Here is a 71,063-nt window from a genome sequence, read left to right as displayed (position 1 = left end):
ACACCACCACCACCACCACCTCCCCACACAGCATTCTTACAGAGCCTGGGAAAATAATGGATGGGAAATGCCAGGTAGGCGTGATTATGTCGATCTGAAGAGGTGACTGAGTTGTGAACAGCTTCAAAGTTTAGTTCCGCACCTGGATTAGGATATTTTGTGTGGGATGATTAAACGGTACAACTAACTATTGGAACTATTGGTGTCTTGCATGCATAAGGTATCTAAAAAAGGTCTACAGATATAATCATCACATTTAACTTTTTCTTTAACCCTTACTAAATAAAAGTCACTCTGTTCAATTTTATAAGGAATGCAAGAAATAATAAGGTGAAGGAGGTAACCCCATGCAACTCAGAATTTAGCTGAGGGAGTAAGATAAAGAAACGTACATCTACAAGTGCAAAATTATTTGATACAGATAACTGTTACATACATTCTGTTATATAATCAGTGTCTTACAAAGAGTGGACACTCGGTACATATTTGCTAAATGAATGAATGGAGAAAAAGACCATTTCCAGGTGGGATAGTGATGGGAGAATTTCTGAAGGAGCAGAGATTTGAGCTCAGTCCTTGAGGATGGTTAAGATTCAGAAGAGTGAGAAGATAAAGAAACATTCCAGACAAAGAATAAAACAGAAGCCCTATGTGCCTACTCTTGGCAAGTTAGGTAAATACATTCTCTGATCGCTAAAAATTAACTTTTTGAACTAGACAAAGGTGGTATAACCAGGTGTGTGAACATATACATAGCATAAAATTAACAGTATACCTCTCCAAGAGGTACTTTTAGGGCAGGAGGAAAAAATATGTTCTGAAAGATAGTATTGAAAAGTAAATAAACTATTTGTCCTCTGAAAAACAAACACAACTAAACAAAAACACACCCTAAAAACTTTTCCCCAATGATATGGCTATAAACTAGGACAGTCAGGAATGGAAAATATACCATTTCCTGAAATATCTAAGAGATTTTAATGGTTAGTGATCACATAGTCAAAAAATACTGGTGGAGGCTGACTCTCTCCTGGTGTAAAAATATGTAAGTTCAGTTCTGCATGGGGCAAAGGTGTTGCAAGTATACACAAACCACCCACTCAGCACACAGTACCTTTGCCCCAAATAGTCCTCTGCACCTTTTATACAGTGGAAGAATTAGAGCTATTATTCTAGGCACTAGTCCTTAACATATAAAGGCTTTCTTTCCTCTTTCAAGAATTTTAAACCACAAGACAAGACATGCTATTCACAGATACAGGACTCATGTAAAGAGTTTTTGTTATAATTTCCTTTCTACAATAAAAGTGTTTTTGTTTGGTTTGGTTTTTTTGAATGAATGAATGAAAGGAGGCTTAATAGTAATGGAATGTAAACCCTGAAAGTTGTTTGTAGATGTATGTTGATATATGATAACATAGTGCAAAGGACAGGAAGTGGGGGGGGGGTAAATATTACAAACGGTAAATTAACCTATATACAAACCTAAGCAGTAGTAAATTAACCTATATGAGTACAGAACAAGGTTTCTATATTTTGCATGAATCAGAAACAACATTAACTAAAGTAGACTATGAAAAGTTGAGGATGTATATTATATCCCCATAGAAATCCTGGTGGGGGAGGGGAAGACAGGGGCAGGATTAAAAGAGTGACCGAGGGAGAAGCGCCCCCAAAACTACAGGGTATAATATATGACTCTGAACAAACACACACGCCCATATGTGTGCATACTCACATCCATACAATCTCAGTAAAATATTGGAAATGAATTCTGTAATAGTTACCTCTAGGTAGTAGAATTAGGGTTTATTTAAAATTTTTTCTTTATTAATAACATTTTTACTAGTGAATGTGTGTGGTTTCCATAGTCAGGAAACAAAGGATAAATGTTATTTTAAATGCTTGGGGGCATTGAGTTGAAAGTATTTACATTATCTAGACGGTACAGTGGTTGAAAAATGTAGCTATGGGATAGGCAACTAGGGTTTGAATCATGTCTTAATCAGTTTCTAGCTTGAGACCTTGGGAAAACAGCTTAGCCTCTCAGTCTCAGTGTGCTCATTTATAAAATGCCATATATCTGAAGAATGTTATCAAGGTGAGAAACCGTGTCTAAAGTGGTTAGTACAACGGAACATAATTTAGTACTCAATAAATGGTCTTACTACTGTTGCTGTTTCGAGACTTCTGCTTTGCTGTGGAGAAATGATTCTTTCCTCCTGGCTGTTATTGACTTGCTCCGTCCCACTTCTTCAAGTCCTCGAAGTAGGGAACGTAGTGGCCATTAAGGATTAGGTGGAGATGGAAATAATCACTGCAGATCTTTGCATGATCAGAGCAGCTCTACGTTTGAGCCATTCAGTCACTGCACAACCCAACTCTTAAGGTCACTGCTCAACCTTTATAGGCAGAATGTGCTAGAGAGGTGAGTTGCTGTGCGGCCCACATGAGGATCAGAAGCTATGGTGATCCCACAGTGTGGTTTCCCTCTTTGCCACTGGACATTTAATGCTTGGGAGACCTTACAGCCAGAGCGCTACGGGTGAAAGCAGAAAGGGTGCTGGGAGAAGGATTACTGAGAACTGATACTGTCTGTGTGAGTCTTAATGAAGCACAGTGTCATCTCTTCCATATGGCTGACTGCCTGAGTCACCAATTAAAGTCCAAGACTCCTGAGAGGTTAGAAGTCAGGAACCGACCATTTAGTCTCATTTCTTTTATCGTCTCTAATCCTTCTAGCATCATCAACCAAAGCTTTCTGGTAGAATTGATAGAACTGAAATGGTTCTGGAGGTCATCCAAATTTCAGTCACAACAATAACATACACAGTATGTCAAACAGAGAGTTTGCTAATCTTACATAAGCACAGTTAAATCTGAAAAGCAGGAGACCTATGTAGATAGAATCTTAATATCTGGACTTAGCTTACGTTTTTGTAAGTTAAAACTGTTTTCATGCCTTTTTTAATAGTGAGAAGTTGGAGACATGTAATGAAAAATCTTTAAAGTTGTAAATGTTGATGGAACACTTTAAGTACAAATATTACATGCAAGAAAAATAAACTTTGACTTGAGGTTCATAGCAAATTAAATATTTTTAAATATTTCAAGTACAGTCAGACTATAAAAGCAGTGTTCTGATGTGTAGATATGCTCCAAGATAAATGTGACAAGAGTATTGTGTAATTTAGATTATATTTGCTTAACTTGTATCCACATAGTTCCACCATAATTGGTTGAAAAAGTGAAAAATAAAATAAATGGTTTTCTACATCATAAACAAATTGGATGGCTTTTAATTGAATAGTTTTTTAAATGAATTAAAGAAATTCGTCATTTATTTTAGCATAATGTAAACATAATTTTTGTTTTAAAAGTCACTTTTTAAAAATTAATTAAATCTTTTATAACATCAGTTGAAATAAGAGTCTTTGGTATGTATTTCTCTCTTTATATAAAGGCTTATAACCAGCCCTCTAAAGTTGATAAGTAACACTTAAAAATTTTATAGAATTTATTTTTTTAATTCTTCCAAATCAGTTTTTTTTTTCCCTAAAGAAAGAATAGTGTTCTTGAAATGGCATTGTTTAGATCTAAATGATGGTTTATGTTTACACAGTGTATAAATTAAAATGTCCTCAAAGAACATGACTGCAGGCCACTCAAGTCACCACATACCAGCAAGGATCCAAGAAAGTGATAAAAGTTTACCCAGAATTGATAAGATTCAGGGCGAGTGATCCCTCTAACTAAGCTTACAAGGGACTGGTAAACCAGAATGTCAGTGTATTTATTTACAATGTGGGATATCCCTTTCTTGGGAATGGATTCTATATCTCCATTCTCCAGGGTATCTGGTTTCCTAGCATTAAGTCATGGGAAACTGAATTGCTAATCAAAAGGTTGTTGAATTTTGAATCAGGATCACAGTATGAACATTGCATGGTCTCAGAGATTTTTCCCAAGGGTGAGAGAAAAGCCCAAAGAACGAAGTCTTCTCTGGGACACAGTATGTCTTTCCAGTGATGGAAAACTCATATCCATCAGATACAATGGCTGTTTACATTGAAAACTTTGCATCAGCCTTAAATGCATTTTTGATTGCAAGCAGTGTCCTTAAATCGCTTTTGAAAGAAAGCAGATTTTAAAAATTAATGAAGATTGTTTAATTATAATGTACTCCCACAGAACACCATCCTCCTTGCACTTCACCATGGCTTTGTGTAGCTTGTTTCCAATATGTTTTGCACCCTTCCTTAGGAATGTTTCTGTCTGAGGATGACCTTGCTTGCATTTGGCTGTCTCCCAGGTTTCTTTCAGAACACGTTGACAAACTGACTCTTGGGACAATTCTGACTCTGCAAGCCATTACAAGTTGATTCTACCTAGTTTCACTCTCTAATTTTCTGAAAGGCCAATATATTGAGGTAACAAGTTCAGAAAATCAGTTCTCTATTACAAAAAAGATTTACAAATCTTATGATTCTATTTTATATCAGGGATGCCAAAAAAATGTATACAAGTGACATGTATTCATCTTTTGTTATCGGCATATATTGAATATTACAATTTTAATAGTTTTTTCCTTTCTTAAAATGTGTATACTTTTTTTTGGCACCCTCTGTATGTAGTTTTAAGGGACTTTAATATTTTGTCCCATTTACAAAACCAGTTAAACAACTTAAAATGTGTTAAACTGCATTCACATTTTAACATATTTTGTTTTGTATTTTATCCTATGGGTGTGTATTTATGATCTCCATTTTTTCCACTTTATTGTAAAAAAAGAAATCTCACCTAAAGAAAGGTGAAGTAATGCAATGTCCACCCATAAAACTTTCACCTAAATTTGCCGATTGCTAATATTTTGCCATTTTTGCTTTTATTTATCTATATATAATTTTTATTTTAAAAATAAATGATAAATAATCATGACATTTCAATCTTCAGTGCTTTTTCATGTGCAAGTGAAAATAAGGGACTTTTGGGATTTGTTGGCATATAATTGTTTGTAGTATTTTTGTGACAACATGGATGGACCTAGAGGGTATTGTGCTAAGTGAAATAAATCAGACAAAAAGACAAATACCATATGATCTCATTTATACATGGAATCTAAAGAACAGAATAAACAAACAGAAACGGACTCATAGATACAGAGAACGAATTGATGGTTGCTAGATGGGAGGGGGGTGTTGAGGGACTGGGTAAAAAAAGGTGGAGGGATTAAGAAATACAATTGATAGTTACAAAATAGTCACAGGGACATAAAGTACAGCATAGGGAATATAATCAGTTATACATAAAAGGGAATTTTTCTACATAACCACAATGTCATTATGTTACCTAAGAAAGTTAGCACTGATACAGTAACCATGACTAATAAGAAGCCCATATTCAATTATCCCCAAAACAGCTTTTAGAGTTTTTGTTTGTTTAATCCAGGATCCAATCATAGATTATGAATTGCATTTGCTTGTCATGTCTCTTTAGTTTTCTTTAATCTAGAACGGTCCCCTGCCTGTGTTTGCTTTCAAGACATTAATATTTTTGAAGATTCAGGCCAGCTGTCTCATATAAGGCCCCACAATCCAGATTTATTTCCTCATGATTAGATTCAGAGTAAACATTTTGGCGAAAATACTGCAAATAATGTGCACTTCCAATGACATCCATGACATGAGGAAAAATATTAGATTGTCCTGTTATTGGAAACGCTAATTGTGACCACATGGTTAAGGTGGTATCTCTCAGATTGATCCATGTAAAAGTACCTTTCCCCCTTTTAATTAAGTGAGGCATTATTTTGAGAACATGGGAATGTTTCACTTCCCAGCAACTTTGCACCTAGTGGTGAAAATGCCTGAATCAATTACTATTAATACATTTGGTGGTTGCAAAATGATACTTTCCTTTTAAATTTTTAGTTGGTATTCTTCTATAAAGAGCTTTCTCTGCACCCTCCTCCACCCCTTTTTCTTTATTTTTTTTATATTCTGGTACCATCTTATTCTTTCTGATACTCAAATTCTGCCAGATTTGGCCAGTGAGAGCCCCTTCATAAACCAATTTATAGCGTTTATTAGCTTGTGTGCTTTGGGCATCTCCCAGTCTTCCAGGATTTCTGAACCAACTGGCAGGAAGTCTGGGCTTCCTTGATTGGTTTCATGATCCAGATCTATTCACAGAGCTGGCAGGTATCCCCCACACCACATCGGGCCTTGGGGAGAAGGTTGGATTCTTGGGAAAAAAATAAGCTTCTTTTATGAAGGCAAAAGAGTAAGAGATGATGGGTTTAAGCTAGGTTGACAATCAAAAGCTCATCAATAATTTGATGCAACTGTTTATTTAAAGAAGTACATGAATTCAGCAAATTTTATCCCAGAGAATACTGCTGGAGTAGTTATTTTCTATCTAACAAGCCAAACTTACAGGACTTCAATTCCATGGGGCCCTAGAAAGCCATGTTGTATTTTTGGGGAGACAGCCCTTGCCTTTTTGACCAGTTGGGCAAAAGTCTATTTGCAGACAGACATCCCATAGAACCAGGAAAGGGCCTAATGTCATCCAGAGCCTTAATTTCTAACATAAGCAAGTAGCCTAAGGATTTTCCAAACCAATCCACTTTAGAATCAAGTTTTTTTCTGGACAGGCTTCCAAGATTTGGTGGATTTCAGGGTTTCTCAAAAGTTTAATGTGTAAGTGGGAGGACTTGGACAGCCTGGTCCCTCTAAGTCCTTCAGAACCCTTCTGACACAGGAAACCACTGTTCCAGGGAGACTCCGAATATAAGCCAACACTAGTCTTCCAGAAAAGGTACACATATGCGGCATGGTTCCGGGCTTATCAATGGGAATCCTGTCACAGCATCAGAACTGATACTTTCTCAAATCTATCTCAAATCTGTCTTGCAGGTGTTTTTGTAAACCTTACAGAAAATTTTTAAAAAATTTAAATATGCAACTAATTTTTTTCTTAAGTTGTATATCAATGAAAAATTTACCTGTGCTGTTTGTTTGTAAGGCCTTTAGAGCAGATTTTAAAATTGTAATCTTTAAAAACAATTTAATATTTAATCTCTCTCTTAAATTCATGATCTAACTAAACAAAAATGTGGGCTCTAACAAAAAAAAAAGTGAGGTACCTTAAACCCATGACAATTTAAATGATCAAAACTACGCACTGTGAGTACAACGGTATTGGATGCGTGTTGGTTGCTACCCCACCATCTCTGCTTGCCTTTCTCCTTTCCAACAGCCCTGGATATTTGGGGAGGGACACACGTGGTTCTGAAGCAGCTGACTCCACTTCTCTGGTTCTGGTGAATGACCAGGAATGGACATGTGACCTAAGCCGATTCAGTTAGAACGAATCTCAGGCCTAGTCCAGGTTTTGACACAGATGGTTTCTCTTCCCCGAATCACAGGGATTCATGTGACCCCAGGAGCTGACGGCAGTTACTTTTGGTTCCTGGAGTATTATTCATTCATTTATCCGGCAAATATTTTTCAACACCTGTGTTCTGGATGTCAAAATGAAAAATTAAGACATGGTCACTGACATGAAGATATTTATATTCTAATGGAGGAAACACACAGGGAGGTGTAATGGGAAAGGGTCACCATTTACAAAGACTGGGAGAACAAATTCTTGATACGGATCCAATTGGCTGCCTCAGGAGGTAGAGTGGCTGTATCTAGGTATCCTTTTCATGGAGTTGATATCATTATTAATCTGCTCTGAACAATCCAATTAACTGTGGTGTTAGTGAAATTTCTTGCAGCAACCCAATTGCAAAAGGGAATGTCTCCTCAACCCTCAATCACTGACTGGCTAGTCCCTTAATCCAAGATATAACTTTAACTTGAAATCAAGTCTTCTGACAACATATAAGTATTTGGACAGTAATGTCAATAATAACATCTTCCATTGTTAAAGAGGCAAATAAAACAAAGTGTATTTAATATGGATTAAATGTCACCTAGGGACAAGAGAAAATAGTACTTTCTGTCTTTAAAAATGTCTCTTATGGGATATATCCCTTTATGAAAGATTTGGATACAAACATATACCACCCACCTTCATTACCACAGTAACACTATTTTGCCCATCTCAATGATTTTACAGGGAATATATAGGTGGGCCGATTGGGAGGAATACCTTCCCAGGACATCTTACTAGAATCATCTGGGTGGTTTTTCCCAACTAAACACCTACACCTCATCCTGGGATTTCCATCTGTGCCCCTCCCTGAAAAGCACCACAGTAGTACGTCACTCCTACTGAAGTTTTTCTCTCTCTCACTTATGGTAGGGTGAGAAAAACATTGAGGTCCAGTTTAGAGTTGTAGTATGGAGAGAGGTCTCTGAATGTGTTGGGGAATATAGAGCAAATTGTCCAACTGATGGATGATAATCAGAATCATAAAATCATGTATATATGTCATGTGTGTGTGTGTAGCAGCTTTGAACACTATATTTTCTAATATTGGCCAAAGACAGAAGTACGAAAGTCATTGTTCAGCATAAATCTGAATTCTGACATAAAGTTTATGGATCAAGTGTTGTGGAGAGTTCACACCAGTGGTTTCTTGTTGCCAAAGAAAATGTAAAGAACTTTGTCTGGGTCACTTGTAGAAATCACCGCAGAGGTAAAATATTAGCTTATTAACAAAATATCTCAATCCAGACAGGTGATTCACTACGGCCCTGTAAGTATCTAGCAAGAGTAATATTATTAGTTGCCTAAAGTATTTCACCCTAAGCTTTAGAAATGTGGGAACACGAGATGAGATAGGGTAGAAGTTCCAGTTGAAGTTGCTAGCGAGAGGGGTAAGGATTACTAATAAAAATCCTTACACAATTTTCTCCTTTTTGTAAGGATTTCTACATTACACGCAAAGAATGCAAGGAAATAGCAAATTATATGAAAGAATGGCTTTTATATATTTTGACAATTTCAAATGTGTTGAAAATAATTCTGTCTTCCTATTTTATCGATGAAACTGATTTAGGCTTCAGTCCAGCCTTTTACTGAATTTTAAATTAGCTTCTTAGGGCATAAGCTTGTGAGATAAAGAGGGCTCAGTATATGCTCTCCCAACAGATGTCCCAACATAGTCGGAAAGAGTTACAAGAAAGAGTTACAATGTGATTCTTATTTTTTTACATACTCTTACTATGTAGCTGTAGCAAGACTTCTTAAGTTAAACCATTAAGATTTTTTTAAAATCCCCTTTAAAAATTAACCCTTGAAAGATCCAGCTGGGTCTTAAATTTTGGACTATATTGCTTACATTTAAAAAAATAAATAAAAAGGCAGTGGTTCCAATGATGTATTTTGGAGATCTTCAAACCTTACAAATGTAGCAAAACTTTTTTAAAAAGTTGAAAGCCTGTCAAGGTGGGAACTTATTACGGTTCTCGAGTCATCGGGTATTCACACCGGCCCAAGGATTCAAAATATGTCAGGCACAGAAACGTTACTTAGCAAATAAAATGATTCCCAAAAGATGGAGGGGCTGGGCGGAGGGGGGTGGGGGTGGCTTTTGCCAAACTGTCCTGGTTTATAATTTCCAAAGAGCGTTACAGACCAGAAGCAACCGTTAGGGCGGCCACACCAGCGTGTCCCTCGTCGGCGTCCCAGCCGTGGAACTCCCGCAGGTTGGGTCGCCTCTGCGCCCCTCGGGGCCGCACGTCCCCACCCCCGCACGGAGCAGCCCGCACCGGGCGTGGGCGCTCGCCCAGGATTGAGGCGTCTGGGCGCCCCAACCGCCGCCACAACCTTTCCTCCCGCCCCAGTGCCGCGATCCGCAACATTGAGTCAACACCACGGATCCCTGTGAAGTTGTGGGAATTATCCCATCGCTGACTCCCAGAAGGTCGGCCAGGCTGTGGAGGACTGAAAGAGCTCATCTTAGGTTAGGACGCTCACTTCAGAGGAACGCCAGCTCCCGGGACGCGTTAAACGCGGCCGCGGGGAGAGCCGGGTGGTGCAGGCGGACGTGGTGCGGTGGCCCAAGCGAGGAGGCAGAGCAGGGGAGTCAGTTGTCAAAAGCGGGGCTAGGGCTCGTGGAAAAAGTGAAATTCCCCGCTTCCCTCCTCTCCTGTGGGGCTCACACGCTCCTCACTGCGCCCCGACTCACCTAGCCGCCGTCCCAACGCCCCACCCGCGTCCACCCCCCAGCTGCTAACCAGCAGACTTTAAGACCGCGAGGAATCCGCCTAAGGAGGCGGCCGGCTAGCAGTTGGGCGTGGCTTCTCAGAGAGCGAGGGAGAGAGAGGGAGAGGTGGCCCCGAGGGCGGGGAGACCTACGCCACCGCCGGCTCAGGCCGCTGATTGGCTGGAGCGCCTGCGCGGAGTCAGCCAGCGGCTCCGCCCGGCACAGCCGCTCCTCCTCTCCTCCTAGTCGCTCGGTCTGCACCAGCTCGCGAGGGAACCGCTCCGGCGCCGCCGCCCAGCCCTGTGAGGACGACAGCAGAGAGGGAGGCGGAAGGAGGACACGCTCGCCCGCTCCCACCCGCACCAGGGCTCGCAGAGCCGGCGCGGAGCCCAAAGGGAGGAGCCGCTGCGGGCACGCCCCGCCTCTGGCCGGGGAGGAAGACGCCCGCGACCTCGCGGGCCGGCCGCCGCCCCCTTCCCCGGCGGAGACCCGCCCCTGGCCCCGGCCTCCGCGGGCGGCATGGAGGAACCCCGCTCTTGACGGCCGCGCCGCCGCCTCGGCCCCCGCCCCTCCTCCCAGCCCTTCCCGCTCGCCCCCGCTCGCATGTCCCCGCCGCCTTAGCCGAGGATGCTGAGGATGAAGCTACCGCTGAAGCCGACGCACCCCGCGGAGCCGCCGCCCGAGGCGGAGGAACCCGAGGCGGACGTGCGGCCGGGCGCTAAGGCGCCACCGCGCCGTCGCCGTGACTGCCGCCCCCCGCCGCCACCGCCCGCGGGCCCGCCGCGGGGACACCCGCCGCCGCCGCCCCGGGGGCTCGGGCCGCCTGTTGCCGGCGGAGCGGCGGCAGCGCCGGGCTTGCCGGGCGGCCCCGGGCCCGCGGCGCCGCTGCGTGAGCAGGAGCGGGTGTACGAGTGGTTCGGACTGGTGCTGGGCTCGGCGCAGCGCCTGGAGTTCATGTGCGGGCTGCTGGACTTGTGCAACCCGCTGGAGCTGCGCTTCCTCGGCTCGTGCCTGGAGGACCTGGCGCGCAAGGACTACCACTGCCTGCGCGACTCGGAGGCCAAGGCCAACGGCCTCTCGGACCCGGGGCCGCTGGCGGACTTCCGAGAGCCCGCCGTGCGCTCGCGCCTCATCGTCTACCTGGCGCTGCTGGGCTCCGAGAACCGTGAGGCCGCCGGCCGCCTGCACCGTCTCCTGCCCCAGGTGGACTCGGTGCTCAGGAGCCTGCGCGCGGCCCGGGGCGACGGCTCGCGGGGCGGCGCGGCGGACGAGCCCGGCGAGCGCGGCGACGGGGAGGAGGACGCCGAGAAGGACGGCTCGGGCCCGGAAGGCAGCGAGCCCCGGGCCGGCGAGGGGCTGGGCTTCAGGGCCCAGGAGGAACTGCTGCTGCTCTTCACCATGGCTTCGCTGCACCCGGCCTTTTCCTTCCACCAGCGGGTCACCCTGAGGGAGCACTTGGAGAGGCTCCGCAGCGCGCTCCGCGGGTGCCCGGAAGACGTGGAGGCGGAGCGGTGCCACTTTGCCGGCCCCCTTGCCCAGGTAGGGCGTGCGAGCCCCCCGGCCCCCGCGGGGCCGTCACCGCCCCCGCGGCCTCCCCGGCGCGGCGGTCGGACCCCCCGCGGCGCAGGTGGCTCGGAGCCCCCACCCCGCGCGCCCGAGCCCGTGGTACTAATCTTCCCTTTGCTGAGCAGCTCAGCTCCACTCCGCCCCTCTCCGCCCCCCTCCCCCGCACACAGTCACCGCCATAACAGAATGCTCTAGAAGTCTCCTCCGTGCCGGAACTGCCGCGGAAAACATGGAGCCCTCGGCCCGGGGCCTCCTCTCGGATGAAGGGTCTAGGGACCTTGTTGGCTTTGAGCATCTCCCGAGCCCCAGGTGCCGGGAAAGGCGAAGTGCCGGAGGAGCCGCGGCGGCAGCCGCAGTCTGGCCTCCGCTTGCACGTTGTAATGCTCCGCCGTACCCTCGGCCAGGTGACCCAAGGTGCGCCCCGCCGTGCTGCCCTGTCTTTGGCACAAAGGGGCTTTTTTTTTTTTTTTTTTGCTAACTGTGCCTGAGTTAAAAGGGGTCGTAAGGGTCTTTTGGCTCCTGCGTAGAGAACTGGACTTCCTGGAGAAATGCGAAGTGGATGGAGACTTGCGAAGTGCCTCAGATTAGTTAGGTGGCGTAGGTTGCGAGGGTGAGGAGCCTCTCCGGGGGCTGGCGTGTGGGGCCTTCCCCTCTGGCCCAACCTGCTTTCTAACGGGCTTGAGGCGAGCCTGCAGGCTTGGGTCCAGGGATGTTTGTCGGGCCTTTGCTATCAGCATCAGTATCGTTTTCGAAAAAGTTATTAAACACCCACGTGTTGTGAACGGGAGTCCAGATGGGTCACTTATTGCAAATTATTAAAGATTAAATTTTTATAGAGCCATGAAAGCAATTTAATGATATGGGCCCCATATAAAGTCCTTGAGCGTGACTATTTAATGGAGGAGAGGGGAATAGGTTTCAGAGTAAAAACTATGTACAGTAAGAGTTCACAGTTATTCGTGGTTCACAGTTATTTAAAAGGTATTAATTTGGACGCCGTACTTTTCAACTTAAAGTGATTTCCAGGATAATATATTGGAAAAGGGTATTTCCAGCTCTTGTTTGAAAGTCAATTCAACTCACATATCTGCTGTCATTGATTAATACCTGGAGCTAACACTGGGCCTTGTATTTATCTAGTGGTTGTGCGCACTCCATTTCCATAGAATCAAGGAATTTGGGTCTGGAAGGGATTTAGCGGTAATCTAGGTTGAATCCCTCCTTTTAAAAACAAGTCTTCTGTGAAGTGACTCACATTTTAGGACAAACTCAGATGTAGTAACGCCCAGTATTTTCTTGGTGAGCTTGAAATTTTATCTTACAGTGTTTATTACTAAGTAGCATATAATTATGGTTAAAAAAAAAAAAGCCCTTTCAATTTTTCAGCCTATTCACTAAAATAATTCCGAAAAGTCCTATACGCCACTGCCATTAAATTTGGAGAAGAAATCCTGAACTCAGGAGCAATACTTATATTTAAATTTTTTTTTCTTGTTACAGCATATATTGTAAAAATAACCTTAGATTGTTAGTATAATGAAAATGTCACAATGAAACCATTTAGGTTATTCATAGGATTGCAACAAGGTTATTAACCAATTTCCGATTTAACTGTTAGGAGTCTTTTTTTTCCTTTCCCCCTTAAATTTTGTTTGTGATGCAAGTGTTGGAAGGCGAGTAGACAAGGGGGAGATGCATGCAAACCAGAGTAATGAGGTTTTTATCTTGACTGCAGTGTGTGGCCTTTTCTGGCAACCGGTGAGTGCTGGAAGGAGTGGACTAAGTGAGGCTGGGCGCGCTGCCGCGGATTTCAGCACTCGTCAGCCAGTGCCCTGTGCTGTGGGCATGAGCTGAGGTGGGGGAACGAACCACAGGACGTAGGCGTACTACAGGTGACGCTGAGGGCTATCTCTGGACACCTGGGTGTTCAGTTTTCTCCAGTAGTTTAGGGTTACCATAACAAATCATTTGTGTCTCATTAGGTTGTTAACGACCCCGCATTTGCTACTTGTTAGCGTGGACTCCGGCTCCCCCAGCTATGGCATGTTAATGGCCTTGAAGACATTTGCGCGGATCTTGTTGCTCCCAGGCTGTCACTCCAGAGGCTGCGGGGGGTGGGGCGGGGGAGGGGGGGCAGGGGCGGATTGACTTCAGTCCCTACTGGCTGTCGTACCACCCAGCTGTTCCTCGGCCTTGCGCCGCCGATGCTCCTGTGGTGGGAGTGCTCACCTGCAGGGAGGCTCCCGGGTCTCGCGCGCCTTAACGCCCTGGTCACGCGCAGCCCTGGACCTGCGAGGGACGATTGGGGGACGGCCCCGCGTGGCTCCTCCTCTCCTCCTGCAAGATGGCGGCCGAGCACCACCCACGTGACTGGCGCGCCGGCCCCGCCCCCTGGAGGGCGGGCGGAGGAGCGGACTGGCCCGCCTCCTGGGCGTCCCTGGGCCTCTGCAGGGCTAGGCCGGGGCTTTCTGCCTAGTGGAGAGCCACGCGGAGGGTGTGCTCGGGTGGTGCGAAGGGGAAGTTCTCGTGAGGCAGCATTTTACTGCCCCGGAAGTAACCTTTCAGACACATGTATGACACTTTTTAATTGCTTAAGAATCATTCTATTTCTTACTACTGCCTAAATAGCATCATTCTAAATGGATAAAGTAGGGCTAATATTCTAATTTTCTTTTCTTGTATCCAATACTTAATATACAGCAGCTTCTTGTTAAAACACATTTTTTTGAAAACACGATTACAGGTAGAACAAGTGCTTTCATGTGAATTTTATATGCTTTCAAGTTGACCGGGCCCAGCAACTGTTGAGTCGCATACCATGGTTATGAAGTTAATAGTTGTGACAAGTCCACAAACTGAATCACTAGAATATACTTATCAGGTCATTTGAGAAAAAGGGAGAAGGATTAAACAAATATTTCTAACAGTAACATTTCTAGAGTTTTCCTGTGTGGTTTGGATGATTTTAGAGTAAATGTTACATTGGATTGTAATTGTTGGCATTGCTTTTTGGAGACTTGTGTATAAAGCTCATGTTCTTCACAACTGCAGTTGACTGACAGTCACTTGCATAAAATTCAATGAGTAGGCCAGTGGGCAGTAGTGAAAACACTCATTTACAGCATACATACTAGGAAGTTGGGGTGATTGATGTAGTTATGTGTAAGAAAGTTACAGACTGTGAATATAGCATAACCGAAAAGACCTGGGTTTAAATATGGGTCCCTTGTTAAGAACCCAAACTATAAATGATATGTTAGCAATAGCAAAACAGTAAGCTTTTTTGTTTTTGTTTATGTTTTGCTTTTTTGTTAAAAAAAGGAAAGACAGTCAAGCTTTCTCTTTGAATGCCTAAAGACACTCTTAATTGTTCATGAAAATGAATACGCATTACGCTTTTGGAGATTTAATCCCCAGTTAGCAACATAAAGGTGAAAAAAGCATAGATTCTCACAGTAGTGGTTAGTGGTTAATGTCCTCAGTATGGCAGTCTTTCTCTGGAGATTTTTTTTGTATCCTCAAAAGTTAGTTGTTTGGCACATTGTACTCATGTTTGAATTAAAAATAGAAATTGAAAACTTTTGATAGTAAGAAACAATTATCTTGTGTCTTAGTGTTATTTTAACTCGCAAAACATATTTGAATTCACAAAAATAAGTGGCCATGAGTCCTTTACTTACAGATATCAATGAAGTTACTAAAGAAGAAAACTTTTCAAAATTGTTACTTTCTCATAGCATACGTTAATTTGCTATATTGTTTTTGACAGAGCAAGTACCTCAACTCATATTAATAATACAGATCATGTATTGGTAATGTTGGGGCCTGAAAAAGAAAACTTTCATTGTTTTAGCATAAATGCCCTACTCTAAGATAACTTGAGTGTGTAGGTGGTGACCAGAAGCATACTGTTTCCCCAAAAATAAGACCTAGCCGGAAAATAAGCCCTAGCATGGTGTTTTAGGAGGACATCCCCTGAACATAAGCCCTAATGCGTCTTTTGAAGCAAAACTTAATATAAGAACCGGTCTTATTTTTGGGGAATCACGGCAGTGAGAGCACTGACTTAAAATGAGAGGGATTGGTCAGGATTTCAGTTGTTACTGTGTTAGGCGCTAAAAAGATGCTTCTTAAAAATGATTTTTAATTGTAATGCTCCTAGGTAATAAATACCTTTATTTACTTTGTTGGCCTCTGCTGGGAGATTTTACAGTATCACTGGGGCTGTGGGCACTGTCTGAGAAGGCTTTCCTCCTCCAGGAGGGGTAACAGTGCTGACTTTAGGATTGTTAGGATTAAATGAGCAATTACTTGTAGAATAATTCCTGGCTTGGGACCTTCAATATACGTGAGCAATCACACGTAAAAGTTAAGACTTGCTTGGAAGGTGGTAGAGGAGTAGGTACAGCATCTCCCAAGTTGAGACCGGAGATCAGAACTAGCCATGTCTTTTAATGGGAAATTTTAGATTGGTTTGGCTACAGCAAAGAATAAAAGCACTTCACTTATAATTAAAAGCTTTTTGGAAAAGGCTTTTAGAATATCAAAGTTAAGAGGTGATTATTTTAGGGAGCTACAGGGTATCCTCCCCCAGTTACTTACATTTTTCTGTGCAATGGTTTTTCTCAGGTAAGGAGAACCTGGGGAAAGTCTCACTTATACCTCCGTGAGAAGAAGGTGGTGGAGATAGACAGAAAGATAGTTCTTTTTCTCAAATTAATCGGAGATATATATATATATATATGTGTGTGTGTGTATACTTTTAATGATGTTTTTATAGGGGAGGGGACAGGAAGTGTTGCAGAGGCTGTCAAAGGCCTTGAAGCGTGATCGCCATGTTTCGTAGCGCACTGGACTTGGACACTACAATTCCAGCTCTGCCTCTAGCTCTTTGATGTTAACCAGGCCACTTAAATACCTGTGCGCAGTCTTATCAGTAAAATGGGGATGATAGCGGCCTTTTTGAGGTTGTCTTGATTAAATTAATAAGATAATGAGATCAGGTGCATAGTAATTCACGTACTGTCTTGAGCACAAGTTCTCTGTTGAGAATGATACTCAGTGCCTTTTTCTTTTCCATTAAGATGCAATCATCCAAGTTGTATCAGTTGCTTTCAGGAATGGGTTCTTTTTTTTTTTTCACTTAATGAAAGTTCATATGGTGCAGTATTTTCCATATTGTTCTCTACTACCATACATTTAAATTGATCAGTGTTCAGGAAGGATGGGTAATTGAAAAGTATTTGAGACACATTTATTTGGGGCACTTATTATTTTTTAATAAGCCCACAGCTAATATATATATTTTTAATTTTATTGGGGAATATTGGGGAACAGTGTGTTTCTCCAGGGCCCATCAGCTCCAAGTCATTGTCCTTCAGTCTAGTTGTGGAGGGCACAGCTCAGCTCCAAGTCCAGTCACCAATTTTCAATCTTTAGTTGCAGGGGCACAGCCCACCATCCCATGTGGGAATTGAACCAGCAACCTTGTTGAGAGTTTGCGCTCTAACCAGTGGAGCCATCTGGCCGCCCCTCCTGGCCAACCCTCTGGAAGCTCAGCGGCAGCTCTTGTCTTCAGTCTAGTTGTGGAGGGCACAGCTCACGGGCCCATGTGGGAATCGAACTGGCAACCCTGTTGTTCAGAGCTGGAGCTCTAACCAACTGATCTATCCGGTCGCCCCTGGGACACTTCTTTTTGTTAATCCTTACATTGTAAAGATCTGGTATGCTACAGATAAAAGAAGCCCAAAGGAAGCATTTCTCTGGGTCACAAATCATTAAAGTACATGTTCTGCTCATATTGTTTTGGGGGATATAAATGGAGAAAATACATATTTTGAATTTGGATTATCATTAACTGCCATGCAACCATAATCTACTTAAGTCTTTTCCCAGTCTTCACATTTAGCTGGAAGACTATTCTATAATTTGAAGCTATTTTGCATTTCTGTTAAGTTACATAATTTTTCATTCAGAGCGTAGACTGGAATCCATGGATGATTAAGGAACTTTTTTTTTTTTTAATTTATTGGGGTGACAATTGTTAGTGAAATTACATAGATTTCAGGTGTACAATTCTGTATTACAAGGAACATTTTTTAAATATCTTTTTTATACGTGCTATTAAATTGAGAGTGGGGATCAATGTTAATTTTTAAGCTTATTTAATGGTTTTGTCCGTGGAGAAATACTAAGCCAAAAAAATTTTTTTAAGAGAAGGAGAAAGGGCTGTCCTCCCCTCAAAGCAGATGAGCCTCAGTCTTCCCAGCACTCTTTCATTAAGGAGGAGTGCGTGGAGCAGCACTTCTTTAACTCTCAGAGAATGTCTTGTCACGAAAACCTCTTTCACCCCGTCTGTGTAAACAGTCACTCTAGACAAGGAGAAGCGCCCAATGGGGTGTTGATGGTACAGGTGGCAGAGCCCCTGGGCGCTCAGCATTCCGTTTCCTAGTGTTCTGCCTCTGCTGCAGGGAACGTTGGGCCTTTAATTCTCTTCTAAATGGCTTGGCTCATTAGAAGTGTTTTATGCTTATTAAGAAATAATTCCTTTGTGGTCAGATTTAAGTTTTTGAAAAGGTCACTTTTTGGCAAGTTATTTAGTCTTTCCAGTTTTCAGACTGCTCAGTATAAAATGGACATCATCCCCATTTATTGTAAATACCGTATAACTGCTGTGCAGATGAACAGGTTAATGTGTATGAAAACGCTTGGTAAACCATGTATATCCATTGTTGAAAGGGTGACTAGCGCAGTTTGGTTGCAGTAGATGATCAGAAATAGAGAAGTTTGAAGAGATGATAGGGATTGGGTTACAGAGGGCCTTGAAGGCCAGGTGAAAGGAGTCAGTTGCCTACAGTTTGCAGTGGGAGCCAGTGCAAATGTGTATGTGTGTGTGCACTTGTGCTCTGTCTGTCTGCCTGAAATGGCCACTGTCACTTTAAACTTAATATGTATGGAAAGAGTGCATCATTGATTTAAAAAAAAAAAAGTCTTCCAGACGCATCCATTTCTCTCACTGTACCATCATACTTCTAGTCAGGCTCTCGGATTTGCTTGATAACCGGAATTTTATCCTCCCCTCATTTCCTGAATCCACCCTTTCCTCATCCTGGCTGACTCCGTTTGCTTTTGGGACTTTATGCCTAGACTTACATAGCCATCTAACTCATTCGCCTGCTTTCAGCCTTCCCACCTCTCATCTGTTGGATACTACTGCTAGGTACATCTTCCTAAAGCAGTATTTCATTCATGTTATGTTTTCTTGCACTGATGGAGCCTGGTCACTAACAAGTCTTTGACTCAAAATCCCTTTCTCTCATACGTTCTACCTTTCATTCAAGGCTGGCTCAGCCCTCATCTCTTGCATGATGTTCTCAGAATTGTCCCTGTGGCAATCTTCTCATAAGATTCTTTGCCACCTCTGAATTCCAGTAGCACATGTATTCTCGGTTACAGTTTTAGTATTTCTATCATACTCTGAATTATTTTTAATGTATGCAGTTGACCTTCCGTCCTGGATTTTAGGTTTCCCAAAGGCTCAGGCATCACATCTCATTTTTTGTCAGCGTTGCATATATCGTAAGTGCTCAGTCAGAATGTCCTAGGCTTAGGCTTTTCACATAGCGCTCTGAAAAATGCCAACATGATAAATTGCCTTAAGACAAAGTGCATTGGGAGTGATTTTTTGGGATCTTGTATTGAATTATATTTATCAGCTATTTTATAAAAATATTTGCAGCTGTATAGTATAAGCACAAAGGTTTTGGAAATAAGAAAAGGAGTTGTTCCTTTAGATAAAAATCATGGAACAGCATAGATTTGAACTGAATTTTCAATGGATGAATGTTGAATACTTGTGCTTATTAATTACTCTTCAAAATCACCATATGTCTTCCCTAATTAACCAAGCTTTTGCATGTGGGAGGAGCATACATTGGGGCAAACCTATGGGTGATGTTTGATAGAATTGTAGACTATTTTCTTATCGTTTGAGTAGCATCTGGAGTTGTCGAGTGTCGATCTCCAATTTAGGATTTGCTTGTGGGAGGTGGGAATCAGATTTGGGGGCTGCCAGCCCAGGGCTGTAGCAATTCTTGGTTCAGCCTCTTAGTTTTAGGGTAAAAGAGATCTTTTCTCTTCTGTGGTGGGAAAACAAAAGATTGGTAAAGGAAACACAGAGGGTGGTGCTAAAGGGACTGGGGAGCCATTACCACTCCCCCTCTGCCCTCTAGACCCTGGAGTTCTGTGGTCCAATAGTTTATATTAGTCCAACGACAGATGGTGCTTATTGAGGTTGAAATAGAAACGTGAAGGGAGTTTTACAAGGAAACTAGCAAGGCCAGTCCCTAGGTAAAAACTGGCCCTCACTTCTTTTCCCTTCTGTACCTCACGCTCCAGAGACCTCCGTAGCCTATCAGTACCCTTTGGCCAGGTCTTCCTAATTGTGTGTCCTGCAAGTTTAGTTTTCTAGGAAAGGCAATGATATCAACAATTTTAATGTTTCTATTTGTGATAAATTCTTAGAGCTCCCCAAAATACATAGTTACAGTGATGGGTTTCCTTCCACCATCTTTTCCGCCCACCCAGTTCCAGTCTACACAGATGTCCCGTTAAGAACAACTGGTACAGCTGCTATGACAGTGGCCTGGTCTGGTCAGTGGCTGTCGGGGGGTAGGGTATAAGCAGACTCTGTAAATCGTTGGCCCTTCGCCCCATGTTCAATAGCTAGAGTGCATTTATGTAGCCTTGCTTTTAAGAGCGTTAGTTCTGCCACACTGGTCTTGCTGAATCACCTTATCCCCACATTTCTCATTAAACTAAACAATAAGTTACATGGAAGTGTGTCCATGAGCATAACAGAAATCCATAGCACGCTGTTTCTGAGCTGCTGATTCGTTGGTCTTCTTCTCTCTGAACTGTTGTCAGTTTGCTTGTTTGCAGCACAACTTCAATACATTTACCAGCCATGTTTCTTCTCCCACCAGAGTTTGCCTTTTATCAGGGGCTATAAGGTGACTGAAGGCATTACTTTGGGTTGGGTTATGCTATTTCATTGAGTAGAAATGAGACAAATGTCTGCCTTTTCTATCACATCCTCTCAAAGAGACAGTCAGTCAGTCTTGAATTCCTTGTAGCTTCTTCCCTCTTCCACCAAAAGGATAAAATTTGATATCTCGGTAATATTTGTAATACTGAATCTTTTCTAGCATTCAATGCAAGACTTTCTATGAATCTTGCTTAAATAATAGCGTATGCTTTGGTTTTAACCCTGGTTATTTAAAGAAGAGAATTTAAAATCTCTAGCTGTAACATCTTACCCCAGAATTTAGTGGTGTAAACCAACAACCATTTTATTATTATTTCTCTCAGTTGTGGACCAGGAATTTGGACAGGTTCCTGACAGTGAGGCTGACGTGTCTCTGCGGCAGGGTGTCTAGAGACTCAGCTGGGGACTGAAGTTCTCTCCCTCCGCTCTCTCTGTGTAGTCTCTCTAGCGCGGTAGCCTTCTTCATGTGGTTCAGGGCTCGAAGAGCAAGTGTTTCAAGAGGCCCGGACTGCAAGGCTCTTCTAGGCCCTGCCCTCAGCAATCTCACAACGTACCTTCTGTCACTTTCTATTGGTCAGACAACTTTCTAACGCCAAGCCAGGCCTGCTGGTTGGAGAAATAGACCCAGCTTTCAGTGGAAGGAGTATCAAAGTACTTTGGGTTATTGTTAATCTACCACAAAACTTAATAGGATGTTGTTGTTATATACTGATATTAATATTCTAGGTCTCATTTGGTGAACATAAAGACTTGTGAAATAGTAAATTTAGTAAAAAAAAAAAGGCTGAGAAACTTGATTCTTGCTTTTTTTAAATAGAGAATGTCTTGATATTTAAAAATTTACAGTCTACATCAAAGGACTAGAGGAAATATGTAGAACATTGTTAGATGAACTAAAATAAACTCCATCGATAGGCCTGTGTTAAAGTAAAATGAGGCCATTGGTACCTTAGTTCTCACAGTATGTTTTCAGTGAAGAGTCTTTTTAGGATTGTCCAGCCACTTGACTATTTCACAAACTTCCCCACGTGTAAGAAATCTCAGGTATGTAATTGTGATGGATCTACAGGTGTAAGTTACATCTGAGCAGTCTGGAAAGGATGGGGTGTCCAGCTCACCTGACACATGGCGTTGAGCTAACCAGGAGCTCTTACAGGTGGATTGCCATGGACAAAAAAAGCTTTCCTCAAATGAGTTCTAGAAAGGAGAATAGCGCACACTAATGTTCTGTGTGTTCTTGTGCATATTTTTGCAGACTTAGAATTTGTAAACTTCATTGTCCTTATAATCCAAGCAGACAAAAGTTCTCCCATTTTTCATTTGGTCCAGACACTTTGATATAACTGGTTTTTGTAAAATGCCAATTCTAGCATGTCATCTGTATTGCATTTTCATGGGAATCTGAACTTAATAGAGAAAACAGATATAATTCATCTACAAGATTGCATTAAACCCGTGGTTCTCAGGTTTTATGGCAGCCTTCCTCTGCTCAAAGTAAAGGAAGGCTTCTGTAACGTGTGGCAAGAGGAGACAGCAGAACTGGCCAACCATTCACTGTTGTTACTACTAGTGAACTCCATGATTCTAATCTCTGTTGCTCATGAGGGCTCAGATTACATTTGTATTAAACTAATAAAAGTTAAAATTTTATACATAATTTCTAAACTTAGTCTAAATGATACCTGCTGAGACTTGGGTATGGAACAGAAAACTTAATTAGTAGTATTTCATGGGTTGATGAACTTAGGTCCTTGGATAGAAACTCAAACTCCATTTTTCTCCGTAGGCTATTAAACAGGAGGCTTTTTCTTGATGGTTAAATTGTGTTCTTAAAGTAACTTCAGACTTTAAAAATGCCATTTTGATTATGAAGCGAACTGCTTTCTCATGGTTGCTTCAGTATAACGTTTGTGGGGGCAGATAAAATTGTTTTAATTTATTTTTTATTGTGGTAAAATACATATAACAAAATTTGTCATTTTAACCCTTTTTGATTGTACACTCAGTGGCATCAAGTACATTCACATTGTTGTGCGGCCATCATCACCATCCATCTCCAGAAATTTGCCCAAACTGAACCTCTATATCCATTAAGCATAGACTCCCCAACCCTGTCTTTCGCCAGCCCCTGGTAACCACCATTCTACTTTCTCTATGAATTGGACTATTCTAGGTACCTCATGTAAGGGGTGTCATACATTATATGTCCGTTTGTGCCTAGCTTATGTCACTTGCCTTAGTGTCTGCCGTTCATCCACGCTGTAGCATGTGTCAGAACTTTCTTCCTTTTTAAGGCTAATATTCAATTGTATGTATGTACCCCATTTTTGTTTACCAGCTCATCCATCAGTGGACATTTGAGTTGGTGCCACCTTTTTGCTATTGTGAATAATGCTGCTATAAACATTAGAGTACAAGTTATGTGTTCGAGCCTCACTTCTTTGGGGTATATGCCTGGAAGTGGAATTGCTGGCTCCTGCGGTAACTTGTTGAGGAGCTGTGCTACGATCTTCCACAGCAGGCCCCCTGCTTTACATTCCCACCAGCAGTGCGGAAGCGTTCTTCCAATGTGTCCACATCCTCACCAATACTTTTCTGTTTTTGGACAATAACCATCCTAATGAATGTGAAGTGGTATCTCATTGTGGTTTTGATATTTTTATTTCCCTAATGAAAACTTGTTTTTTTGCATATTTTGCATTTGTTTATTTTTTGAAAGTGTGATTTGTAATTTATGAACCACATATAAGCAAGGTAGGAAAATACTCTGTAAGAAATGGTTAACCTATTCAACTAAACTTCTTCCAATTAACACAAGTGTTTGAGAGGATTACAGTGCTTTATTGATTTTTAAAGTACCTACAGCATTGTTAGGCCAATGTGGTTTTATTATTCTGTATTAAACGATTACATGGTCTGGATTAGCATATACATGATTTTGTTATTATTAGAAGAATTCCTATATGTTCCTTTTTAAAATCAGTAATATTGAAAATTGCTGAATGCCATCATGCTAAATGTTTCAAAAGTTAGATGTTGACTTAAGAGGTCTGTGCCCTCTTTCTCATTATGTACCATTTCCCCGAAAATACCGTTTCCCCCGGAAAATAAGACCTAGCCAGACAATCAGCTCTAATGAGTTTCTTGGAGCAAACATTCATATAAGACCCGGTATTGTTTAATCTATTACATTATACCCTGTATTATGTTATATCACGTCACGTCATATCACATCACATCACACCTGGTCTTATAGTAAAATAAGACCAGGTCTTGTATTAATGTTTGCTCCAAAACACGTATTAGAGCTGATTATCTAGCTAGGTCTTATTTTCCTAAGCCGGACCTAGCCGGACCATCAGCTCTAATGCTTCTTTTGGAGCAAACATTAATATAAGACCTGGTATTATATTATACCTGGTATTATATTATATTATACCCTGTCTTATATAAAACTGGGTCTTATATTACTTTTTGCTGTTATGTTAAATTTTGCTCCAAAAGACGCATTAGAGCTGATGGTCCAGCTAGGTCTTATTTTCGGGGAAACACAGTAGTTCTGGTAGACAATCTTTATTTCCTTGGGTTTCTAAAGGAAGACAAACTACTGTGTAAGGCTGAAGCTTAGCTGTCAGGAGTATCTAATGTGATGCTTTATTCCCAGAAATAGAGCTGTCAGCTGGCAACTCAGACTCATTGTCAGGCCAGGATGCGTGATCTGACAGCAGAACAAAATTAGGATTCTTGGGAAGTCTCGGCTGTTCTGTTTGCTTCGTTTCTTTACACAATTTTAAGACATGAATGTATTTTTATCACAGATGTATAAAATTGTAATTGATAGTTGAAACTGAGGTGATTTTGGTCTGAGTAATGTTTTAAGATGCTGGACGTCAAGGGGAATAAGGTGTGAGTTTTAATAAAGAACTGTTTTAAGGCTGTTTTATTTTTGGTTAAACCATCGTGTTATAGTAACAATATCCGCACGGCAGTGTTTGAATTCTGGAGAGCTGTGTGTAAGATGACATGCTCTTTATTGCTTGAAGGAGCAGTTCTATGAGTAAAGCTTAGGCCAGTCACTAATGATTGGCTAAGCAAACTCGGTTGGATTAGAGTACCCAGTTGCTATTTAGATGGGTTAACGGTAGTAGACTCACTGTCCATACACGTTCTTGTTTACAAGGATTTGACACGTATTGATGATACCTTTTGTGAGACTTTTCCTAACAGAGCATCTCGTTAGACTGTCACTAAAGCCAAGTAATGATTAAAAGTTGCATAATAAAGTGAAAAATACAAGTACCTTACATATGGGGGATTAGCACAAAGGGTATTATCTTTTATATGTGTTCCTTCAATTTTGGTTCACTTTGGTATAGAATTGACACTGGCAATTCTGAATAGTAATGTGTAGTATGTCCCAAGAAAAGTGGGGCAGAGAGTAATTGATAGAATATTGCTGTTAAATGAAGATAAATATTGATACTTCTTCTTTTCCTTACTGTTCTGACACTGCGCCTTTCTGCCTCTACTGTGTAATGACCTATTTGATCTCTAAAACTTGCTATTAAAATGGCTGCTATTAAAAGTATAAGAACCTAGAGGATATTATGCTAAGTGAAGTAAGTCAGACAGAGAAAGACAAATGCCATATGATCTCATTTATACGTGGAATGCAAAGAACAAAATAACTGAACAAACAAAACAGAAAGAGACTCATAGATACAGAGAACAAACTGATGGCTGCCAGATGGGAGTGGGGGGTCGGGGCTCCGTGAAAAAGGTGAAAGGACTAAGAAGTACATATTGGTAGTTACAAAATAGTCAGGGGATGTAAAGTACAGCAGAGGGAATAGAGTCAGTAATATTGTAATAACTATGTTTGGTGCCAGGTGGGTACTAGACTTATTGGGGGATCATTTCATAAATTATGTCAATACCTAACCACTACCCTACACCTGAAGCTAATATAAAATTATATTGAGTGGCAGCTGTAATTGAAAAAAAAGGTATAAGACCTTAATCTGGGTTATTTTTATAGAATTTACTGTTCTTAGTCTGTGGTATAGATTAACATGTGCCCCTCTTCCTCATCCAGAATAACTCTGCTCATGGCGATTACATGCAAAGCACCGAGGCCAGTTTAATAGAACAAGCCCCAATACCTCATGACGGACTTACTGTGGCACCTCATAGAACCCAGCGAGAAGGTATGCTGTACTTTTTGTGAACTTAAAGCATCCATACATGGAAAGGTTGCAGAGTGCTGGTTGCATTGGTTAACTCTCCTCTTCTCTCTCCTTTCTGGAGCACAGAAATCCTACCGGTCTGAGGTTTAGCTCAAGTACCAGCCCTCCCCCTTCTTTGAGTCTGCGTCTGGCTCCTGCTCCCCTGCACTGGGCCCGTCCTAGTGCGAGCTTATTTGACTGCCTTGTAGTCAGTCGTCTTAAATCTGGTTGCATATCTCTGGAGGGCAGAGACCTTAATGTATTCCCAAGGTATTTAGTATTGGGCTTTATCTGTAGAATGTGCTCAACATCTACTGAAAAGGTGAATTTTACAGAAGCTCACTGCAAGAGAGTGAAGAAATGCCTTGCCAGTCCATGCTTCCTGCGATAATGCAGTTTTTAAGAAGGCTGGGATGGGAGAATAAAAAGACATTGCCGTGGAAAAAGAAATGAGTTCAGATACTGTCTTCTCAGCGCCAGGGAGTCCATTCCCTGTGTTGAGGGAAACGTTGAATTGGCAAGTGTAGACGGCCACCTAGGCAGCCTGGAAGAGTGAAGGAGAGATAAGAAGCAGCACACCCAGTGACAGCAGCTTTGAATTAACAGTATTTGTCTGTTTTTAGTCCCAGTGACAATCCTTTTGTGTAATATACTTTTCCTATGAGAATGTTCAATGTTTTAAAAAGTTTACATAATTACCATTTCTATTCAAGACTATCAAACTACTTGACTCATCGACTAACTGTTTCACCAAAGCTCACTAAACATGCAAGTAACTAAAGCAGTTTGGTTTTACAATGAAGGTCCTTTTAAAAAAAAAAAAATTTAATTTTTTTTTAACGTAAAGACTACATCAAAATGCTAACAATTAAGGTGGTGGTACTGCAGATGATTTTTCTTACGTTCTTACTTTTCAAAAAAAATGTATGTGATCTGTGCTTTTCAGTTTTAACGAGGGTTGGAGAATGGTCTCCCCTTACCAGCCATTCCTCACCACATTCTCTTTTTGTCTTACTCAGCTTGGCTCTGATAGATCACGGCAGGTATAACTTGCAATCAAGGCTGAAGACATCGCTGTGTTCCCAAACCCCACACTGCCCTAGTTGTCCCCTCCCTGTAGCCCCTGATTTGCAGAAGTGGAGCTGCTTTATATTTCTGAACACAGTTCAGATGGCTTTTATTTAATAGCATCATCCTTTACATAATTTAATAGAAAAGGTTTTGAAAGCAGCAGACCCTCCTTTCCCTACTTGGGCGGCAGTTCTGAGGAGGTACTTTGCAGGCTTCTCACCTGCCTTTTGAGACTTTCCTTTGTCTCTGTCCTCCTTGCTCCTCACCCAGTAGGAGGACATTGACTCAGAAGCAGGCATCACACGGTATATATTTGGAAAGTTGGCACAAAATACTGGTAGTGGAACCTCCTTAGTTTATTATGAATGTCTGTTTACCAGCAAATGTTTGTATCTTATGTATCCTGCTTTCTGATGACCCACCTTCCGTGATCTATAACAATCTTAATTCTTCCTGTATACTTCTGTTACTTTGTATATTCTCCTTCATCTATTTTAACTTCTTCCTCTAAGGCAAAGTGAATCCTTCCCTCTTCTCCATCTCCTGTCGCCCGAATCCAACCGTGACCCCAGTCTGTTGAGTCATTTTCCTAACTTCTTCCCCATGACCTTTATCATCGTCATTACTGCCAGCCTCATTATTGTTAAGTACTGCTTCTTGTGGAAGAATCTGAAGTGCTGGATTTATCGTAGTCTGAATTACTGTTTTGAAGATTAGCATCTAGAAAAATAGTCTTCACTCTAGGGGCCTTTCATTATTTACCTTTTTGATCTTTGGTGCTTAGTAGAGAGCTTGAAACAACTTAGGCACTCAGCACTCTGTGTGGACATAGAAAAAAATTACTTTGGGGATGGATGGCATATTGCTGTACTTCTGGGGTTTTTCACATTGTTTCATTATTTAAGGGCAGTGGTAAAGATGAAGATAAATAGCTTAATCATGTAGCATTTGTCACATTGGGTAACTGAAATGTATATCTAGTCTCTGTAGAACAAGTCAGTGTGTTTTCTTTCTTTCAGCTGTACACATTGAGAAGATAATGTTGACAGGAGTCCAGAGAAAAAGGGCTGACAAATATTGGGAGTACACCTTCAAAGTAAGCTACTCTCACCCACAAAAGATATCTCATGTACTGTGTTAAATGATCTGTTGGAAAGAATGAAAATGTATCTTCGGAAAAACTTGTGAGAGGTTTGCTAATTTAGAAAAGCTATACATATGAATATGTTTGTCTTAATTAAGGGAATGCTGCTTTCAGTGTGTAACTTGCATGGTTTGCCAAGTTTTAAAAAGTGTACCGCATTAAAATTACTCTGATAATTGTATTAAAAAGAAAGAAGAGCCTTGGATTTAGGTGTAAGATGTATCTTTAAAAAGTAAAAGTGAACATTTTCACCAGTAGTTTTTAAATCAGGGTCACGGGCCTTGTCTTTTCTTGGCATCGTTTTCCCTGATATTCTTCTCTTTTTCTTTGTCTGTGACAGTTGTATTACGTGGCCTTTGTTGCCTTGTCTTCTTATCTCTTAATTGCTCTCCAGTCATTCTGTCCTTCAGAGGGTTCTCATGAACTGTACAGCCCTGCTCTGTTACTCCCGCGGCTTCTTTTTGCCTGTTCTCTGTAATGTGGATTCCTTGTCCCCATTTCCCCATCTTCCTTATTCCTCCCTGGTTGGGCTTTCCTGTCAGCCCTTTCTTCTAAGGTTGGAATGTATACACCTGGAAGCCAAATGGAATGATGCCACATTTCCCTGCTTCTTCACCTCAATTCCTCTCCTAAGGTATTGCTTGCCAAACTTTAGCTGTACCTTTCTCATGACATCGCTTCTGATCCTCCAACAGAATTGTTTTTTCATTCATCTAAGGTATACTACCATGATAACTTGCACAGATTCTAACATTCAGGTTACACAGTTTTTCTTTCCAGTAGGTTATTATGTCATGGAGAGCAGGAGTCTTCATCCTCTGTCATCCACCGTATCTGACTTACTTAGTACATTTGTTGACTGCATTGCAGAACTCTGACTTCTGCTTTGTGGGAGAAATAGCCTCAATTTGCAGATTTTAAGTTCTTGCCTCCATCTTTCACTTGACAGTTTTGTAGAATTTGGCACAAGCCACTCTTTGCTCTCTGTGTTCAGTTTCACCAGCTTTCCTTTTGTTGCTGGAACTCTTAGCTTGTTCCTTCCTTAAGGTCTTTGTCCATTTTCTCTGAACCATGACACAGCTGACGTCTCTTCAACTCACAGACGGGCTCAAACACTGCCTTCTCTGAGGGCTTTCTTGGCACCGTGTGTTGGGCTTCTTGCACCGGACTCTGAGCTCAGCCTGCAGAGGCTTCGCTGCCCTGTCCACTCCTGTATCCTTTTCACTGAGGACAGGGTCCGACTCGAGTAGCTGCTGAACCGACATTTGAATAACGAAAAATCATTTTAAAAGATGTGCCAGTTAATAAGGATATTTGCTTTGAGGGTGCTAGATAATATTTTGTATGTACAGCAGGTCCTCAAATAACATCATTTCATTTAATGTTTTTTGTTACAACATTTAATGAGATACCCTAGGAACCTAACTCTTGTTTATATCAGTTAGCCTGTGGTAAAATTGGTTTCATTATGCGTCATTTCGCTTAAAGTGTCTGATTAATTATGATACGATCAGTTGGTAAAGCTTAGATATTAGCATAGTTCAAGTGTTTACTTAGCTCAAATAATTGTAAGGTAGAAATTATTAGTGGCCCACCGTCAGTCAGGTCCACTGAATTAAAAGTATCCAAGAGGTAAAGCGGCATGATAGGTTTCAGGTCTGACTCTTCCGCTTCCTGAGGGTCAAATCTAAGTAAGCTAACCTTGAGTTTTAGTTTCTCCAGTTTCTCTGAAAATGGAGGTAGTCACACCTGCCCCATCCACCTTAATAGGATTTTAAAGAATAGAGGTAAAAATGATATCTCTTCATAAACCATCAATCTCCATAAAAATACAACATGGTATTATCAGAGAAGGGCAGTTAACCCTAGTTATTTCTCTTAAGAAGGTGTATTTCATAAGGTCCAGGAGATAGAATTTTTATCTTTTCTTAGGGCATAGATGTATACTGTCAAAGCATCATTTTAGAGTCCTGCAACTTCATAAAAAGAAACATAAGACATTTCCCTTTCTGAAAAATTACTAAAATAGTCACATATTTATAAAGACAGCTTTTTAGAAAAATACGATGCAATTTGAAAGGCGTTATTAAAATTTTTCTGAATAGCATATGTCAATGTGCAGCTAATTTTAACAATTTTAAAGAAATTATGGCAATGCCAAATTAACTTTATATTTCTAATTGTTCATAAAATTTAAGTAAGGCCCTTTGTTTTACACATGGCTTTTTCCCAGCCGTTTCCCACCTAAGACATAACCATATGTGTGTTTTTTTTAAATCAGGTAAATTGGTCTGATCTTTCAGTCACAACAGTAACAAAAACCCACCAAGAACTACAGGAATTTCTACTGAAGGTAAAAGTATAGATTTTATTGTTAAAATGATTTTTACATAACATACAGAATCCAAAAACCTCAATATCAAAACAAACAGTAGGAAAGTTAAAACACGTATGCAAATGTTTTAGAGAAGTCTCCATGAATATTAGCTGTAGAAAATACTGCGTTATTCTAAACATAAGTTTTTTGTGTTTTTTTTTTGTTTTGTTTTTTTTACTTTATGTTACCAATATAAGCAAATAATGAAGGGTTTTCCCCATTTTAAAGAAATGGAACCTTGTTCGTACTTCCTTGCCGAGATGTGTATTGTTGGTGGCTGCTTGTAAGAGTATTTCCTATGAAAGAGCACGTATGCAAAATGAGATGAGGCTTGTTTGCGTTTGCTGGTGGTTCTCAGACCTAACAGCTGTGCAGCTCCCGTGGTGGACTTCCTTACACGTATATCCATTTGTTCCTCCGTGAGCTCCAGGCCCCTCTCTACTCCTCACAATGATAGAATCTCCAAAGTATTGAGAATAAGGGATAATGGAAACACCTTGCGGACTTGGCAGAGGTGAAGAGGACCGGCTCGTTTTGTTCATACTCTTGTCTGTTTCTTTTATACCAATATTATTTTATTGAAAAGTGTGTGGGTAGAAATAAATATTGAAAGAAGGGAGTAGGTGTAAATGGTTAACCAATAAAATACTACTTTTCTATAAGCAAATATTTTAAAATTTATTGTTTACAGGAAGATAAAATAGAAAGTCCAGAAACAGGAAATATTCCCAACTTAATTACTAACTTTTAGGTAAAGGTGTGACATTGTTGTTGAACCAGTAACATCCGGAATTTTCAGGACAGTACTGGGGTTTAAGTTGTCTGTCACCATAAAGATATTCTTTGAGAGCGCGTGGGTCTCTCTTCATTCTGAAAGCTAAGAGGCTATTGTCACCAGCTTACAGAGCTTTGCATGGTGGGTGCTGGCTGAGTGGCCCACAGTTTGATGTGCTGTCACAGTGTTAGTTCCACTGGGTGAGACACCCAGAGATGACACGAACATTTCCATTTTCCTGTGGCTTATTTTAAACCAACTCTTGGGTAAGAGCTGAGAACTCCTTCACCCACTTAAACTAGTGACCTAACTGCATGTAAAGATGGGAGGATGTGGGGGGGTCATTCATTTATAGTCGCCAGAGGTCATATGTGTGTGACATGTTAGGGGAGGAAGGAGAGAGTGATGGGAGGGGGAGCGGATGTGTGAGCACCCAAAGGACCAAGTGGCTTCGGGCTGATGAGCCCCTTGAGGAATAAGGAAGGGCTGCCCTGCCCATGCCCACACATGCGCTTTTAAACTCTCTTCTGCTTATTTGTGACTTTTCTCTCTTGATAAAATAAATTTATCAAAGTTTAAGGGTAAGTAACCAGGAGGAGGCTTATTTGGGTTAGAGAACAATGCGCTTCATTTCCCTTTCTTCTGTTGCCGTTTCCATGACAGAATCTGATGCTGGAGGGTGAGGAGGGTGGGTTGCAGCGGGCAGAGCGCTCAGGCTGAAATGCCCTGCACTGTGGAGTCCGACATGGTGGGTCCAACACTGCCACCTGGTAAAGCCAAGTACTTAACGAGTTGGGGTCCTACCTATCTGTCCCCCTGCTGAGAGAGTTACACGAGAGCACATGACCGACCCCCCACTTGGAGCCTAGCATCTGGGCAGTTTCTCCCACTGGGTTTTCCTAAGCTTCAGTTGTCTTGACAGATTTCATTTTAGTCACATAATTTCTCTAAAAGTTTAAGTGCTTTAAAATATTACAGCCCCAAATAAATAATTCACTCTTCAGAATCATGGTAATTAATGATCTCCCCCTGCTTAGTCAACATTTGAATATAGTATTTTTCTAAAATAGGACAAATACCGTATCAAGTTATATGAAATAATTGGCACCATTGTATACTTTTAGAAACTAATTGCCTATTATAAAATACACTTTCAAGTTTACCGTATATATTTTTTCTTTACCTTCCTTTTAAAATCATCTCTAAAAGTTGAGAGCAAAACACTGTTCTTTTGATAACCCGTGCATTCTAACTTTGTAGACGCTGTTTAGCTGCATTTGTAGTTTGCTGTAATGTGAGAGTGCGTTTGAGGTGGTTGCTTTCAGATAGACCCCTTTCCCCACATACATGCAGCCTCTGATCGCCACATCCCCCTAGCTCCCTTCGCCTGCTGCTTCTTAGCTGCATCTGACGCCCTGTCTGTTGTTTCTTGTGACCAGAATGGAAGCTCCGTGGACGCAGGGTTTTGTTCCTCCTTTCAAGGCTGTATCCACACGGCCTGATAACAGTACCTAGGACAGAAGTTGGAGTATTTGTTCACTGAATGAAAGAACGAGGAGTTACAAAAATTAAATTGTGGTGAGGTTTTGTAGATGGTGGTCCATTAGGCCTCCGTGTTTTTAAGGAAAAGGTTGCAGTTACGAGATATAAATACCTTCCCGCACTCTGAGCTTGTGCCGAGACTGAGCCAGGGCTCCAGAGCTGGGAGGATGGCTGTGCTGGAACAAAGACGAGAGGTGAGAAAATCCAAGAGACTAAAATAGAAGAGACGTGATTTAGAGCTGTATTTTTAGCAAATATGCCTTCCTCTAGGACTGGAAAATAGTCTCTGGAAATTAAAGATGAAAACCACTTGCAAGGAAATAGTTTGAGATACTGCTGACTACACATCCGCACTCTGCCCAGTCATACGGGCAGTCAGTCATTGACTTGGCTAAGGAGTTACGTACTCCCGCCTTCCCGTGTTTGGAAGAGCCACCAGCCATTCGGTAATGGAAATAGACTTCTCCACGAAGCTGGTTTTCTTGGCTGGTACAGTTCAGGAGAAATGGTGTTTAAAATATGGGGCTAATGTATGCTAGTGTCCTAAATCTATATTAAAACGATAATATCAAAATGTAAATACTGAAATGAATAGTCGTTTCTTTGTTTGGAAAATGTGTAGATCAAACTTGTTTCTCCCTGTGAGTAGGCAGAGCACCTGATTTCCATGGTGGGTGTGTGGAATGCCAGCAGAGCCTTCAACCACACCAGGTTAATAGAACCAGGAAGAGTTTCATTCTCACATAACGTCTTGATTCCATAGGGTCACTATGCCTACAATTAGTAATACTTTTGCTACTTTCGTTAGATTTTCCATTTCTGAATTACTCACTCAAGGTCTCTTTGTCAAAAGAATATTTACTTTGGGTTCTCCAATTCAAGATAATATATATAAACAGTTTGTATAAATTGTTATATTCCTGCGGCTCCTTAGATACTGTGTTAATGGTTCCACTCTTAATTTTAGTGAGTGCCACTAATTCAGGAGTTAATTGCAAAGACTAGTTATCAAAAGTCAAATTTAAATAACTTTTAAAAAGTGTTGGCTAAGACGTGGAGAAAAGGGAACCCTCATGCATTATTGATAGGACTGCAAATTGGTGCGTCTCTATGGAAAACGTACGGAGGTTCCTCAAAAAATTAGAAATAGAACTACTTTATGATCCAGCAGTTCCACTCCTGGCTGTTTATCTGAAGAAATCCAAAACACTAATTCGAAAAGATATATGCACCCCTATGTTCACTGCAGCACTATTTATAGTAGCCACGATATGGAAGCCACCTAAATGCCCATCAGTGGACAGTTGGGTAAAGAAGAGGTGGTGCTACGGAATATTACTCAGCCATAAAAAATGAAATCTTACCATTTGCGACAACCTGGATGGATCTAGAGGGTATCATCCTAAGTAAAATAAGTCAGACAGAGAAAGACAAATACCATATCACCTCACTTATTTGTGGAATCTAAAGAACAAAATAAAAACACAACTCAAATTGAAAACTTTGAATTCTTGAAAGACTTGGAAAGTTAGTTTTATAAAAAAATTGATTTATTAGGAGTTTTTAAAAGTAAACTGGTTAATAAAGTGACTTAAAATTCTGTTTTTAATTTTAAAATTTTCTTGGCTAAGTGATGATTTTTTTGTGGTTTCTTGTACATTGCTTTGAGGGCACCTCCATCACATCGAGGAAAAGGTTACTAAACCGTGTGTGTGTGTGTGTGTGTGTGTGTGTGTGTTTTATAAGTCAGATTAAGAGTTTCCAGCACGTCTTTCACATCCACTTGTTTATTTGGTGTGGAGCCCTGGAATCTGGCCTGAGGAGGCACGTAGTAGTAACTATAAAGGCAGAGACAACCCCTGTCGGAATGCTGTTTGAGGATAAAAATACTGGCTCTGCTACGTGAAATGTTCCCTTTAACTAGAGAACCTTGGTGTGGGTGTTCACTGGAGTGTGGCGTGTGGAACTTCAGAGTGTGAGCTAAGTGCAGGCCTGGCGCAGAAGCTCACTGAGCACTGCCAGGCCCCCGGCCCCTCCGGGGAGCCCTGAGGTTGCCCAGAAGGCAGGCGACGCTGTCCTAGTGGAAACATGTATGCTGCTCCCATGGGGCCCTGTGTTGTGAAGATTTAGAAAAAGAGCTGCTTTTGCATGATGACTGAGCAGGAGGCATTGAGCTTCCATTTATGCCTCTGGTTTGTAACCTATTTACCAGTAAGGGAGAAACTTAACACTGGCCGTGCTGTTTTCTTTTCTAGCTTCCAAAGGAATTGTCTTTAGAGACTTTTGACAAGACCATCCTAAGAGCCCTGAATCAGGGTTCACTGAAAAGGGAGGAACGGCGGCATCACGACCTGGAGCCCATCCTCAGGTAACAGCTCACCTGACAACCGCCACAGAGGTGTCACACACAGACTGGGTCACGAGCTGTCGGGAGGACTTAGAAGGGAGCCCAAGGGACATCACAGAGATTCTTTCTCTGGGGTACATTTTAAAGTAGACTTGTTATCCTTGTGTTGATTTACTCACAGTAAGACACCAGGCTAATCTATCATCGTACTCTTCACTTCTGTGAAATCAAAAGTGATTGTTGCTAAAATATGCAAATAGTCGGTGAAACCTTATTTTACTCCTTTAAGTATTTATTGAAAGAGAACCTTGTACAAGAGCATAACGTTGGAGATTTTGTTTTGTTTTGTGTAAGTTGTCAGGAAAGAAGGTTAGGCAGGGGGCGGGAAAGTGAAAGGAAACACCACTTCCTGAACGCCTGCTGGTTGTCACAGCCTTGATCCGGGCACAGCCTGGTTGAGCACAGCCATGGTCCGGGCACCGCCGTGACAGAGACACAGCCAGGCAGTTGAGGTTCAATGGAGGTTAAGATCTTTGCCCTTATGAGGTTGATGGGTTATTGGAGAAGGTGGGTATAGGGGCGATGAGTGTTATATATGCTGCCAGGGGGGCACAGACCCTGTCTTGTGTTGGCTCCCAAAGCGCCCACGTGCCCCTAGAGGGAGGAAGCGATGAAGACAGAGGTGGGGGATCCTGGGTGGTGCAAGGATCCCACACAGGTGTGGGTGTGACTGTAGGTAAAAGCACCTGTTCCATGTGGGAAGTTGGGGGACCTCTTGCCCAATGGCTTGTATTGTTTCTACCGTAAGAGATTTGCTTAAGAAGGGCTGGATTGAGGGTGGGGGTCACATGTTTAAGAGTAGAAGGGATTTAAAATAGCTACGTGAGAATGTGGACCACCCGATAGAGGCGACCTAGTCAGCTGGACAAGGTTCGGGGTCTAGTTGAGGGTGAAAGTCAGTAAATTACAGTGGTGTCCGTCTGTCCTGCTGTGGGGATTTTTCTTTTTTTAATATTTCTAACACTTTAGGTTCAAATGTTAGGAAAGTGTATGGTCAGATTTGTCCAACATAAGGACTTCATTGACTGTGACAGAAGGATAATGGGGCAAGGAAATTGAGAAAAGTGTGTTAAATTTTTTAAAAATGATGGACAGTTAGAATCACAGTGAAAATAGGTGAGTGAGTGAACTGCGCTTGGAGAACAGGCGTCATGGGAATAATCAAGTAATAAAAGAATCAAGTTGAGATGAGAGCATGAAATGTCTATGTCAGTGAGTTTTGAGCTGAAACACGTGCTTATGATGTTAGAGGTTTGGAGTGCGTTTTAGGATGGTTACCTCACCCCTCTCGGCTTCCCTTTAGGGGAAAGAAGTTAAGTAGTGGTGGCTGAGGAAACAAGAACTGTTTTACTGGAAACTTGCAGCTATTAATAAGTAAACGCCGTGTTGGAGCATATACGGCTTAGAGTCAGGGCGAAGTGAGGCTCTTCTCTGCCCTCTGGACAGACAGCCCACATTTGCAAAGCAGACTGGGAGGGGGAAGGAGAGAGCGCCGAGATGTGTATCATTTAATGTAGTGAGGGGCCTATGCATATTCTCAGGATGAGGAAGGGCTGGGAAGAAGCAAGGGACGCTTGCCTCTTGAGGAGGAGAAGCAGAAATCTGGGAGGGGAGTGTTTTCATTGTATGCCAAGGTCCAGGTTGTGACCAAGGAAGTAAATGACTGAAGTAAGGTAGGAGATGGAGGGAGTCACTGGGGAAAAGGCAGCCACGAAAGGCCAGGAGTGTTCGGTGGTCCCCATGTGGCCTTTGACGTCCCCCAGCACGATGGACGACTTGGGGTGGAAAAGACAGAGAAGCAGGAGCCAGCACTGAATGGGAGTGTGGACGAGTGACCGGAAGGTTGGTGCGTGACCAGACCAGCGTTAAGGAGCCTCCGTCCTGGCAGCCTGCACCTGATCAGAGGGGTGATAAGTGCTTCCCCAGAACAGGCATGAACAGGGAGTTCTAATGTGGGAAAAGAAAAAACCAGAATGAACCCTGGAGTGTCTGAGTGAAGATACTGGTGCAAACTCATGATTTTCCGTATATGTTGGTCGATCTAGAAATAAATGTGGTTGTGTGTGTATACACGTTCCCTGGCTCTGTTCATTAAAGGGTCTAGAAGCAGCCACATCCCCGTAGCGGTAGGTCTAGAGCTGGACTTGTAATCCCATTCCCCACTGAATGGAACTAGGGCTCTTCGGAGGAAAAGTTGATTGTGGGGCTGGCGCAGGGAAAGTACAAGATGAGCCTGTTGTACCCGAAAGCAAGGAAGTGCCCTAGGAATGGTGTAGCTTGGTCAGGGCGCGCGGCAGCCAGCTGGGAGGGGGTCCTGGTCAATGTGGGGCAAACCGAGCATCAAAATCAGTAATAGTAACATTGACTAAAGAGGAAACCATGAGTCCCATGTTCAAGTAAGTAATAAATGCACAGATTGAAAATGTGAGGAATGGGGTATTTACAGTATCAAAGTCCTCCTACAAAACATGCTTTTTATTTATAAAGAGAGGAAGAGTAACTTGAAAGTGGAGAAGACTGACATATGCCACTTTAATCCCAGAAAGTGAACTTGAGGAGTGAGGGGTCGGTCACAGTCGCCACCACACAACAGGCTACAGTGACAGAACACTGCCTCCGTCCTATGACGTGCCTGCCATGAGCTCTGATCACGAGGAAATGTCAGACAAACCCGGATTGGGACCATCCGACCAAAGGCCTGGGCTGTCCTCATGAGGCCGTGGGAGTCAGGGAGGACGGGGGGGGGCTAGCCTGGACGGGTGCCTGTGGTGAAAAGACACTTCCGGGTCAGCTGGCAAAACTTCAGTGGAGTCTGAGGATAAGTTATCAGTATTAATGTCCTGATATTGATTATAGGAGAATGTCTTTCCATATGTTGGGGAATCAGAGATAAGCTATTTATATGGTTCAGAAAAGAAAATCCTTGTTTCTGTATTTGCACCTTTTCTGTAAGTTTGAGGTTTTCCGTAGAAAATATTTCCAGAAAGAGCCACTTTTAGAATTTAGAATTTATGGCCAAGACCATAAATTAGAGGTAAGTTGTAGCTTTTAGGGGTCTCCTCAGTGATGACCAGAGAGAGATAGAGAGAGACAGAGAGAGAGAGAGAGATACATTTGTTACTACAAAGGTGTTATTAAAGCTATTAGTGAAGAATGCCAAGGGAGGTGTAATGTGAAAAGTCCTTAATTTCTCTTTCTCCAAATCTGTTCATTAGAAGTAGCCTTTATTAGAAATCTTATGTAACTTTTTCATAAGTTTTCTGTGTGTGTATACACCCTTGAATTTATGTGTTTATTTATGTATTTCCTTTGTGCAAATTGGACTATACACTTTTCTGCCACTTACTCTTCATTAAATATATTGGACATGGTAACATGTGAGTATTGATACATGTAAAAAGATTGCCACCCCTTTTTTTATTTTCTACATATTTCATTTTTAGTTCCATAATTAGTGTATTTTACAGCCATTTTGGTTGTTCCTAAATATTTTCTTAGGTTGGTGCAAAAAGCAATTGCAGTTTTTGCACTTATTTTTAACCTTTTAAACTGCAATTAATTTTGCACCAACCTAATAAAACTACAACAACATTACATATATGCCTCGTAACACATTTGGATACATTGATCTGTAAGAGAAATTTCTAGAATTGTAATTGGTCAAAAGTGATGCATTTTTTAACATGCAAGGCTTCTAAATTACTTCTGAGGGGGTAGCAATACTTTATACCCTAGAAAGCCTTGTGTTTGTATCTCCATGCCTCAGCAGACATGAAATACTCTGTTTCTCATCTTTGTCCATCTGAAAAAGGAAGACTATTTCATATTAATCTGTTTGAGTGGCTATTTGCACTTGCCCAGGAATGGCTTTTTCAGTCTTTTCCACTTTTTTTATTTAATGGTAGCGATTTATAAGAGTTATGTGTTATTTTAAAGAAAGGAGTCCTATTTGTCATTTCTTAACCATGCAGATAGTTTAAAATTTTATGTACATATTGTAGTCGGATTTATCAGTCTTTTCTCTTATGGTTTCAGGGTTTTGTGTCCTCATGATTTCAGGGTTTTGTGTCCTGCTTGGAAAGGCTTTTTTTCCTCAAAAATTATATTTTTAAAATAGTTTTTCTAATACTTCTCTTTAAAAAAAATCTTTACTTTGTTTGTATGGCTAGCCTGTGGTCTCAACACAATTAATAAGATGTTAGAACACTTCATTCTCAGTTTGTGAATTTTAGATTAGTGTTATTATCATTTGTCGCTTAAATATAGCAGTTATAAAGCAGGGGGCAGGAAATGCAAGTGAGAAATAGGAAGTGGGTTTATAAGTGAAGCAGTGATGGGCCGGTAAAGGACACACTGCATTGAGTTTCCAAATACACTGTAAACGAGGAGGATGAACATGTGGCACTAAAATGGACATTTGGGCTTGGGTGACTCGTCATGTCAGAATGTAATCCTGGATTTAATTTATCAAGTAGCTTATGGCCACTCTGACTTTTTAATATAGGTGCGATGACCGTGTTGTGCTCACGTATCAGTGAGCCCTGACTTCTGTCTGTACTGCGTCTCAGTGTGGTGCCCACAGTGGATTTGCAGTGGATGTGGCGTTTGGGTGGGTTCTGGGCTGTCTCCTGGGACTCAGGCCTTGACTAGAAGGTGTGCCTGCTTGTATGTGTGACCGACTGCCTGTTAAATGTAACTGGGTAGTAAGCGCCCCCACTGCCTTTGGATTTTAATAGCCAGTTTTAGGTAATGTAGTCAGACCTGGAAATTTAGATTAGCTCCTTACCTCCTATCTCAATTTTTCTTCCATCTCTTCATTTCCTCTCTTTGTCCTCCTATTGAATATTTACCTCCACATTTGAGTACCAAGAAGCAGTTTTGCCTTACATTCAAGGCAACTTTGGCCCATAAGGGTCATCTCTTGGTTAAAGTATTTAATGATTTTATAATTAACCTGAATGATAGGTCAAAAACCTTAGGGAGACATTAAGAATTAAAATTTTAAATGAGCATTTAAAGTGTTCAAAAATAATGGAAGGGGATTTGTATGTTGAGCAGCAGGTGACAGTTTTAAGTTACCTATCCTATTTGAGTGTCATAACCTGGAATTATTGGTGGTAGTTCCCCATGAGGAAATTGAAGCTGAAAGACTAGATTACTTGTGTAGGGTGATTGAGCTTTTTAAGTGGTTGAGCTGCTGTTCAGATCCATGATTAAACTTTCCATTAGACTGTGCTGTAACTATGGCCCCTTTTGTAGGGAAGAACTCTACTTGGAATCTTTGAATTACATTAATGAAATAGGAAGAGGGCTGGTTTTCAAATATAACAGCTTAGGATCATGGTCCGATGCACTTTGAAGTGGATCATCAGTTAGTCATGCCTTAGGATGTATGGTAATACGTGTAACTTACCTGACCGCTGTGTCCCATAGTTTCCAGGACTCTTAGGATCCCAAACTCCCAGCCTCCTGTGCTCAGACTGTAGGGCGATGTTTTCATGGTATAGCCAAGTGATGACAAGTAACACCTATGAAGGAAGAGGAAAGAAATTAATGTATAGTTTTGTTTCTGAGCAGAAAGGCAGCTATTGCCTACTTGGGCATAAGGCTGAAATAATACATTTTACCTGAATTTACCTGCCACTTAAATTTGCTTTACAGTCTAAACTGAGACTCTTGTGGATTAACAAACCTCTTTTCTCTTTATATGCAGGCAGCTATTCTCAACTTCGTCACAAGCTTTTCTACAGAGTCAGAAAGTACACAGCTTTTTTCAGTCCATATCATCAGACCCTCTACACGGCCTCAGTAAGCGTCCTCCTGCTCCCTCGGTGGAAAGCGGACATTTCTCCTGCTTAGATTTGTAGCTTTGCCATGCCGCCTTGTATGGGGTAGTCGTTGTACTTAGAGTCAAGAAATGGTGACTTATAATTAAGAAACACTTGTAATTTTAAGTGAATTTTACACTGCAATTTTAAAGACAAGAATGTGTGAAAGCTAATGTCACAAGACAGACTGATTCCAAGGCAAGGGCCAAGTCTCTCCAACTTGTGGACATACTGGATCCTCAGGTCATTGACAGACGTGCCGTACGGCCTGTGGGGAGGCCACAGTGCGGGTGGCACGATGTGTGACATACCTTACAATCTGCCGTTCCTCCTGTGCTCCTCTTCCCTTGATGAGCTCCACAGCCTCCCGGGCTGGAAACCTTGGCCTTGGTGTTTTTACTTTGCCTCTTTCTATACAGTCATTTAAAAGCCAAGCCACTGCAAAGGCCTTCTTCCTTTGTACCCCCCTACCAGTCTTCCTGTTGTCAGGGAGGCTTTCTTTGATGCAGACTGTACAACGTCTCCCTTTTCTCAGGCTCTCCTTTCTCCCCTCACGCTCGCCTACCCCAGGATTATCTCGGGTCATTTGGTAATCTCCTTTTCAAAACCGTAGAAGTTTGGTATGAAGCTCAAGCGACTCCTTCCTTCTCATAACCCGTCTCAACCTCCTTCCTCATCTCTCAAGCTCTAGGGGCTCGAAGGCTGGGTTCACTCAGTACCCCCTGCCATTTCCTGTCCCAGTGCCTTCCCTTATTCTGCACCTGAACTTAATATACTTCCTTTTGTCATAACTTGTTAAAATCACACCTGGTTTAAGACCCAACTGAAATGTCACCTCATGAAGATTTCCTAGTTTTTTCTTGTGTTCCTATACTTTGGTTTTGCATTTATGTTTTAGCATTCGTCACAGTCTGCCTTGTGTTTAGTTTTATACACATTAAACTGCCTTTTTGAATAAATATTTTGCCAGTATATTGATATGTGCATTAGGAGAATTTCTGCTAACTTTAATCAAGTGCAACCACTATGGCAAGCAACTAAGTATTTGTATCTTCTTTCAAAAAAGTCATCTTCCAGTATTTTAAAGGGGAAAGAAAATGTATATTTTCTCAATTTGAGTTTGGAGAAAAAAAGGTTAAGAAAATAACATGATTGGATATTATAACATATGGGTCAAAGTTTTCTAATTGTGTGTGTGTGTGTATATATATACTGGGGGTGCCAAAAAAATGTATACACATTTTAAGAGATGTTATCTATGTAGCAGTAGTTCGCTGTAATCAGAAGTGTCTGGACGCTGATGGGTAACCTCTTTGAGCACCTCTTGTAATTGCAGAAGTCAAACATGACCATATACTGAGTATTACAATTTTAATAATTTTTTCCTTTGTTAAAATATGTATACATTTTTTTGTCACCCTCTGTATATGCCTTAAACATTTTAAACAGATGTGTAGCATTAGAATTAATGACCATTCACTGCTAGTTGACTCAGACAAGATGAACAACTCCATCGTTAAATTTACAGCTGAATAGTGGCAATAGCTTTTTCAAAAGAATCCTGATCATTCTAGAGCTGTACAGATTTAACAATCAGTGCTTTCTGCTTAAACCAGCGTGTAAGTACTTTGTATTGAGTACCTACAAATAGTATCTATTTAGTTCTAAAAAGACATTGGAACACAAAGTTAAACTTTTAATTCAGATGTTAATAGACTGCCCAGGAAAACTCACTCAAGTGAGTGGTACATATATAAATTACAGAAAACTCAGCTTGAGAGCTTGGCAGTATTTAAATTACATGAGCAATGAATGCTAAAGAGGCTGGTAGATTTTAAGATATCAAATTGTTGTGAAATTATAGTTATGTATTAAAAGTACACGTTTTGAGATGATGGGAAATCTGGTCAGGACAGCCATGCTATTTCACCAAAGAACACGTTGTTAATGTTCATTTGCACTTAAACTCTTTCGAAAAATGACAGCTCCACCTTCTCCTCCGTGGTCCCCTCTCTTCCCCCTTCACCCCCCAATCCGGGATAGGGAGCAACATTCCATATCCTGACAACTGAGAAGACAAATGTTCAACTCCTAAATGACAGAAAATGTGGACCACTGGAATGCCACTGGTCTGAATTTTAAGGGAGAAATAAGCCAGTGCTACAGTGTATTCCACGGTCAGTGCTGGTCCACAGCTTACTTGTCCCTCCCTGGTCTGTAACAGAAGAGCAGAAGCTGTGTGGACACCGAGTCATTTGTAGCAGTTTGACATTACCACGGCATTATTGTTATAGTTTATAAAAGTAGCAGTCCACAACAAATTAGAAAATTTTAAAAGCCTTACAATACTACCGATGTTTGAGAAGCACTAATCCAATCCATCTCCATGATGGGGCCTGACAGATGTGAAGCAACTTGCTCCAGCCCTGTGTTTTTTTTGGCGGGAGAGCTGGCTATATGAACCAGGGCCTCCACTCCCGGCCCAGTGTTTCGTGCTATGTCTTCTTGCTGTCTTAAGGTCCTATCTAGTAGAAGTGTTCTCTTTGCCACTAATTCTCCTCTCTCATCATCCTTGGAAGAAAAATAAGTATTATATTTGTTTTCTTTGTCTCTATTATAATTTTCCTAAAAAGTTAATAGTATTCAATACTTCCTTCAGGTAACTTGCAATCCTCTCTGAAGACTTCCAAGATACTAGAACACTTAAAGGAAGACAGCTCAGAAGCTTCAAGTCAAGAAGAAGGTAAATGTTGGTTCCCTGGAATAAGTCATTTTGTCAGGAATGGGCACAGAGATAGGCAAACAGACCATTAGAACAGATTAAGGAGACGAGAAACAGACGTGTTGGAACTTAGACTATGACAGGTGGCATCGTTACAAATAAGTGGGGAAAGAATGGACTACTCAATAAATGGAGTTGGCTGGCTTTCCAACCGCAAAAAGAATTATATAATTAATCACACCTTACATCATGCACAAAAATTTCGAGGGACAAATTATATGTAACATATAAACTTAATGTATGTGTAAAATACAAAACTTCAGCTTTTAAATGTTAATAATCTGGGACAAGAAGGCTTTCTTGGCAAGGCGGAGCATGACCATAGTGGAGCTCTTTCTAATCTAAATCACAGTTTAACATGTGCCGACAAACCAGAAAGCTAGAAGACATTTGCAGGATATTTACAAATAAAGACTACATCCAGGTTATGGGGAAAGATGCTTCTAAAACTCAATGAGAAAATCAGTCCAATTGGCAATATTTGTAAAAGATAGGCAATTCATAGAAGAAGAAACTTGAATAGCCATTAAACAGTGTTCAACCTCACCAGTAGTCTGGAAAATACAAATTAAAAACATCATTTCACACTCATCAGATTGGCAAAACATTTTCAGTCTGACATTATCAAAGATATGAAGTAATGGGAACTCTCATCTACTGCCGATGGGAGTATAAATTGGCACAACTACAACTGTTGTCACGTGCCCGGGGGGCCATTGTGTACAATAGCAAAGACATGTACATTACCCCAGTGCTTTAAATGTTAATGAAGTTATAAGTAAATTGTAGCATATTCATACTAGGTGGCAATTAAAATGATATCAATAGTGTATTCAAACATGCAATACCACTGTATGTTTGTGAATGCAAATATGGGTCGTTAAAATAAAAATGCACTGGAATATTTCAACTAGTTAATCTCTGTAGAGGAGGGAGTTGAATGGAGGAAGGCCTTCACTTGCCTTTGTGATAGTTAATAAAAAGAGACAGACAGCTATCTGGGAGGTGGGTATATGGGTGTTTGTTATATTACAAGATATCTTTTTTTTTTTAATATTTGAGGCACTTTATATTTTTAATGGTTAAAAAAAGAGCCTGAAAAAAAAAAAAAAGAGCCTGAAACTGAATGTTTTAGTATTGCAGTGGCATACTTGTAGTAAACTTTCGTAGTTTTGGACAAAATTGATTTGCTATTAGGTGGAACACATTTGAGAGGCTGTTGAAGAAAATTCGATCATTTGTGTCCTTTGAAAAATTGTTTCTTGAAGGAGTTTTCTGTGAAAAACGCTCCATACAGTCTGTGGACACTGTTATGGGCACATAAATGAGTTGCATCATCCTTTTGGATTTTTGCAGCAGCATTTAGTGTTATAAATTGTTTTTTTTTTTCTGTATTGTAGATGTGTTACAGCACACCATAATCCACAAGAAACATACCGGGAAAAGTCCCATTGTGAAGTAAGTATCTAATTTCTAAAACATGAATGTCTTTGTGCATTTTTAAATCAGTGTCACATTTACTTTAATTTCTACCATTTTACTATTTGGTTGTTATTTGTCCTATATTTTCTGTTTCCTTTTCTTGCTTTTGGGTGGCTTATTTATTATGTTTTTCTCTTCTGTTTGCCTTGGTAGTTAGGCATTGCTTTTTTATTTTTCTGGTGGTCACCCTAGAGATTACATTGTACATCTTTGACTTACCAAGGTGTGATCTTAATTGTGCTCGTACCACTTCCCAAGTGAGAACCTTCACTGTAATTTTACTTACCTCCTCCCAACTTACAAGTTACGCTGTTATTATTTTAAGTCTCTCTGTATTTTAAACCTCATGAAACTTTTTTTTATTAATTTACAACTGATCGTTCTGTTGTTCTTCCTTCCTTCCTGTGTGTCTGGACATCCATCTCTGATCGTTTTTCCATCCAACTGAAGAACACTTGAGTATTTCCTGTAGTCACATCTGCCAGTGACGAGTTCACTTTGTTTTTATCTGAAAACAATATTTATTTTGTCTGCGTTTTTTAAAGACTTTTTGCTGAATATAGGATTCCAGGTTGGCAGTTATTTTCTGTTCTTTGAAACTATACAGGCATACTTTGTTTTGTTGCTCTTCCCTTTATTGCACTTTGTAGATGTTATGTTTTTGTTTGTTTTTTTTAACAAATTAAAGGTAAGACCCTCCACCAGCAAAAAGATTATGACGTGCTAAAGGCTCAGATGGTAGTTAGCATTTTTTAGCAAGAAAGTATTTTTAAATTAAGTTACGTTCATTGTTTTTTAAGGCATAATAGTATTATTACATACTTCATAGCCTATGGTAACCCTAACTTTTAGATGCACTGGGAAACCAAAAAGTTTGTGTGACTCACTTTATTGTGTTATTCGCTTTATTGCTGTGGTTGGTCTGGAACCGAACACAAAACATCTCCTAGGTCTGCCTGTAGTGTCACTGTCTTCTAGTCTAATGCCTTTGGTCCCTTGCATCATATCCTCTCAGCCCAGCTCTGTATGTGACTTGGTGTGATTTGCAGCAGAAATGTGACGGCTTGTGGCAAGCACATGCCATGAGACTTTCCACCTTCTGCCCCAGGGCCCTTGCTGATTTTATGGGGCCTGCTTGTACAAGTTAATTTGCCCAGAGTCGCTCCTCAACTGATGGGGGAACTCCAGCTTCCTGTCCTTCAGGTAGATAATTCCGGGAGATCCCAACCAGTTTGAGCGTCTGTTACTTATGGTGGCACCCTCAGTGATGGACCCTCACGTGGGGTTTTTTACCCCTCCTATTTCATTCTCCCCACTTCTTGCTTCTGCTTCCTGGGTTCACCTCCCAAATCAAATGTCATCCCAGGTTCTGCTTTTAAGGGGAACTCAATCTTAAGACAGCTGGCATCCGTTCTTTTAATCTTATAATTCTTTGGAAGTTAATGTGATTTTTTTTCTAACTCCTATTTCTTTTTAAGATTTTCTCATTGTCTGGTTTTCAGCAGTTTTCCTACGGTATATTTGTAGCTTTCTTTGAATGAATTCTGCTTCATGAGTCTGCTGCTTTGCATTTTTCCTCAGTCCTCGTGTTTTCTTCTGACCAAATTTCCTCTTCACTGATTTTTTTCATCTGTTTCTATTCATTGAATTCTTAATTTCAGTTTATTTTACAGTTCTAGAACTTAAATTGGTGTGTTTTTTAAATATTTTTTTGGTATTTTTCTAAAATTCTCAATCTTCTTGTAGTCATTGACCATATTAAACACTATTATTTTAAAATTATGTACAATAACTTCATTCTCTGGATTCCCTTTGAATCTGCTTCTGTTGTCTGTTTCTTCAGTCACATTATCCTGTATCTTCACATGCCTTAGATGTACACAGTGCTTAGTCAGCCGTTCTCTCAAGATTGGGGTTATAATTACAACCCAGCTGTAAGTGGTGCAGGATGATCATTGCATGGAATATAAAGACAGAATGTGCATTGGTTAGCAATCTTTTTAGAAAAAGGTACTAATTGTTAACTAGATAAGATAGCTGTGTACTGATTTAGGCTCATGGTATACTTGTGTTTTCCTGAGAGCTGTCACTGGGCAGTCTGTAAAAACACACTGAAGAAAGGGTTACTGTAGCTTCTTCATGACATGGTATATAGTAGGTTAGATTATTGAGACCAGATTTTCATACTTGTGTAAACTTGGCTTTTGACAGCACTGTTGGTACGAGTTGCCCTCCGTTGGATGGGCTCACCATGCAGTATTCTGAACAGAATGGAATCGTGGATTGGAGGAAGCCGAGCTGCCCCACCGTGCAGCGCCCGGAGCACTGTGGGGCCTTAGTGGACCAGGTATTTAGGGGTTTTGTCTTATCTTCATGTCACATTGTAAAGCATTGCTACTCGGTGAGCAATGAGTTCTGTAAGCATATTATGTCAGATAGTGTATCTGGTAAGAACTGAAGGAATGGTTAAGTGTGAGACTTTAAACTTAATTGGTTTATATTACCTAAGCTCTTCTTAAACCTGAAAAAGTATATATAGATTTGCTTTTATTACTCAAAAAATTAGTACATTTTAATGTGATGCCTAATGTATTTATTCTAACTAGGGATACATCAAATTGTTATGCCAGATTTTTGCTTTGGAAAGAATTATTCATATTTCACTCACTACATTGTTACGGGTGATGTGAATTTTGGAACTGACCTTCCCTCATTAATAATTGGGCCAATTTACTGACACTTCTGAATATAATTAGGACATACTTGCTGTCTTAGGCGTTGGTGTAATCAGAAAACAGAGTGTTCTCACATGTGTTTAGGTAATTTGGCACCACTAGTACAGGGCGAATGCCTACTGGTACGGCTATGAAAGAACCGCCTTCTCCCTAGGAAATGGATTTCTCAACCTGATTTTTATTTCTGGCCAACACTCAGATCCAAACATTAACCTTTACTGGAATGTATTTTTATGGACTCTAAAGCATTGAAGCATATTTTGAGAAATTGAATGTTATCTTAGCGATACTTACTTAATGGCTTATTTTCAAAGTCCATTGTTTATACTTTTTCTCCCTCCACTTCAGTGACTGCACCTTTTCTTCTTAGAGTTGACAAAATTGTGTATTGCAGTTTTACCAACCTGAACTTTAAAAGAATACTGGTAAAACTGCAGTAAATACCAGTTATTTGATTGTGTTTTATTTTGTGGTCAGAAGAAAGAATACAGGTCCTATTTATAATAAAAGCAAATTGCAGGCCTTTGTGCCTTTGAGCCGCAGCCTCTCAAGCCACTTCCCTTTGTGCTCGGCCCGCTCCTAATTCTCTGGAGTGTACTCTCTTCTAATAAACTTCTCTTTCACCATTTCCCAAAAAAAAAAAAAAAAAAAGAGGCAAATTACAAAGTAGATAAATTTTTCATGATTTATATTGTCAGGGAATATAAAAATTTTAGTGGTTCAGGTAGGTATCTTCAAAAATAGGTTGAAAATCAAAATGTATTAGAATATACAACTGAGCCTGTATTATTTTAATATCTGATATTAGAATAATAGGACACTTCCATGAGTATGGTTTAGCATTAGTCTGTTTAATTTCCTTTTTATTTTCACTAGCATTCAACTGAAAAACGAAGCTTATCTTCAATAAATAAGAAGAAAGGAAAGCCACAAATAGAAAAGTAGGTTCAATTTGATGCATCCAGTAATACAAATTGGGGTCGGGGGAGAAAGGCAACATCTGCATTTGATTATGTGCTTGTTTAGTTTATGTAGTATAAGTAGTATTTTTCCATTAGTTTTCTTTATATTTTTATTTCTGTGCTTTACTTTTTTAGTTCAAAATAATATATGCAGGTGATAAAAATAAAGCTACTGTCAAATATTATATTCAGTTTGGAGAGGCACAACTCTCAGAACTGTACACTAAATCTTGCTTTTAGATTATACCTAACTAAAATTTTTTTTAATAATAAATTTTTGAGGGGAATTTTAGTAATACTAGTGCACTTAATGTATTCCCTAGAGAACCTTATAAAAAATGTTGGTAACTTGTGTACTTTTGGTTTAGGGAGAAAATTAAGAAAACTGACAATAGATTGAATAGTAGGATAAATGGTATTAGACTCTCCACTCCTCAGCGTGCCCAGGGTGTTTCTGTGAAAGGTAAGAACATTTGTTTTTCTTTCACATACCCATCACCTAAATATATTTAGCATGATATCTATTATAGTAGGTATTGAACTATTGTGTCAGATCCTGATATTATTGTTTTATCCTGCATGGATATGAACAGCAACTTCTGAATTAAACAATTCTAGGAAATACGATTCAATGATGGAGGTAAGCATTCCCTTTGCTACGGTTATACTGACCCACATTTGCCTTCCTCTGGTACCAGCAATCTCCTCACTTGTTTCCTTCTCAAGCCAATGCCTCCTCCAAAGGGGAGGTCTAGAGGACCTGGGAGATCTTCTCCAGCCTCGGGAAGCCTGGACCAATTCTTCTGGAAAGTTGTTGACTTCTTCATGTTTTAATGACTGTCTTCTGTGGAGTTTTATGGGGCTTTAGGGGAATTCAAACTCTCAGATTTTTGTGGTACTAGATTTGTGTGGTTTCCTTTTTTCACCATTTTTTTAAGGTCCCTTTACTTTTCTGTGAAAGGTTTTGTATTCATTTAACTGAGAGATGTCCCTTTTGTGGGTTCATTGATAGCTTTTCTGTGTTATGTTGACCTCTACTATTAATGATAAAGATTAAAAAAGTATAAAAGCCCACAGACCTCTAGGGAATGCTTTGTTCACTTGGGCACAACACGTGTTGATCTCACAAATAAGGATTTTTAAAATTTAGATTTTATTCAAATGTTAGTACATTCAGTTCTGATGCAACATAAATAACCAGGATATGTTTTTAAGGGTGTATTTTTACACTTGGTATTTGTATAGAGATTGAATATTTATAAAGGAAACATGGTTAATTTTGACTCAAGTCATCAGGCCAACTCAGAATGAAAATAACTGAGGTGTCTTTGGGGGGAAAATGACACGGGGGGAAAAAAGCCATATTGTTTATGAGTGTATTGTAACACTTAGCTCTTTGAGGTTTCCTGTGGTGATGGCAGCTAAAAGGGGGGAAAAGCTAAAGTAAGGCAAAAAGGTTTTTGTCAGTGGATGATTGGAAATAGCTTCTGCCAGGTCTCCCTGTCTCTGTTCTTACCTCCTTCTAGTTCATTTTCTGCCACCACATATTGTAAAGCATGTACTAAATCTGGTCATTCTCCAGTTGACATGTCTGTCAAATACATATACACCCCCCTCTCACATGATCACTCTGTCTCCGGTCTCGCACATAATTTGGGAATTACTGCTCACCAAAGAAGTTTGTTCTTTCCTTTTTAGCTTCATAGTTTTAGAGAAGTCCGTGGACTTTGATGTCAGATATGTGTTTGAATCTTATGCTCCACCAATTGCTTAAATGTGTGGCCTCCCTGAGGGCTTAGTTGTCTCGTTTGTGAAACAGGAATAATACCTAACTCAACCAGATGCTAAGAATTAAATGTGATTAACATATGAAAGTATTTATCTACTACCGAGTATATAGGTGTTCAATAATGTAGTTCCTTTTCACCATTCTAAGTAGCAGAAAACATGCGCTGTGCACTATAAAGGTTAATTAAGAACTTCTTAATAACATCTCAAGCTCAAAATCCTCTCTCTTTATTTTCAAATATTATAAAAGTACAACCTCAGGATTTTTGATTAAGTAAATCTTATTCTATTTTATCCTCTACATATGTCACTGATTCATATATGTTTACACATATAGGGCATGATTATAAATGAAATATGCTTTGTACAACTGGTGTCATTGATATCAAATATAGCTCAGATGTTTGCTGACTTCAATGGTTTTTGTTTTGTTTTGTTTTTAAACTTTTTATTTATTTAAGTGTGTTTTTCCAGAACCCATCAGCTCCAAGTCAAGTAGTTGTTTCAATCTAGTTGTGGAGGGCACAGATCACAGAGGCCCATGTGGGGATCAAACCAGCAACCTTGTTGTTAAGAGCACCGCACTCTAACCAACTGAGCTAACCGATTGCCCCTTGCTGACTACAAATTAAGAAAAATCCCTCTTATTTATTAATTTATCTTTAAAATATATACACAAAGGAAGTTGAGTGCTGGCTGCAAGGCAGAAACTTTGTTAGCTACTGGGTTTGCAGAAGTACATAGGATGATACCCTACGAGCCAATGCAGGAATGTCTGACACTAGTTCTACCAGTGCTCTCTCCTCTGTGCTCGGAACACATGGCCAATGATCATAACAGGTTCCTACTTCGCCCTAACCACACCTCGGTGTCACCTGGCTTCTGACAGAACTGAAGGAGCCACGCAGCCCACTAGATGGGATTTCACTCTTCTCGAGTACTCAGGCATAGTCGTTTTAACTGGATAGGCATTTTGGGCAGTCACTTCTATAGGAATTGAAAGAATGAATTTCCAACAAGTTCTGAGTTGTTAAAATAGCCAGACTTAGGAAGTGGCTCAACATGCTGTTACTGGACTGATTCTACAAAGAACCTTAACTCAGGTTTTGAAAAGTCAATGAGATTGACTTATTCCTCTGCCTTTGTTTTAAGAATGTATTTATCAAATATTTTCAATCAAATTGTGATTTAATAATGAAATTTTACCTAAGTCAAGGACCAGCTTTTTAGGTGATTATAGGAAAATGGGAAAAAAGTAAATTACAGCTGTCACTAGTTTATAATGGTTCAATTCACAAATTAACTACTTAACATCATTTTTTAAACAATAGAATTGTTATTTTTAGATGCGAATTTGGACATTGGATCTGGACACGACACATATGGAGAAACATCTTCAGAGAGTTACAGTTCTCCGTCTAGCCCACGGCATGATGGAAGAGAGAGTTTTGAAAGTGAAGAAGAAAAAGACAGAGGTATGTCCTTTGGAAGAGACATAGGGTGGTGGAGGGAAATGTGTGCTGTCTCTTAAAATCAAACATAAGTAATTTTATGTTCTTATGTCATTATTGATTTTAAATTTAATTGGCATAAAAGGTGTCATGTAGACTATTGACTTAGCAAGTCCAGCATTATTGATTTTTTAAAAACTTATTTCACTGTATGTGAAATTAAGTAGAAGGCAGCCATAAGAAAAAGTAGAGATAGTGTAGCCTTCTAGATTTTCAGGAATGTATGGAAGCTTTTCAAAGCTCCCTGTGGACATGCCATTCTCCAGTTTTTCCTTTTAAGTTTTTTGTTCAGCCTCTTGTTAGCCCCAACAGGTAATGCTGCCTCAGGCAGCCAAGGTGTTAAACAGTTGCTGCTGACTCATTGCAACAAATGCCCTGTGGATAAAGACCTGTTAACCCAGGGTGAGCTCAAGCTGCCACACAGGCAAATCGTGACAGTGCCGGGGGGGAGGGGGGGGGGTAGGCGGCAGGCTTTAGAGAGCTGGACCCAAGCTGCTTCCAGGCTGCTGGGCTGCTGATTTTCATAGCTACTGGAGGTGCTGCGCAGTTAGTTTACAAAGCTGCTTCAGAGCTGGAGAAGGTGAGAATTAGGCAAGGTGAAATGCCCTGTGCTCACTATTCGTAAGATACTTAGCTGTTTTTCTTGAATCAATACTCCTCAGACTACTACAATCCTGTAGTTAATTACCAGAGTTCTGAAAAATTTGATTTCGACAGTTTTTGCCTGGATTCTTGTTGCTTTTAAGGAGGAATGGAGTAGTATCAGAGGTTCTTACTCTGCTATTCTACAGGTGAGATCTCAAAAATGTATGTTGAATGAGGATGTCATTCTTTACACAGGACGACGACATCTGATTGGTAACATGTTGGTTGTAAGGTGCACCCATGCTGGTGGGCAGTAGTAAATGATTTCTCTTGGGCCACCTAAAGACCTGTAGAGATCCTTAGACCACGGCATTTCAGCCACGTGTGGCCTCTTCCTGGGCAGTCCACAGCTGAGACCCTAGCTTCTGTGTTATAGCATCAGGTCATGTCTTAGGAACGTACATGCAGTTAAAGCCACTCTTTACTTTGCAGTTATTTTCAAGGCATACCACATGTAGCGTGCAATGACACTACACCCATTCTTCCAGTCAGCAGAGCTCCGCACTTCTGACGGGCAGTTTCCTCCTGAAAGAAAACAGTGAAAGTGACCTGTGAGAGCTCTTACGAAGGCTCAGTGAGAGTCTTGATGCCTTATCCAGAGCTGAGAAGCTTTCCGTGTGTTTCATTTCACAGGGTTTGCGTCCTTGTGTCAGACGCACAGATAATCCTGTGGCTCTGAAGCTGGCAGTGCAGACTGAGCCTCTGTCAGGGCTGTTAAGACTACATCTATACACTGGGGTTCCTTGCGTAGGGTGCGTCGGTGCGCCTGTGTGGAGGATGGGCTCAGTTGTCAGGGGCTAAATGAGCCCTCTGTAAATGACGCATTGAGACTTCTCCAGAGCCGAGTAGGGGGGAAAATATCCACTGCGATAAAAAGCTTTGATCATTATTAGAATTTTGAGTACGTGAAAAGGTGGCTTTGAAAAACGTGGCTTCTTGTTGTTGGTTGTAGTGGGGTTTTGTTTTGAGATTTAATACTTTTCAAAGTCAACACAAACAAGAACGAGACTTATTTCTAAGTAGCTAGATGAGTCCTTACAATGCTTAGAAATCATTTGGGAAAATAATGAGGCCGTTTGCTATGACTTAAGATTTAAAGAAAGCCCAGTTCGTATAGAAATTTAATTGAAATGCTATACCTTTTTTTGGACTTAAATGTTTATCTTGAACTCTACTCATAGTGATGGTACAGATAATAGAAATAATGCTTTAAATAAGTTGTTCATTTTCTTTTCTTTTTTTTTTTTGCAAAGGTTAGCAGTAAACACCTCAGTTATTAAGGGGCGTTTATGTGAGAACCATTTACTCATAAATTGAATTTCTTATGTCTAATGTACATTATAATAGTTGAATTAATGATACTATTGACATTCTCTTATATTTATGAGCAGAAAACTGTTAAAATAAGCACTACATTAATTGCATGGTCTCTACATATTATTGCAATATCTGGTTTATGATATTTAAACATCATGATTTAGATTTTATCTTTTGCCTACTTTATACCAAAAGTCAGGAAATCCAGGAGAAGTCTGAATTGAAGTTATTTCGATATACAAACGTGAGAGTGAAGCAGTAGTAAGAACAAGTGCAGTATAATTTTGTATCCACCACTGGACTGTTTCACCCTTGGAGAAGTAGCAGTGCTCTCGTGTCTTCCATTCTTGTGTTCTAGCACATTTGTTATGACTGTAATAGTAGCTTTAAATTTTCTTTCTCCCACTGAAATATTTAAAAGGATGAACATTTATTCCATTCTCAAAAAAGAAAAAAATCTCTTCCATTCCCTACCTCTAGATATTTGCGTTAAATACTGTCTTGATTGAGCTTCTTTAAGTTGTATCATTTATATGAGACAATTAGGAAGACCTTGGGTTTGGCAGTACAGAATATAAATCAAGTGAATCACCTGAGTAAGGTTAAAAATACCTGCTCCTTTTCTCAGTAATAACAGGATATTAAATATATCTATATTTTATAATGTGCTTCATTCAGTCTCCAATCAATCTTTTATTGCTTCTCTCTCTGTAGATTTTCTTTTTTATTAAAACTTTACTTTTTAGAGCAGTTTTAGGTTTACAATAAAATTGAGAGGAAAGTGCAGTGATTTCCCCTGTACCCCCTGGTCCTCCTGCACAGGGCCCCACATTCTCAGCATCGTCACTGGGATGGTACATGTTTTACCAAGGGCGAACCTACACTGATACCTCGTGATCGCCCACAATGCAGAGCTTACCTGCGAGCTCACTCAGGGGGTGGACTTCCAGTGGCTTTGGACAGCTGTGTAAATGACAGGTGTCCCTCGCTGATGGCAAACACAGTATTTTCACTGCCTGACACTCCCTGTGCTTAACCCATTCATCTCTCCTCCACCCTCCATCGCTGGCAACTCTGATTTTTTTGATTGTCTCATAGTTTTGCCTTTTCCGGCATCTTTATATATCTTAAATAAAGTCCATAGAAAGCCAAGTTACAAGAAGGTCAGCTTGGCAGTTAGGAAGTTGAAGGGACACATTTACTGCAGTTCCAAACTTCACGGTTCATGTTAGATGTACTTAAACTTTATTTCTGAGAAGCAAGAGAGATGGGAGTTAACATTTGTGTTAATAGCATCTCTTTGTATTTGTTTCCCTTAGACACAGACAGCAATTCTGAGGATTCTGGAAATCCATCAGCCACCAGGTTTACAAGTTATGGTTCTGTCAACCAGACTGTCACTGTCAAGCCACCCGTTGAAATCGCTTCATTAGGAAACGACAACGGAAGCCTTTTAGAGGATCCCTTAAACTCACCCCAGTATCAGCGTATTTCCTTTATGCCGACTTTACACTGTTTCATGCACAGCGGTGCTCAGAAGGCTGACGTCATCGTTCCCCCACGCAAATCTGCTGACGGCAAAACGATAGGCATGCTCGTTCCGAGTCCTGTCGCTCTCTCTGCCATCAGGGAGTCTGCCAGTTCAGCCCCTGCTGCGGTGCTGGGGCCAGCAGCCTCTACTGCAGAAGCAGAAAAACACCTGGAGCTCCTGGCCTCCCCTTTACCTCTCCCGTCCACGTTCCTGCCGCACAGTGGGACGTCTGCTTTGCACCTAACAATTCAGAGGCTGAAGTTGCCGCCGCCGCAGGGATCTTCTGAGAGCTGCACCGTTAACCTCTCGCAGCAGCCAGTGGGGAGCTTGAGCCTCGGATCACCAAGCGCGGCCTTTCTGCCAGTTCATAACCCAGGTAGTTTTCCAGGACCTCCTGGTGCTGCCACGGAGCCCATCTCCAAATCTGCTTCCCAAGTGGTAGGACTCGGTCCAATGGTGCCTCAGATGGAGGGGAGTGCAGGGACAGCCCCCCAGCCTCCCAGTGTGAAGGTCGTTCTCCCAGCAGCTGGCCTGTCCGCTGCACAGCCACCAGCGTCCTACAGCTTGCCAGGCTCTCCGCTGGCTGCCGCTGTGCTGCCCAGCCAGAATTCCAGTGTGCTGAGCACGGCAGCCACGTCCACGCAGACCGCGGGCGCAGGCAGCGGCCAGGCCCAGTCGGGCCCCGCGGTTCCTACGCACACGCCAGGCCCTGCCCCCAGCCCGAGCCCCGCGCTGACACATAGCACCGCACAGAGCGACAGCACGTCCTACATCAGCGCCGTGGGGAACATGAACGCTAATGGCACGCTACTGCCGCCGCAGCAGCTGGGCTCGGGGCCCTGTGGTTCTTGTGGGCGAAGGTGCAGCTGTGGAACCAGTGGGAGCCTCCAGCTCAGTAGTTACTATTATCCCAACCCGATGCCTGGACCAGTGTACCGCGTCCCCATCTTCCCTCTGCAATCCATCTGCAATGGCAGCTACCTCAACCAAGCACATCAGAGCAACGGAAACCAACTTCCTTTCTTTCTGCCTCAGACCCCATATGCAAATGGACTGGTGCATGACCCCGTCATCGGGACCCAGGCCAGCTATGGCATGCAGCAGGTGGCAGGATTTGGGAGATACTACCCGACGTATCCGGCACCCAGTGTAGTTGCCAACACAAGCGGTTCAGGGCCCAAGAAGAACGGAAATGTCTCGTGTTACAACTGTGGAGTCAGCGGGCACTACGCACAGGAGTGTAAGCAGTCGTCCATGGAGGCCAGTCAGCCAGGTAATCCCGACAGCTCCCCGAGGACTTGTTTCTGAGTGTGCCCGCGGGGCACGGGGATCCCGTGGTAGCGGAAGGAGCTGTTGTGTGTGTGTTTACAGCTGTTGTGCTTTCAGTGGCAAATCCTAAAATGCTGACCGCAAACCTAGTGTAGACCCAGGTCACACCGCACAAGCCAGGTGCAAAGGAATTCCGTTTCCACGTAAGGACTAAACCATAAAGGCACTTTTTAAGGACTATAATGGGAATTTGCATTATAGAATGTCAGACCTCTTGCTTGTAGCACTTTTTCTTTTAAGCTACAGTCCTGTTTCATAAAGTAAACAAAATTTTTAAATATTGAAAAAGTAGGAAGTTACTGTAGTCATGTGACATGTAAGATTTTGCGTTGCTATTTATTATATCTGTGCGTAAGCAGCTGCCCTCAGCATGTCCCTGTGCTGCTCTTCCTTCCCAGCAGCTGGTTTTTTATAAAATGCTACTGCATTTGAAGGAACAAAATACTTTAAGTACTGGTTTGGGAGTAAGGGAATTTGAACCACGTTTAATATTACCACTAGAAACAAGAAAATGTTCTTACATAAGTATGAGTAAGATAACCAAAATCCCAGGTAGAGCTCAAACCTTCCTCCTTCACTTGTTTGTGGCTTTTGTCACTTTGCCAAATCTCACCCAGAAAAAAAAAGGCTTGAATTGGGAGTATATACTGGGCATTTTTAAAGGAAGCTTGAGTTTGACGGCTTTAGGTTGAACTTAAAGCACAAACTTCATATTACTTCTGAAAAGGGATTTTCTTTGTCAGTTCGGAGTTGTGGTAGTGCAGAAAATGCCTCCTGCCCAGCATGCGCCTGTGGTATGTTGCAGTGGTGTGTGGTGCATTGCCTTGTAAGCAGTGACTTAGCAGTTCTGTCTTTCCCGTTTTAGGCACTTACAGACTGAGATACGCACCTCCCCTCCCCCCTCCTAATGACACGTTGGACTCTGCAGACTGAAACAAGTAAAGCTTGCTACCTAACACTGAAGTGTGGGGAGTCATGGTGGGGCGTGGAGGGGAGGAAAGGAAAGGTATTTTGTTTGTTTCTTCGTCTGTACATTTCCTGGATTTCTATGCACTTGGGGTTTTTCATTTGTCTTGTACCAATGTCCAAAACAAAAACAGAATTCAGTGCTTTTGAGCCTCTGGTCTCCTGGTTCAACAACAGGCTTGTCTGTATGATATGTGTAATGTAAACATCCAAACAAAACTATCAAAAGGAAAATGTGGATACGTGCTTTTTTTTTTTTTTACACTGAATACTTGCTGTGTGCAATGTTTACTGAATCTTTAAAACTGTGTATTTGACCTTTTTTACAACACTGGTGACAGTCATGTGGTTTTGAAAAACAGATACTTTGCTTCTTCCCCAGCTTTTCTCACTTTCACCCTAAACTACACTTTTCCCCACCACCCCGCCTCTTTCTAGTCACCAACTCAGGAGTCTTGGGTGGTGCATTGGCCCACACTTGTCAACTGCTCTGTGTATAAACAGAGGGTAAAATGTTCCCCTTAATGTTAAGGGAGAAGTGAGATTCCCCAAATAGTGTGTATACATGTAATGAACAGCATCACGCCAACACATATATGCAGTGCTTATTGTGCAAATAAAAATGAAAGTAAGTGGAAGAGAGAGGAAGAAGTAAATCCATATGAAACTGAAAAAAATGTGTGGACAGAGAGCTTTTTCTTACAAAAAGAAACTTTTTTACTTCATCATACTTTTTCAGCCTGTTGCTTCACAGAGACACATAAAGTGAACAAAGTAGTGTGAATGTTGCTCTCCTGTGTGTGTTTGTAATGACCGCTGACAGCCAGCTGTAGTCTACCTGTGTCCTGCTAAGAGACAGGACTTAAGTAACATTTCTTCTTTCCCTACATCAACTGTTACAGTGTTACCTTGTGTTTAAAATGTGTGTGGTTTATTGCAATCCGAACAGGAGCTCTGCATTTCTACACAAGTCAGGTAATTGTTCCCTAACCTGTCTCTCGTGGCAGTGTCCCTTTCCTAACAGTTCACCACTGTGCTTGGTTATAATGTGAAAGACTGGACTCTGAGTGTGGGGGACCGGAGTTAATCGTGTCAGTGTCACGGCACTAAGTTGAATAATGCTGCTGTTTTTTTAAACAAAGGTTTTTTGAAAGCCAATCTATGTACTAAATTGCTTCCAGGTAATTTTTGATTTCCTAAAGTGCACTGAGGTTGCCTGGAAGACGGGGTGACTTTTTTGGACTGCTGCGTTCCACAGCCGCGAGCAGAGCCCACTGAGCAGTCCTCGTGTGAGGGCCAGGCTCGGGTCCCTTCCTGTTCAGAGCAGAGCCGAGGTGACAGACTTCTGTGGGCGCCGTGGCGTTGGTTTACAGCAGGGAACTTCAATATTTGGTCTTGGTTCAGAAGCGTCACAGATCACTAGACAAGAGGAAAAACTTGAAAAAAAAAGAAGCTTCATTTAATGCTTCATAGGTAGCATTTATATTTATAGCACCAATGTACATTTTGAAACTTTCAGGGGTGGGGGTTAAAGGGGAAGGGAGAAGGGTGGGTGTAAAGGGGTAGATGAAAGCTTTAATTTAAAAAGAAAAAAGTTCGAGCAAAGGAAATTATTTTGATTAAATATATTTTATTTGATCTGGTATTTTTGGACCACATTATTAAATTAATTGTTAAGCTGCAGTTGAGTTCAAGTGAGTTTTGATAAGCCACATACGGACTGCATTGTGAGTCACTTGCCAGTTGTACTTTATGGAGCTTATTTTATGATTTAAAATACTGTACTGTACATAGGAGGTATGTTACCTTCTCCTTATTTGTATGTTTACCATATACTTTGATATTTGAAATGTTATGTACTGGAAAGGCCACTTATATTTCTAGAACAGATTGGATTTTATGCAATCTTTTTTTCTTGAATTAACAGCAATAAAAAAATGAAAAACAGCTGAAGAATTGTGCTTTATTGCAAATTTTGTAAAAGTGAAAGGAGGACATTCTACATCGTAATTTTTTTTTTTCTTTTTGAAGACTCAGCCTACTATTTCCCTGTAATATGGGCAGTGAATCCCAAAGTCTTGACCATCTGACATCCTTCAGTTCCCTCCCCCCTGTCCCCCCACAGCCTGACTCTGCAGGTTGCCTGTGTGACTGAAAGAAGAGACTGCAGTTTCTGTGCTCACTGACCACACGTTGTGCCAGAGGCTCCCGCAGTGGCCCGACCAAAGCCCTTGTCACCCTAGGGCTGTGCTTCTGGTTTAGGCTCCTTCTTACCAAAAGTGTAGAGGACCTAATCTACTTCCTTAAGTTTATTGACATGATTTTGTTTGCCAGGCAACCCTCTCGGTACGGTATTGAATATCTTTATTTCATTGGTTCTGTCTTCTCTAATCCAGGCTCAAGTCACTTTTTACGCATTCAGTCATTGGTAAGAGCTGAGGGGCAGGCGATTTCCAAGTATCCATAGATAAGTTATGTCCTCTGGTGATGAGTGACATCTTGTCGCTCAGCCCAGGCCCTCGGGTTGTCGCCCCATGTCCCACACAACAACTCAGAAGAGCTCCAGCTCTCAGGGCACTGAACGATTGTCTGGAGCCATCGAACGAGTGTCCCTGCTGTACCCAATGGGCACAGAATCCCTGATGGTTTAGGGTGCACTGGCTTTCCCCCTTAGCCAGCGAACGTGCACGCCTCCAGTTTCCCTACCTGTGTACCTACCCATCCCATCTCCCTCCTTTCCCCACTACCCCATGGTAACCACTACTCTAAATTTTGTTCTCACACTTTCCATCCTCTTCCCCCGCATATCCTGGAGTTTTATAGACAGGGTATCCTGGACCTGTCTTCTGTGACTGTCTCAATGCAGCTGGTTTTCTGCTCCAGATACTGCTTTCCTGCACTTTAGTCATTTTCTAAATGAGGGGAGGGGAATATGTAACTATAAATACACACACACAGTTTATCCATTTTGTCAGCAGGCATTTGGGTGTGTTGTTTGCTATTATAAACAGGAGCATCTTGTACTAGCCCGCTGGTTCACGTGTGAGTTCTTTAGGATACAAATCCAGCAAGTGCTGGGTTGTAGGACATGTTAGTTTTCCAAGATGTGCCACTTTGCTTTCTGAGAGGTTTACACCCACACCAGCAGTGTACAAGGCCTTCAGGCCAAATCCTGACTCTATGGAAATGAAACAGTGTTAGTGCCTTGGAGGGTTGGCAAGGGAGAGCAAAGAGTAGGCTGGTGGTGTTTGTGGAAGGCTTCAAGGAGGAGGTGGCTGTGGAGAAGAGCCTCAGGGTACGGGCAGGTTTGGGAGGTCCCAGTGTTGCAGAAGGGAATGCACTATCACTATAGTAGGCAACGTGTGTAAAGAAAGGCACAGACTGGAAGTGACAGTTGTGTAGTTGGAAGGTGGGAGGTGGACACAAAGGCACTTGTAGTAGAGGGAACATTTTGAAAGTTACAAGATTTATGGTTCAATAGAATAGAGTCAGGCTGGAGATTTTGGAGTTGGCTGAATGAAAAATTGGAAGATACCAAGTTTGAAATCGAGGCAACACATGTTGACAGTTTTTAAGGAAACCATTGGATCGTTGAGCTTAAAGAAAGCCTGGAAGTTCAGAGACTGGCCAGAGAGAGGCAGCGGGAAAGGAAGCAGGGAAAGAAGAGACCAGTACAAGGAACTTGGGCCTCTGAGCTTTATTTTCCCTAGATACGAGATTATTTTAAATTATGGCTATGAGGATTAAATGAAATCATGTGGGAAAGGTCCAACATAATGAATGAAACAGCACCAGGAAGGCACTCAAACGTGGGTTGAATTCAGTTTTGATGGACAGGAGAGTTGTGACACTTTTAAGAGACAAGGAACTTGGGGAAGGGAAAGTGTGCTTCTCTGGGTGGGAAGGAACCTGCCAGACGTTCTCCGTGATATTAAGGTTAGTTCTTTCATCTCTATCCACTGATAAAAGACCCAAGTATCCCTGGTCCTCAAAAGTTAAATCTAGTTGGAGAGCTTCCCAGTTAATGGTAACGGGGGGCTGTCTATCCATGGGCTGCGTCCCACACTCACAATTATTCAGTACCAAGTAAAATATGGATTACAAGGCAAGCCCACATTCAATTTTTTATGCTAGTGCTGAAAATCAACTTTTTCTGAGATGGTTCCCAAAAAGATGACATTACTGTGTAAAATAATCTCTTTTTTTCTTTTTGTTTTTAACAGGTAGCGTCTAGCCCTTGTCAGCATCGTCCATATGAGTTTGGAAGACACCTTTTTTTTCAATTCTACATACTGGTTACAAAAGCATGTTAAGGTTGAGGCAGTGCAACCAAATGGAGGCAAGCTGTGACAGTAGGTCGGCGCCATAACCCTGCCGTCATTTCATCTCAAATAAGAACAAATGCTGGCTTCCCCACCCTGCCCACCCCACAGAAAGGGCCCATTTATTTTCAGAGAAACAGCTGAGGGGCGGGTGATGAAGTGAGGGAGGAGAGGGGGTGCTCGACCTTCAAACGTGGTCATTGCGTCTCTGAACCTTCCTTCTCTTGGGGGAGGGTACCAGCTGTTATGAGAATGAAGGGCTCTGGGGTCCCAGGGTTGAGAGGCAGATGGACTCAGACAGGAGGCCCTGGACCCTTCACATGAACTTGTGCAGAGGGCAGCACTGTCCTCTCCCAGATACGCCGTTTCACACATTGGCTGCACGATTTGGATTCTTTTAAGGTCAGTGTCACATCAGCCCTCTGAAAAATGTGAGCCCTCTGGCCTGGAGCCTGAGGACGCATTGCCTGAACGTTGTGTATGCAAGTGGCTGCCCATCTGGGAAGCACTGGGGCTTTAGGCTTCCTCTGTCCTGCTCTGGAAAGGGGCACATAGAGTGGGGGCATCAAAGACCCTTTCTTCCTGCAACCACACCTCTTCTGGCAGTGACCGCAGGACTTAGTCACCAGCGCTCTTAATCCCAAGATCTTGTTTTGCTACTTGAAATTTGGAGGCAGGGGTGGGGCGAGGTGGGGGGCCCTGTGCTTCATTGTTTTTCTTTTCCTCTTGCAGCAACAACTTGATCCGCCGTAAAAGGTCTCCGCAGGCCTCTCGCCAAAAGACTTTGCGAATTGGGAGCAGCGCCACCTCGTGGGAAACGAGGACAATGCACGCAAGCTGATATTACTGACCTCTAACCTAATTTAGAGAAAGTTGAACTTAAGACAGAAAACATTTGAGATTGTAAGCCTGTGCCCAGAATCTTCCAGAATGCAGGCAGCTGGCCATAAAAGTAATTTGAACAGTCTCTTCTTTGAGCCATGGCAATCCAAATCTGTTATAAACATCTCACACGCATCACTGGTACCTGACAGTTCCCTTTGCACTTTCCTCTGTGCTCATTGGTCAGCACATATGGGATCTTCCTTCTCCTTATTTTACAGATTAGGAATTCAGGCATCAGCTGGGTTAAGTGCCACAGACACACCGATGATGAAGGCCAGGCCCCAACTTCAGACTGGTGCTTACCTCCTGCACGGCGTCCTGCCCCTCCAGGGCTTCTCTGTAGAACCGAGGGCAGTGACCTTGAAACCCGTGTGCAATGATAGGGACCCAGGGTCTGATCAACCATGTGGCCTCTGATTCCTGAGACAGGACTGGACTGGGTCCTAGTCGGTCAGAAAGGTGCTCTGTGTCCGTGTTGAAGGAAGTAAAGACATGGGATGAAGGGAAGTTTCCAGATGAGACCCTCAGGGCTTGTAGAACTCAGCTTTAAGCACTTGCCTGTCTCAGATACGTTCAGGGAGCAGCAGCTCTCACCTCCATCCAAGGTTTAAACATGCACAGGTCCCTCTGCTGGAACATTGACCTTTGACTGCAGAGGGATCTTGATAAATCGTGCTGTAAGTGAATATTCCATTCATTTTAAGACTTAAGAAATAAAAGTAGCAGCACAAGCACAAAAAACCTAACTGCTTACATTTTTAAAGCTCTGACCTTTGATTGTCCCAAGCTCACCCTCTACCAGCCACCACCACTCAGAGCCACTCCAGAGGCCAAGAATGACGGCAGCAAAGTCACCTTCAGGCAGGAGTAGTGGTCGCCACCCCCACACCAGAAGCCCTTCTGGATGCTAAGAATGCCAGCAGGTTGCGTCGTCGCTCTTCCTGGCTGACACGTCAGGCTGGGCTTCTGTTTGGAACATGGCGACTCGGCTGTGCATTAATCACGTGAAGTAGTACAAGAGGTGACACCGAACAGGGCTGTTCCCAGCACCCACCCGCAGGACACATGACTTTTCTCAGGCTTATTTATAAATGGGGCTCACGTTCATTTTGTAGCATGGTTACAGGAGTTAAAATTTTGCAAAATACATGAGGCACTCGACATCTGACACATAGTAGGTGCTCAGTGAATTCATAATGGTAACTGACACCTTTGATGCCCATGAGAGGCCAGGCACTATTAGCTCACTTCAGCCTCACAACAACCCTGTGAGGTAGGTACTCTGCCCGCATTTTACAGTTGGGGAAATTGAGGCACAAAGGCGAAGTAAGTGTCCCAAGGATGCAGAGCAGTTCAGTGGCTGGGATTGGAATCCACTGCTCTGAACCACTGTTCTGGGCTGCCCTGCTTCTCTTACCTGTCACAGGACTTAACAGGCACGTCAGTGTGGGGGTTCAGGGTGCCCTACACCGGCGTCAGGCTCTGCCTTGAGCTGGGCCATGGTGAACAGGTGACCCTGCAGCCTGTGTCTTTCTACCCAAAAGCGGAGTGCTGGGTCGGGAAGGGTGGTAGAAATCCATGTCAGTGATCTCAGAATTCTGGGACTCGAAGCTTTTCCCTTTTAATGATTTCTCAAGGCTTTCCCGGTCTTTACCTTTCCACTTGTTTTTGGTTTACCTGATTTGAAGTCCTTATGGGGTGTCGTCCGGAAGAACACAGACCCCACCTGTCCCCCTATGTTGGCGAGAGGCGCAAGTGTTTTCCAGGCCCGGGGGACAGGCCGAGAGGAGAGGCGGCCCGCGGCCCGCGCGTCACTAGGGGGCAGCGTGCAGCGCGCCCGTCCGTGGGCTCCCGGACCACGTGCTCCGAGCAGGTCCTGCCGCCGCCGCCTCGTGCGGTTTCCGGGCTCTTCTCCACTTGCACTGGTGACGTTGTCCCTTGCGGGCCGTTCAGTGGACACATAAGCTCATCCTGGGAGTTTTGTGCTGAAGGACAGGCTGAGGCAGAGCCCCCAACGCGCGCGACGGGACACTCGGCACACGGTGGCCCACAGCCGAGAACAGGGTGTGTGTGCAGCTTTCAATGGTTGAAAAAGAAACGACGATTTTTCACGACACATGAAAATTCTATGAAATTCGAGTTTCAGTGTCTGCCAGTAAAGTGCACTGGAAGCCAGCCACTCGGACCGGGTGTGTGCACGGTCACGGCTGCCGTGGTCCTCCGCGGGCGCCACGCGGCCCTCGCGGCCTGAAACGCTCACTGCCCACCGCTGACCGACATCCACCTCGTCTAAACAGATGCACTTTCCACGGTCCGCAGGGTCCCCACTGTGAGCGAAGGCATTGGCGCTCTGTCCTTTTCGGTGCGTGGCTGTCGCAGCACCGCAAGGTGGCCCCTGCTGCTTGAGGACGACTGGCATCCAGTGAGCGCTTCCGCAGACCTTTCTTGGCGGGGAGCCCAGCGGGTAGCGAGGGACGTAACTACCACGCGGTGACCAGCGGGGACGTCGCCGTGAGTGGAGACGTGAGCTCTGCCTGCCGAGAACGGGGCAAGAATTTTCAAAGGATGCATTTCAGTGGGTCCAAGAAGGAAGAAGTGGGATGTTCCTCAGTGAAGAGGGAGAGGTGTATTTCAGAAAAAGCACGACTGGAAGGCCCTGGGTTGGGAGCAACGGCTGGGGTGGCAGGGCGTGTGGACAGGCCAGTGCACATTGTTCCTTAACCCGGGACGTCGGTTTGAAAGAGGAAAACATGAGCTCTTTAGCTCGTGCTAAATTTGTGGGCCGGTGTTTGCCTCAAGTGTGGCCTTGGAGCACCTGTAGCAGAATCACCCAAAGGGCTTAAATAAAACATTTCTTGACTGTCCTTCCCTCCACCCAGAGACAGACCTGCAGAATGGAAATTCCCCCATTTTTTTTTCGGTGGGGGGAGGGCATAGCACAGCCATCAAAGAAGGCTGACTTTGAGAAATCGGACATACTACAGAAGAGGGGGAATATGCCCTGAACACCCCCAAAAGATTTCAAGAATGAAGTGGTCATCATTTCCACCTGCAGTAGAGAAAAGGAATCAGAGCCAGTGAGTTGGACAATGGAGAGGTGACTGTTGACTCTAAGATGCCAAGTTGCTAGAGGAATGGTAGAGAGGGGGCCAGGGGACTGAGAGCAGAGAGAGGAAGACGCACAGACGGGCAGAAGGACATGAAGATGGAGCAGGCGCCAACAGCCATTTGTAAGTGGCAGGAGGAGGAAAGTGACCGACGGCCCCTCTCCTTGGTACTTGAGAAACTGCTGCTTGGCACGGAGCCACGGGCACCAAGTAAAGCGCCCAGCATCCCTGAGGCCCCACGGAGGTGGGGACCATTCATTTGAGGTGCAGCCAATCACAATGAAGCAGGACCATAGATTCAGGGGTGGGATTTGAGGGTTCCCGTGAAGATACTGTGTTGATTTCACCACCCCAGCTAATTCAGCTGCCTCTGGGATTCCTTTCTCCTTCTCCATCACTCTCCCAAAGCAGCTCTGTTCTGTTTCTTCCACGAGCCTGACTGCTGTGTCCACTGCCTGAAGTCAGGCTCTGGGCTGGTCCCCAGGATCCCTCTGGCTGCCATCTCCTCAGCTTTGACTTTCCTGGATCTCAGGTCTGTCCCCAGTTCCAGGGCATGGTGCCCAGGTTAAGTCCCAAACCTCATCCTCAAGTAACTATGAAATCTGGTAGCCTGGAGCAGTCAAGCTGGGGACAAGATGGGCCCGGCCTCCTGAGAAGCCATCTTTACACAGAGTGTGCATTGGGCAGTGCCCTGAACTCCACATAGGAGCAGCCGTGCTCTACGGGAACCTGCATGTAGTTGAGGCTTTATGGAAATGTGCAAAGGTGAGTGGCTGATTTTGCCTTGCACTATGTCAGTCAGGGTGAGGGGAGGGAGAGCGGTTTGCTAAACATAGGAGCACCGGTGGATTTCCGCTAGGACAAGCATCGGGACCAACCTTTTAACCTCAGTCGACTTGCTAACTTTTTAAACGCTGTATAATATAGTATTTTTGGGCATAGACTGGTTTGACTTGGGGCCTCTAAGCACCATCCTTCACCTGTAAGTAAAGATGCCGAGTGTCTGCCTCTGAGGGTTAACACACTCAGACGCACCCAGCGCATGGGGAGAGCTGACACCTTTACAAATGTCTTCTTCAAAACCTGCCTTCTTGTTTTAGGGCCAGTAGAAATGAGGAATGCTTTGGATTAGACTGCACTTGGTGCTTTTGTTTGTGTTAGCTGTGTTTATTTCACAGGACTATCCTATAGATGCATTTCACGTGTTTCTTTTTTATACTTTAACTAACTTTAGTTAGTTTGATACTAACTAAAGTCTATAGTTTACGTTAAGATTCACTGTTTGGGTTGTGCATTCCATGGGTTTGGACAAATGCCTAATGAATGACGTGTATTCATCATCAGTAGCGTGCAGAGTAGTCTCACTGCTAAAAATCCCCTGGGCTCCACCCATTCATGCTCCTCCCACATCCCAGCCATTGATCATTTATTGTCTCCATATGTAGTTTTGCCTTTTCCAGAGTTTCGTACAGTTGGAATAATATAGTATGTCGCCTTTTCAGTTTGGCTTCTTTCACTTAGTACTATGCATTTAAGTTTCCTCCATAGCTTTTCACGGCTTCATAGCTCATTATTTTCCTTTCTTTTTGCTGAATAATATTTTATTATCTGGATGGAGCACAGTTTATTTATCCATCACCTAGGGAAGGATATCTTGGTTGTTTCCAGATTTGGGCAATTATGAACAAAGTTGCTATAACATCCATGTGCAGGTTTTTGTGTGGACATAAGTTTTCAGCTCTTTTGGGTAAATACCCTGGAGCACGAACGCTGGGTCATATGGTAAAAGTATATTTAGTTTTGTAAGAAACCGCCAAACTGCCTTCCCAAGTGGCTGCACCCTTTTGCGTTCCCACCAGCGCTGAAAGGGAGTTCCTGCCGCTCCACATCCTCTCCAGCAGGGGGAGTTTAGGCTTTCCAATGACTACGCAGTGGTTTCCTGTGCGAATTTGCAATTCCTTGGACGTGATGTGGCTCATCTTTTCATATGCTTATTTGTCATCTTGGTTGGTGAGGTGTCAGTTCAGATCTTTCGCTGACTTTTTTAGTTGGGTTGTTTTCTTATTGTTGAGTTTCAAGAGTTCTTTGTATATTTTGGATACCAATTCTTTGTCAGATGTGTTGTTTGCAAATATTTTCTCCTTGTCTTTTCATTCTTTTAATGCTTTGTTCTTTTATATTGCAATTAAATAGAAATGTGGGGACACCAAGGACGGAAAGCAGTCGAGGGTTTCAACTCTGTCTTTATTCTTTTTTTTTTTTTTTCCGAGTCTTTATTCTTATCAGGTTAAACACCAAGCAGTCTCCAGGGGTACTTCCTTGCGCGTTCAGAATGTGCCAGAAATGGATTCCCCAGTGGTTGCCACATCCTCATCCCAGAGCTGATGCTGCTTACCTGGCTATCGGGGTGGACCCTGGGTGTTTCCAAGTCCCTCCCTTGTGGGGACAGTCAGGCGCTATGGGGGGGGGAGGGCAGGCCACTGCTGACCCCTTGTAGTTCTTGCCAGGAGAAAAGAAACTGGGGCCGACAGTGACATACCCTCATACCTTCTTAAACCTTATTTGGAATACAAACACTGAGTTCATGTGCAGTGGATTTATAGAGACACGCACAGTCAAAGGAGAAGTAAGCGGTTTCTGGATTGAGGCTTCCAGCAGGGGTGCAGGGGTTGCCTGTTGCTGCTCAGTGCAGAGGTGCCCCTTTTCTGGAGCACACACTGACCTTGGCAGGGCCATGGCGGAACAAAAGACAATAGCTCAGACCAGTAATCCTGCCCACTTCCCACAGGATGGAAACTCAGTACATGGCCGTGGGAGGGACATTTGGCTCCATGGAGGGGCCTTTCCTGCAGGTCTCAGAACACTCCTCCCACCCCACCCACCTATGACAAACCGATGCAATGTCCTAAGGCTTCAGAATAAATACATACGTTCTCTGGAGTGCAGTAATAAAATGTACATATTTCTGGCTATATTGGAAAACATGGCAAGGAGGAAGTGAGCTGCTCTAGATTGCCTACAATCCCAGTGAAAATAAACCATTGTGCTGAGCTGGTTCCGAATCCCAGTTTCCTCCTAGTTCAGACTTTCCACCTAATACAAAAGGGAGGTGTATTTATTCTGGCAAAGATGGTAATAATTCATGGTTGAGAACAGTTGGAAAAGGCCCTTAAAGTCCAGTGAAAGTGGGTCACAGCGCTTCCTCCAGTGCCATCCAAGGGCCACCGGGGAGCCCAGGAAATGCAGGCTCCAGAGCCCAGCTCTGCTGCACACAATGCTAGAGGGTGGGGTAAGGGGGTGAGGGGTGGCTGAGAATGTGCATTTCACAAGCCCAGGGCATTCAGGTGCACATCGATATTGAAAAACATTAAAAGCACAAACTTCAGAAGCCTAGAAACCTGGATTTAGATCTTGACTCTGTCACCCAGTACCTGTGTAACTGTGGATGAATATTGAAATGCCTTAATTCTTATCTGCAAAATGGGACCAATAACAGTGAGGTGTGGAGATACCACCCCAGTGCCTGCATACCCCACAAACAAAGCAAAAGTGTTTGAAACATGTACCGAAACACATGAGAGCTTCTCTGAAGACAAGAGACAGGGTTTCAGAAAGTGTAGAATGTCTCCCTCTTCGGCTGCTTCCGTTTTATTTTACGTGAACTAATACTAATGACTAGTTTTTATGGAGTCCCTATCATGTACCAGGCATTATCCTAAGAAATGCCATGTATTTAATGCTCAAACAATCCTATGAAATAGGTATCGTATGACACCCATTTTATAGATGTACAAACTGAGCCAAGGTTAAGCAGCTTGACTGTGGTCACATCGCTGGAAAGTTGCTGAGTCAGGATTTGAATGCAAGGAGCCTGTGGCTCTTCTGTCTCCTTGGTCCTCTATCCCTTCAGGACCTGACAGTAAACTGAGAGAGAAAAACTGAAGCCCAGTTACTGAGAAGGAGGAACAGCAGAAGTTGAACTCCTTTGAGCAGCCACAGGATAAGAATGTTCAAGTAATGATTATTCTGGAGCCTGAGGCAGAGCAGAAAGTTTTCTCTGAGGAGATTTGGAAACAGTATCCCTTCTGAGATGTTCACAGTCTAAATCTGAGGTGTCCAATTTGGTAGCCAATTGCCACAGGTAGTTATTATTTAAATTTGAAATTAATTGATCAGTGGAATAGGATGGGGAGTCCAGGTATAGACCCACACATATACTCAAAACTGATTTTCAGCAAACATACAACCGTGATCTATGGAGAAAGGGTAGTCTTTTCAATAAATGGAACTGAAGCAGCATATGGATACCCATATGCACAAATGTGAACAGCAATCCCTACCTTAAATTAACGCAAAATGGACCATAGATCTAAATGTAAGAGCAAAATCTATAAACTGTATAAAAACATAGAAAGAAAAAAAACCTTTGACTTTGGGTTAGGCAAAGATTTTTTAGATGCAACGCTGGAAACAATCTGTAAGAGAATAAATTAATAAGTTGGACTTCATCAGAGTGAAAACTATGCTCTTTGACAAATATGGTTAAGAAAATAAA

General features: G+C 42.2%; 1 protein-coding gene across 2 annotated transcripts; it reads left to right on the top strand.

Moving 5' to 3' along the window:
• Positions 1-10,679: 10,679 nt before the first annotated feature.
• Positions 10,680-63,483, top strand: ZCCHC2 (zinc finger CCHC-type containing 2). Of its 2 annotated transcripts, XM_081078102.1 has the most exons (15): positions 10,680-11,704; positions 25,873-25,984; positions 28,093-28,169; positions 30,499-30,570; positions 35,167-35,279; positions 41,032-41,126; positions 43,806-43,889; positions 45,329-45,386; positions 47,622-47,757; positions 49,022-49,086; positions 49,476-49,570; positions 52,242-52,370; positions 55,688-57,172; positions 58,094-58,166; positions 63,249-63,483. In XM_081078102.1, the coding sequence occupies exons 1-14, from the start codon at positions 10,793-10,795 to the stop codon at positions 58,159-58,161; spliced, it is 3,501 nt and encodes a 1,166-aa protein (XP_080934228.1). In that variant the 5' UTR covers positions 10,680-10,792; the 3' UTR covers positions 58,162-58,166; positions 63,249-63,483. The 2 variants fall into 2 exon arrangements, with proteins under 2 accessions (XP_080934228.1, XP_080934227.1); XM_081078101.1 differs by lacking the exon at positions 63,249-63,483 and having other exon boundaries at positions 58,094-60,145.
• The last annotated feature ends 7,580 nt before the right edge of the window (positions 63,484-71,063 follow it).

This window comes from Rhinolophus hipposideros (genome assembly GCF_964194185.1).
Source record: "Rhinolophus hipposideros genome assembly, chromosome: 17".
Lineage (NCBI taxonomy): Eukaryota > Metazoa > Chordata > Mammalia > Chiroptera > Rhinolophidae > Rhinolophus > Rhinolophus hipposideros.
Note: the sequence above shows the minus strand (reverse complement) of the source record. Positions and strands in the feature narration are given on the sequence as shown.

What these genes read in the sequence shown, in the direction of transcription:
- ZCCHC2 (XM_081078102.1), top strand. Translation starts at nt 10,793, where the DNA reads ATGCTGAGGATGAAGCTACCGCTGAAGCCGACGCACCCCGCGGAGCCG. An exon ending in AGCTTCAAGTCAAGAAGAAG is followed by an intron (nt 43,890 to 45,328) that starts GTAAATGTTGGT and finishes TCTGTATTGTAG; the next exon opens with ATGTGTTACAGCACACCATA. An exon ending in GGGAAAAGTCCCATTGTGAA is followed by an intron (nt 45,387 to 47,621) that starts GTAAGTATCTAA and finishes GGCTTTTGACAG; the next exon opens with CACTGTTGGTACGAGTTGCC.